The following is a 72,089-nucleotide window of genomic DNA, read 5'->3' as shown; positions in this document are numbered from 1 at the left end:
TCCCAGAGAGGAGGGTACTGCCAGTCATTTGCCAGGCTGATTGCTATGGTCACCTGAGATGGGAGCTATGGCAATGGAGGCTCCAGTGGCAGGAGTTATGTGTGGAGGCAGAGTGGAGGGACAAGCTAGGGAGAGTTTGCACTAAGGAATCAGGAAGACTAACATATATAGAGGCAGACAAAACGGGGTTGGGAAGGATCTTCAGTGGCTGTGATTCTGTGGAAGGTGAATGGGGGTGAAAAGATCGCGCTTGTGTGTATGCACGCTTGTGTGCTATATTCCGCCTTGTGAAATTGCATGTTCACACGGAGAACAGAGGTAAATGTCAGGTATCTCCCCTCTTAATTTTCACCTTATTTTTCATACAAGATTTCTCACTTAACCTGAAACTCATAAATTGTGCTCAAATGTCTGACCAGAAAGTTCTGAGGATCCCATCGCCCAGCATGGTGGTTTCAGGCTCTCTACTACACCTGGCTAATATTTTGGTTCTGGGAATCCCAACCTAGGTCCTCACACTTACTTGGTGGCAGGTACTTGACCCTAACTAATGAATAATCTTCCTATCACCAGGTGAAAAGATACTAACAGCAGGGATATTCACTGGACATGTCTATGCTGGGGAATTCTTTAGTTACACGATCATTGATGATTTTAGGAAATTTTTCCTCTGGGGACATCTAATTATTGTGTGATTTTTATTTTGTTTTATTGTCTCATTGCACCTAGAAGAGGGGTAAGATACCCCCTGGGGCACTTGGTTTTTATCATTTGAGCTGTATATCCTATAGCTTTTAGATTGCTCATCCCTAGTGAAAGTTAAGTAGAAATTAATGACCAGCTTTCCTTGAATACTGGCATAGTATCAAGTGTAGTCTCCTGTCCTGGCATGCATCTATTCTAAAGAGTTTATACAAACATCTTACAGCGGTGATGACCTTAAATGGATAACATTTGTGCTCTTCACACTGTCCATTGATTAAAAATATTCACCATTGTATTCCAAGCAGTCCAATCCCACCAAGAACTAGAAGCAAGACACTATTCTTGGATACGAGGGCCCTCCCAGTCGAAAGACCTGAGAGTGACGGCAAACCCACCGGCGAGTGTTGCGGGTGCTTGTGGGGATTGTATGGATTCACCAGTCACTCTCGAAGTGAACACTCGCAGATTTGGATAAACTATTTAATTCTACTGACTTTCAGGTTTTCTACGGTTGTGTAATATTTGCGCCATGTGATCACTCCTTTGTCCCACTGCGCTCTGAAGTGCTCTGTGGTCATTTCCCGCCGAGAGCACACTGAAATGTTGTGAGCAGTCTCCTGAAAGTGTCACCGGGAAGCTCGTGATTTCCCTTTTTCGTGTCGTATTTTCATTTGGGAAGGTTTCGGTGCCAGCCAATCTCAGCTTGCTTCCATGGTAGCATGAACATTGTCCACTGGGGAAGGAAAGGGAAGTTTGGGAGCACCAAAGAGTGGCATCTCTCACCTCAGGGCTTGTGATAGGATCATCCAACATGGGATTTTAATCTGGGCTGCCATCGACACACATAATCATGACTTTAATTTTTCTCAGCTCAGTGCTCTGCATAGTCACTCCACATAGGCTCGTCTGACTCACTTAGCAGCTGTTTCTTGATGTTTTGAAAGAACTGTGTTTTCCCTGAATAAATGGAATTTCTGATTCGTTTGCTGGGGAAATGTGCAGCACAGCTGTGTTGCTGCATCCCCTGTGGTTGGTTCTCAGTTGTTCTCCCTTCCCATTTTCTCCCTCTACTGCTCATAAAAAAGCTTATCGTCTTTCTTGCTCCTTTTGTTCTTTCTGTTCTGTTCCTTTCTTATGCTTTTCCTATTTCTCTCATTTCTTTGTTCTACCCTGTCTGTTGTTTTCACCCTTGCTCCATCTGATGCCTGTCTGTCATCTCTATCAGAAGATGATATAGGTTTCCAAAAGTCTACAACATTGTACAGAAGTCAAATGCAAAGCAAATTTTAGAAATTGAAATTTTGTCCATAGAATCTATAATATAGTATACAAAAGAGCTGTTCTTTGAATGCTAATTAAATATTAAACAACATATTTACAGCATTTTGCATATTTAAAATGTTGATTCCTTTCTTTCCCAATAGAAAATATCCACAATGACTTTCTGATTAGAATTAAGGCTCTGCTTCATTTGGCATGGCCAGCCAATTCTCTCTGTGCTTAAATTATATTTAACTTATGAGGTGAATATTACTAAAATATGGACTTTGGTTTTTCCATTCCCCCAAAACTTAGAGGTTCGCCTTGCATTATAATACTCAATAATTGTGGAAGTAAGACAATGAAAGCAAATGATTGGGAAAGACACAGCATGGCATTCCCACAGCCTAGTGTGCAGTAAGTTAAAATATTTGGCAATCATATTATATGAAATAAAAAGTATTTTATGTGTCAGTGTTTATGTGTAAGAGTCCAGGCTATTCAAAGGTAATTTACTGAGGCACTATTAGCTGTTGAGGGAAGGGAGATCCATTCTTTTTTGAATATGTGGTCACTGGTAGATTTCACATTCTCCATTGTATGACCCTGTACCCAGGCACTTGTAGATGGCCCAAATTAGACTTTGTGGGTTGTCAAAAAAAGAAACAAAAACAAAAGAAATAAAAGAAAAAGAGAGGTCAAGAGGGGGCCATTTTGGAGAAGAAGGTTGGAAATGGAGGTGAGGATCAGATCATGTTTCATTGTAATCATTTATAAAATTCTCAAGAATGATGAAAAATTAATATATATATATACATATATATTAATATATATGTTTAAAGTGACAAACCGTAGAGGATATAAGGGTAGTTCATTTGTATCTATTGTTTAGCCTTTAATATTTATCACAACACTAGAACAATAATGAAATCATTCAAAGTTTTAATATATATATATATATATATATATGTGTGTGTGTGTGTGTGTGTGTGTGTGTGTGTGTGTGTGTGTGTAATTTCTTTGTTGAGCCAAGAGAAGAAAGAGAAGTCAATCTCTCCATTGGAAGTGCCATAAGAAGGGCTCTGGTGGAAAGTTCTGATCTTGCACCAGTGGACCCATTCTTACTCTCTGGGAAATCAGTCACCTTGACTTAAATCCAAAGCCGTGACTCAGTTCTGCTGTTAATAGCGAATCCTCCAACAGCCTGACACTGCAGCCTCTGTGGAGCAGAGTCACTCCACTCGGCGTGTCAAATCTTGTGTGTCGAAGAGCTGCAATTTGAAATGCAAGAGGAGAAAAAAAAATGAAGGAAACTTTTCCAAGGTCATGTGCTACAAAATGAAAATTCCAAAATCTGTAACCAGAGCCTCTGAGCATGCTAATTAGGTGTGCTGAGTGCACATGACCTGGTTGTGAAATCAGAGCTTTGAGTGGCAAAAGAGTAAACAAAAAAAGCAAGACTTGACACATTTGCATAAAAATGTAGGCAAGGTGTACAGAGCAACAGCAAGGATCCAGAGCTAGAGAACTGTGTAAGCTCTCCATCCCCCACCATCGCTGCCAGTCCGACCGGGCATGGGAGCAGACGAAAGTAAAGCAGCAGAATCCAGATGTGGTTTCCAATGTGGATGGTTTAGATCTGTGACGTGAGTCTATGAGCACCAGCTTGGTTGGTCTTTGGTCTCCTGGAGCCACTCTGCAATCAGGGACTCACAGGCCTAGACATCCACGCCCGGCACCAGTTTACATACTTGAGCTGTAGTTTCTTGTTTAACACCTATGTGTATGCGAGTAGACTACAAACAAATGAAAGAAGCCAATAAGGTTGTTGAGAAAACAGGTCTGAAAACAAGAGGAGGCTAGTTCTCAGATTTTCGTTGAGAGTTTCTGGGGGTAAAAAGTCAAATGAAAGTCGCTTTATTTGAATTATGGCATATACGCCTCAGCAAGCTTGATTAAAAGTGAGTCTCGAGATCAGTGACTAGGTAGGAGTGGTAGACCCTGGCTGATGTCCTGTTACATGTATGATCGGTGTCCCATGTCTTACTGTGGGAAACTTAATTTTAACATTGACGCTTTTCTTCGCTTTTTAATTGTCTAAATTTGTCTTCACTGACATGCTTTCCGGGATTTATATCCATTTCAAGCTTCTTTTTAAGAGCCCGAGGTTGGGTTAGGGGGATGGATCAGCAGCTAAGATTACTGGCTGCTCTTCCAGAGGACCATGGTTCAATTGCTAGCATCCACATGGTGGCTCACAATTGTCTGTATCCTGTTCCAGGAGATCCAACAACCTCTTCGGGACTCTGCAGGTAACAGACACACATGCTGCACAGCTATACGTGCATGTAAAACACTCATACATGTAACATAATGGAATTTTACAAATGAGCCTGCAGCTGCTCCGTGTGTCTCTGCACACTGTGACATGTAGTTTGCAGGCTTTTGCTTTTTCATAGATGAGACGCACTGCCTTTGCTAAAATTATTTGAAACACCATTTTAAGAGTTCATCCTGCAGCATGTATTTGCTATTCTTCCCTCTATCGTTTGTAAATGCCAACACGTCCCCAAAACTCCTTTTTGTTCTAAGCAGATTCAAAGAGTGGGATATTAGTGCTTATGACACATGTCAAATATTTTAGCACCAAGGGCCACTTCTTGCCTGCAGTGTTTTGTCTAAATATGTTGTTTTATTAAGGTTCTGACATTCAAGAATTTGTAGAGGGTGTTTAAAAGTGAAGAAGACAACCAAGGCAAAAACAAAATGGGAGACACAAGGTACACTTCTTGTTTCTCCTGTATAATTGCAAAGTGAATAGAATTGAAAATTTTATGCAAGGGAATCGGCCTTATCTAAGACAGCACTGCCAGCTCACCAATAAGTGATCACAGCCCCCTCAGAGCCCCTTAGAGAGCTCCTGTTCTGATGAGCCTATGCAGGTTCACTTATTTTAAAAAGTGAGGTGATCAGAATAAGCATGGGGTGAAGATGGGTCCCCTTTAAAAAAGGGTCTAAGAGACCCCTCTAAGGAGATTAGTAATGGTCACTAAGAAAGCATTGTAAACACAAAACATTCCACGCCCATGGAACAACTGGTACAAAAATAGTGATTAGCTGGGGTAGTAAATGGAAGGAATCCATTGTAATCCAGGAAAGTGCCCACAAGTCAAGGGACATATGGGCAGAACAGACAGCTTCAAAAGTTTCACCAGCAGTCCATGGATCTAACACTGGATGAGGTTGTTTTGGGGTGAGCAATGAGATGAGAGAAGACAGGTAAGCAGAACTCCTTCACCTAAACATTGGCAACTGGGAAACAGGTACCTCTAATGAGCTTTGAGGGAATCCTTAACCTTTTCCAGAAGCTAGCATTAGGATGTGTGTCAGAGGCTCTCTTGATTCTCACTATCGTAAAATCATTTCCCCATACCTGCAGTGTCTCAGGGGAAAAATGTCCTTCATCCTGTTCTCATTTTTGCCTGTTTTCATTTTAGAGAGACATGTTTCTTAACCTCCAATCTGGATTCCAAATGGAGGATTGATTTATCGGATAACTCAAAACATCACTTGCTATTTCCTCAAGTTGCAAACTAGTCTTTGGTTTCCTTTTGGATTGTGTATTGGGATTATGTTCCCTACCCATGACCCTCTAGTATCATCCTCCCCTACCCCCCGTACCCCAACAAACTCCCTCATACCTAGTAGTCTGGTGGCTACACCATTAAAGACAAAGACATTCCCTTCTCTAGCAACCATCAATGGTCATATGCTCCTCAGGAGAGGATGGGGCTTAGTGGTCAGCTTCTTTGCCAGTAGTGGAAGACTAGTGCACACAGTCCTGCACAGATATCCATAGCTGCCATGTGTTCGTGACTAACACAGCAATGTCACATCTGGATGATAGCTTTTCATGTCACTCTACCTCATTCTCCGGCTCTTAAATTCTTTCTGCCTTTTGCGGTGCCAATATACTGTGCCTTAGTATGGGGTGGGGGTGGGGGTAGGATGAGTGTTGATAGAGATAGATTGCTTAATACTGAACATTCATCAGTCTTATTCTTAGCGTGTTAACCAGGTTTGAGTTTCTGCATTGACCCTCCTCTGCAGAGAGGACTGCTTCAGGCTGTGAGTTTGACTAGCTTGTGAATGTCAACATAAGTATTTAGAAGGCCACTTAGCAGCAAAGCAGTTGGTTATCTCTAAAATGATTGTGCCACTATGGCACCAGTAGGCATACTTTGCACAGGGAGTAGGTATTAGAGTGCTTGTATTCTACAGCTAGGCAAGAGCCTTGACAAGTTTTCTGTCCCCCAGCATTCTGCATGACATCTTTGACACCAGAAAAACTAGGCAGTAGAGGGTTTCTGTAAACTTCTGTAAACAGAAGTTTCTGTCCTACCCAGTCCCACAGCCATTCAGTCCCAAAGAAACACACAGAGACTTATATTAATTATAAACTGTTTGGCATAGTAGCTTAGGCTTATTATTAACTAGCTCTTACAACTTAAATTAACCCATAATTCTTATCTATGTTTAGCCACGTGGGTTGGTACCTTTTCTCAGTGAGGCAGTCTCATTTTGCTTCCTCTGCATCTGGCTGGTGACTTCTCTGTGTCCTATGACCAAAGGGTGTGGTGAGAAATTAGAATCTGAACTTCAATACAGCTTTCTCCAATTAATGATACACCAAACTACATAACTGTAATTAATTTTACTCACTCTTCCTTATGAAATAATTTTATAAGAAACAAAACCCATACAGGACCCAAAAATGACTCATCCTGACACCTCTTGAGAATCCCTACTTGTATTGAAAACAGAGTTTAGAACTTTCATTATGATTAACCTAAATGTGCAAAAGCTGTTTGCAGAATGACTTTAATTAAGACATGAAAATACAAGACTTCAGGAGCACCCCCCAAATATGCAATATCTCTATTATTCTGACAAGCTGCAGTTGAAACTAATACTTGCCTTTTGAAACTGCCCTATTGATTGCTTTCGAGTGCCAGTGTGTCTGCACTGTTCTTTTGGAAGCTGTGTGTTTTGTATTACTTCAACACCTCCACTTAATAGAAACAGCTGTGCGCTTGAATCTTAAGAAGTTCTGCATCGATAATTTAATGTTTAAATTCAGCTGCAGCATTTTCTAATGTGTCACACTTGAGTCACTAAGGTATTGTGTTATTCTAGTATATATCATTAGCCTAGCATTTAGCAGTTATGTAGTGAGCATTAAGAATTTTGTTGGACAGACACAACTGTTGCCCTCACAAAACACGCTGAAGAGGACAGTTGGGATGTTTCTGATGTGTGACCTCGGTAAGGAGGGCGGTGGCAACTCTGTGCTGGAGTTCCTTGCTAAGTTCCAGTGAAGTGCAGCCCATTCTGTTCTGCTTTTTCTCCCCCCCCCCCATCTCCCTCTCTGTCTCCCTCCCTCTCTCCTTCTCTAATCCCTCCTCCTCTCCTTTCTTTCCCTCCCCCTTCCTTTCCTTCCTTCTTTTTTTTTCCTTGGATTTGGAATATCCCAATAGCTTTAGCTTCTGGACACTCTGGACTGTTTGCATCACTCTGTAAGGATTATTGAACAGCTTTATATGTAGAGTTCTGAATCACAGATTACCATCAGTTAAATGCCTGAATTAGTTCAAAATAACTTCTGAGGTACTTCTTTTAAAATTTATTATTCTTCAGTCCAAAAATAATGTATATTCATTAATAAACTTTTTGAATTATAAAAAAAAGTGGAAAGGGGTTTTGAAAAAAATCTCCTGGAGAAGCACCACTTAGAGAAAACCTCCTTTGTGAGCTGGGTGTGCTGCTATATGTCTGTAGTCTTACAAAATAGGAGGTATAAATTGGAGGACCCTGAGTTCAAGGCCAGCCACTGCTTAATAGCAGGTTCTAGATCACAAAGTCAGCCTGGACTACTTGGTGTTAGCTGTGAACTAGCAACTATATATATATATATATATATATATATATATATATATATATATATATATATATATATATATAATAGAGCATATTTTCCGGAAGTCAGCCTCACAGATAGCAGCAGGCGCCTTGCCAGCAAGATGTCTTTCCCTCTGTGGCAGACTCCCAGGACAAAGGTACTTCAGGGGAGGAATGCTATCTCCCACAGGCCAGGTAGCTTTATCTCCCTATCTCCAGCAGCTGGTCCTTCCTGTTGATTCTGGGCTGGGATCACTGCTGCTACAGGGAGAGGTAAGCAGTCTGCCTGAGTTTTTAAATCAAAAGTCTAATTCTTGGAGAATGACAGGCATGTAGAAACTTAGAGGCCTCAGATACCAAAGAGCTAATGCTCATCTTTGGACTGTTTAGTGAACATACCTAAGGTTCTCTTCCTCCATACCCCCACACATAAAATATTCCTTAAACAATTTTCAAAAGGGCAAGACACCCCCTGCCCCCTTCTCCAAATGCCATAGTGTATATTCCCTCATTTTTTCAGGGTAGTCCTGTTACCTTGGAGGGGTCAAAGTTTGAGGGGCACAGGGGAAGGGCCTTTAAAGATGGAGGCCGAGGCTGGGATTACAAGTCCCAGAAATTCTCCTTCTCCCTCCACACCCTGCCACACTCTCTCTGGCATTAACTAATCCTTGTCCAAAAGAGCCTTCTGGCTTATTGTCCTCTATCACATATGAGACCTTTTACATTAGAGCCTTCCGCAAAAAAAGAAACCAAAACAAAGTGAAAACTCACCTTCATTTTGAGAATTATTTTTTGGGTTTTTAGAAAACTTTTCTTGAATTACAATTTTGCTTGTGTGTGTGTGTGTGTGTGTGTGTGTGTGTGTGTCTGTGTGTCTTCTCTTCAGCCCACTAATCTACAGCAAGCTTTTCTGAGCGTCATTGAAAGGACTTCATGCAGCTGCTGGCCTTCCTGTCTTGTCTTTGCATTCTGATGCTATGATGTTTGGTTAACATCCATAAACTAAGAAGCAGGCTAGAAGTGAAATTTGCAGCACTTCCTCTTTGGGAGGTTTTGACTTGCTAGGGGTAGAATTGGAATGAGCATGCCCCCAAGGCCTTGGAGCTCCCTTTCCTCATTGTCCCTTATCTTGCCCTGTGTATCTTTTCCATTTGGCCCTCCCTAAGTTGCATCCTTTGCGATAATTTAGTGTGAAAAATTTCAGGTTGATTTTTAAAATACTTATGAAAATGTAAAAGGCTCAGAACATACTAAACAGTCTTGAAGGAGAGAAAAGTGGAGAGCTGATATTATTTTACCATAAGCGATAGCATCCAAAACCTCTGAAACTGACATATACAGATCAATGAAGACATCCATGAAAGAGAAACAAACTCAGAAATTGATGGTCTTTTATGCAGTATGGGATTTTCAATTGGCAGATAACATTGCATGCTCTGAAGAGTGTAGTGGGAAACATGTCTTTCCAGTAGTCCTAGAACAAATGGATACACATATGAAAAACAAATGCAGTCTTTTGTGTATACAAAGTTAATTCAAGATGAATAGTAAACCTAAAATGTAGACGCTAGGCCATCATCTGCTTAGTGAAAGTGTTCTGCCAGACGTAAAACCCCATTCTGTGTCTTATGTCAGAATTCCTTGCCTTTTGATCCATTTTCCTTGTCCTTGACACCCTTCAGCTCATTAGGACACCAGAGTAGCTCATTTTATAGGCACAACTTATTGCATAAGCAATTAATATGTTATTCTCTAATATGTACTGAAGTGTATAGAACAGGTTTTATAAAAAAAATCCAAAATTTATTAAATTCAGGGAGTGGCAATCCATAAAATGATTGCTTGCATTCTTCTGATTGTAAATCTTGTGTACATTTTTAAAATGTTGAAGGAAGCAATGCCTGCTGGGGGAAATGTTTTAGGTCTAGAAGCAGATGGTCTGAAATCTTATCTGAGGTCATGGGATTTAGAGGCCTCTGGTCTAGATTACAGGAGTGTTTGGGCCTGAATATTTAGGACACAGGGGAAGGCAACAGCTGACGGAAGTCTAGCCCAGCCATGGAGCACCACTGTACAGCACACCCAGATGGAGGGAGAATCAAGCTTGCACCGTGAAGCTGGGATTGTGGGAGACCTCTAACTGGTCACTAGCAGACCTGAGTTCTCACCCGCCATTGGTCACCGAGGTACTTTGAATCCGTGGCACCGGCCAGTTTCCACAGAAAAAGAAAGGCCTTAGTAAGGGAAAAAAAACCCTAGAAGGTACGCACTAAATTTATATATAGATTAATTTTCTATTTATAAAAATTCACTGTATAAAATGATGAGTTTTATTATTTTATTTTACTTTCTGTGTGGGTGTGTCTGTGTGTGCATATTTATGTGTTTGTATGTGAGCAGTGTAGATCTTTCTTCAGGGAAGGTCCTCCACCACCACCACCACCACCACCACCACCATCACCACCATCATTATCATCATCACTGTTGTTATTATTATTGACATGGTCTCTTCTGTGAAACTCTCCACAGGAGCTCACATGGCTTCCGTGAGCCCCAGTGGCCTGCTTGTCTTTGTCCCCAGCACTAAGATCACAGGCATAGGCTATGCTATTCAACAGTTTTTAGCATAATTTTTTTTTAAGACTGAGCTGTGACTGAGCTATCTCTCCACCCCTGACATTTTGCTTTCTTATTATATGAAATTATTTCTCAGGTTACTGCCTAACAGATTTAAACAGTGTTTGATGGCAGGTAAAATGGTGAGGAGTTCAATATCATTTAATCTTTACAAAGACTAATTGGGGTTAAAACCATTAAATTTACCCAATTTCCTGGGGGCAACTTTGAGATTTTGAGACCTTGTAACACTAACCGGAAGTTTTAGCAGAAGTCAGAGCTAAGCCACGTCACATACTGGGCCATCTCTATTTTCTTATTTGGTCCTTACAATAATTCTGATTCTTTATTTCATATACTCGATCACTTTCTGCACTAAACATTTTTATTTTTCAACTAGTCTACATTAAATAATGAACTATACAGCATGTATAGGCCTGTATTTGTGTAACTTTTGAATGTTGACTCACACCTCTGAATTTATTGTAGTTGACCTTGGTACTGTTTTATTGGGGCAAGTGGGGACTTTTATATGTTATGAAAATGTTCTATTACTGAATTAAACCCCACCCCAACCCACTACTATTAATGTTTATTATTTTGCCATGTTAACACCATTTTTAAAAAATTTTTGAGTCTTATTCTGACATCTAGTTCCAAAGTTATATCACTATGTTTATATTTATCCAAAGTTATATCACTATGCTTATATTTATTCATCCAAATATTTCTACACTTACTAAGGACAGAGGAAGAATGGAGCACTTCAGCACAGCACAACATACAATGGCATCAGGACAGCCATGTTCCATTCATTGTAGTTGATGGAGTGCTCAAAGTATGGTAGATAGAGATTCAGGAATGGTTTGGAAATGGGTAAAGGTTGGTTTACCTTACTTCCATTCTAAACTTTGCGTAGACAAATCCTGTGTGCCCTTTATGCAACTGTTTGCTTTGTGTTTGTTTGTTTGCTTGCTTTTTGTATCTTTTTTTTTTTTTTTTTTTTTTTGGTTTTCGAGACAGGGTTTCTCTGTGTAACCCTGGCTGTCCTAGAACTTGCTCTATAGCCCAGGCTGGCCTTGTACTCACAGTGGTTGGCCTGCCTCTGCCTCCTGAGTGCTGGGATTAATGTTGTATGCCACCACTGCCTGTCTGGTTCATTGTTTTTCTTATGAATTAATTATGGGAATTCTTCAGTATGGACACGGACTTCCAAGCATTGTTCATGTTTTAAAGTTATCAATATTTACTAAAGACTTTGCCCCTAATTTCTAAAATTCCTATATTAGATCAGACATGGCAAATGTGCTGAATAACAGCCAATACTAATAAACCCAGAAATTATGTTGATGTAAAAGTGATATTGCTACCCCATCTTCCAATTTAAAAAGTTAAGGAAATTAAAAAATAATTAGGTATTGAGCCACTGGGATTTGCTTTGGGATGAATGAATTGATACTGAGATGCTCAGGCTTAATATTTCTGGGACTAGAAGATAACAAATTCTACTCTTTGTGATGTTTGCTCCTAGCACCTGTGGCAGAGTAGGGTCTGCCTATAGCGGTCCTGAGTGCTGATTAACCTGTGTTTTTGAGCTATTTCATCATAAGTGCAACTATAAAGCCACTTTCAAATATAATGACATTGGATGCCAGAAGTACAAATTAGCTTATACTTGACAGCTTATTAAAACAAATTCATAATTTAATTGCAGTATCTTGATGTTTTGCCATTCTAAAGTTCTAGCAATCAAATTTGAAATGAAACACAACGCTTACAAATAAAATTTTAAGGGCGGAAGGGTCTAAGATTTTCTTTTTATATTCTCCTTCATATGAAATGTATTGAATAGAAGACCATTGCTGATTTTTGCCTGACAGAAAGATTGTCCAATATGAGTTGTCATACAAACAAAATTTGTGCATGGAATTACACAATACCAGGAATCATTTTTATCTATTAGTATAAACTTTCTTTAAGTATAACATGAAAATATTATTTAATATTGTACTTAGAATATGTTCAATCTTATAAAGTTTTTAAAAAATACTCAAAATAATCATTGGTATTAAGTTGTCAGAGGGATAAATACTGATAGATTTACATGTATTAATGGCTTTATATATTGATTCTAAATTTTAATATAAATGATTATAAATAAAGCTAAAATTTCTTGCGATTGGTTTATGGTTAGAATTTGTCCAATAATACAAATGTGTGATTTCATCCAGAATTTTAGTCCATACAAATATCTTAATAGTTTAGAATGAAGTTGCTGGAATTGATTTAAAGTTTGTCATTAGTTTTAAATCTACCTCTGTACAAGAGACAGTTTAGTGTGTTATAGATTTAAAGGCACATGTGTTCAAGGCCTTCCCATTTTAGTGACACATCTAAGTTGGACCTGCCTTTTTGAGAGCTGTGTAATAAAGAGCAGGTGGAACCCACTAGATCTTTCTTTCTGCTCCTTCTCATGTTGTCCTCCTCGTGAACTGTACAGTGCTTGCCTAGGTTCTCCCTTCTGAGTTCACCCGTTTTGCACTCTTCGTAAACTTGTATTTCCAAAAACTGTTCTACTTTTTTGGTTGATAGATCTTCAGATGTATTACAGCTTCTCAAAGCTATAAGAAGGGCGTGCACCCATAGCTGCCATTTTTTCCCTTTCTGTTCACGTGTGTACAGGAATTCTTACTCCCATGTGTTCATTTAGATATTTGTGCTTTTCTTTACCCCAGTTCTCTTTAGCAGTACTCCCTTCCTACTTGAAAACCACCTCCAGACTGTAGACATTTCTTCACTTAGTCTTCATCAAAATGCTCAACGCACCGAGCCTTTGAAACTTTAAAAATTCCATTTCAACATTCATATTTTTCTGTGTGTGTTTTTTTAAACTAAAATTTCACACAATGTATTTGGCTAATGGTTTCCCTTCCCCATCCTCCCAGATCCTACCACCTACCCACCCAACTCCAAGCCTTTCTTCTTTTTCTCTTTAAGAAAAAAAAAAAACAGGGGGTAGAAACATCATGAAAAAGCACAACGCACAAACACTCTCTCTCTCTCTCACACACACACATGCATGAAAAAAAACATGCAAACACAAAATCAGAAATCATAAAATACAAGCAAAAAGACCAGGAAGATAAAAAAATAAAAAACAAAGTAATATGAAATAGAACATCTACAAAAAACACTACTGAGTTCATTTTATTTTGGCCTTCTACAACTGGGCATGGAGATTACTTTATATACCCAGCAAAATTCCATTGGAGACAACTAATTTTTTTCTTCCCAAGCAGTTGTTAGTTGGAGAAAGCATCTTGTTTGGAGATGGACGATCATGGCCATTTCCCCCTCTAGAGCTGGTACCCTGTCTGTCTTGAACATGTGTAGCCCTTGTGTGTGCTACCACAGTCTCTGAGTTCATATGTGAACCAGCCCTGTTGTGTCTGGAAGACAGGTTCTTGGTGTCTTCCATCCCTTTGGCTCTTAAAATCTTTCTGCCTCCTCTTCTGCAAACCTACCTGAGCCCAGAGAGAAGGGATTAGATGGGGTCATCCATTTTTGTACTGGGGGTTCAAGGATCTCTCATTCTTTGCATGTAATCCAGCTGTCAGTCTCTGTATTACTACCCATCTACTGCAGGAGGATGCCTCTCTGATAATGGCTGAGTGGGGTTTCCCAGAGTGACTTGTGAAATCTATTTCTCTGACTTATTTCATAGACTTTGTATTAGCAGAATTTATATTTTGAATTTCTATTTGCTTGCCTTAAATGACACTTCAAATTTGATATCAAGAGTACTTATGCTTTTTTGATGCATAGACTTTAAGGGTATGTTTTTCTAGAATGAATCACTTCATTAGCAGCAAATCCTAGTACTCAGTCTAGCTTTTATGTCACATTGAGACTTATTTTTACACCTCATTATTTCTATGTGAAAAGAATACATGCTTCCTAGCTGTTTTAATCATTATTAATAAAGTACTCTTCAGTTTTGTGTTAGAGCCACACCTAATTAATTTTGTACTCTAATGAACCTTTTGAAATGTTCAGCAAAACTCTTCCAAATGAAATCCTGAGTCTTTAACTAAACACAGGTGCTCTTTTGCTTCAGTTTGCATTTGTAGAAGTGATATTACTTTGTTATTCTCAGTTAAATCGGTTTGTAGCTATTCCCTTCAAGATTATTCCTTGTAAGCAGCTCTTGTGATAAACTAGTATCATATACTCCAGTGCCTGTCTGGAGTATAACTGTTCCCAAAGAAGGATATCAAACATATTATTATCCCTAGTTTTGTCTGTAATAGCCAAACTTAGGTCACGTGACTTTTGCACTTTCCCAGAATGGCCTCCTATTTGGCATTTCATGTAACTATTAGGTTCACCCCTAGCATTTCATGTTAATTGTCAGATTACATGTTAAGTATTAGATTAACCCATAGCATTTCATATTAACTGGTAGAGTAACCTTTAGAATTTCACTTTCCAGACTAGTTCATAGTGTGGCTTTGTTCCTTTATGCCTATACTTCAATGTAAACAATAAATTACAGTTTCCTTTGTGCTCATTATTCTTTTCACCTCTGTAGCTTATTAGTGTACCTATAGTCCAGCAATTAATTTTGAACAATTGCAATATTTTCATATGCACAAAAACCAAGAAATGAATGATGTTTTTAAAGAACTTATGTAATTTACCTCCGAAATGGGTAGCAGGCATTTATAATCTATCTATCCATCCATCTATCTACCTACCTAGCTATCCATCATCTATCTATCTATCTATCTATCTATCTATCTATCTATCTATCTATCATCACCTCACAGTGAAAGTCTCTGCAAAGGATGGATCTTTTGAGCCTTGCTCATCAGCCTGTATACTCACAACTCCTCTCTGTACTTGGCAGAGTGAATCTTGAGTGAGTATTATGAGGAAGGGTAATGGCTTCCAGACTTGCCCCTCACAGACTGAGTTTGAATTGGAGTGGGAGGGTGACTGAAAAGATGAGTAAAATATGGAATGTTAAAGTAGTTCAGAACCACAGCTAAAGCTGCTCTGGTCAGATCAGCTTTGTAGTTCTTGTAACCCAGGATGCAGCTGCTCTGTGAGCCCCACAATGGGTATCAGGACTTCAAACAGCTGAGAAGCCCCTAATCTGACTGAGATGAAGCCCAGTGTCTCTTTCTGTGAAGAAGGAAACAAGGAGTCTGATGTGGAGCCTCTTACCATTGGTTTGGCGGAACGGTGGCAGGCTCCTGATCTCCACACCTGGCTCAGTTGGTCTTATCTTCTCAGCTCAGCCTCTCATTCCTAAAGAAACCTGTTTTCCCGCATACCAAGATTTCCTCCCTGACTCCTGAATACCCTCTTCATTTCTGCTTTGTTCTTCTGACTGTGCTTTTGGCCTTGTCCAGAATGAAAGTATCTTCTGCTGCAGGACCTTTCTTGTAGCCTTAGCTGCAGCTGCAGCATGCCTCCTGCTCAGGGCTGCCCATAGCTTGTTTATTTTGTACCGATCTCTGCTTGCTTTTATTCTTAAACCAGTGACTACAACGTGATTAATTAATGAGCATAAATACTAACCCATTTGGCCCTCTGTAACGCATGGCTTATAGTTTTATATGTTTAACAGTTTTATATGTATATCTTTCTATGTACTTCAACTAAATAGTAAATTCCTGGAAGACAGACATTTTGTGCTTTTCTTGAATATTTTATTCAGCATATCAACGTATTTGTATCAATGACTAGCCGGGCATTAATCTTATTCCAATTCAATTTTAATGTCAAAAATATCCCACCTCATCAAGCACACCCTGCTCTCGCATGTAAATTGAGTGGATGTTCTGTATCAGAGAAGACAGACCCATTATGTCACATGAGACACTTAATTTGGAATGCCTTGAGTTTGCAAGGGAGATCCATATAACTGACTGTGATATGTGATAGCTATTGAATTGTGGCTCTATTAATGTCATTTTGGATATGAAGTGTGTCAGTTCAGTACTTAATGTAAATGTAAGAACTCAAACAGTACTTAATGTAAATGCAGTCAAAGTGATACACGGCATATATCATAACTATCTGCACATAGAATTCTAACTGACCTTGGCTTTCTTATCGCACACGTAGGAACCTCTGCACAGATGAACGTTTGAAAGTATCATCGTCAGACATCTGTAACCATGGAGACCTCGTCAATGCTTTCCTCCCTAAATGATGAGTGGAGATCTGATAGCTACATCGAGCCCCACTACAAGGAGTGGTACCGTGTGGCTGTTGATGCTCTGATTGAACATGGGATCGACGCCTACCAAGAATTCCTCGTCAAGGAGCGAGTTTCAGATTTTCTAGCTGAGGAAGAAGTTAATTATATTTTGAAAAATGTCCAGAAGTTTGCACAAAACACAGAAAGTGGTTCTGATAGCTCCTGTGATGGTGCCTCATCGTCAGGGACTTACTGGCCCACACAGTCTGATGTGGAGGCTCCAAATCTTGATTTAGGCTGGCCATGTGTGATGCCCGGATTCTTAGGGAGTACGCATATAGACCTCCTCTTTCATCCGCCCAGAGCACATCTACTTACAATAAAGGAAACTATTCGGAAGATGATCAAAGAAGCAAGAAAGGTAGTGGTATATCTTTTTTCAAATGAAAAATATGAAATGTGGACAAGTGCAGTGTTCTATATGAGGGGTACATATGTTCACATAAAAATCTGTGGGGGTGGCTCATTCCTGTTAATTTCAGAAAATATACCTATAGATATATATAGGAAATGCTCACACTCTTCATCTTTTTCAAGATATACTTGTGTGTATGTGTGTGTGTGTGTGTGTGTGTATGAACACTTTTATCCATGTATGTGAGTACCCATAAAGACCAAAGAAGATGCTATATCCCCTGAAGCTAGAGTTACAGGCTGTGGTGAGCTTCTCAGGACGAGTACTAGGAACTGAACTTGCGTCCTCTGAAACAGCAGCAAGTGTTCTTAACTATTCAGTCATCTCCCTACCCCCTACGTTCCCCTTGTCTTATGTGTATAGGAGACAGTAGCAAGAGGCCCTTTAATTGAAGGATATTTCTATTAAAGAAATAAATAGAAAGTAATTTCTCTCACCATGTACCTAAGAAGCCCTGTGTCATTGGAGATGAAGGTACATGTGCTGGAATAAGATGATTTTGACTTAGAAAACTTAGAAAGTTTTCTTACTCTTTGAAAAATATGTATATTGGTGAATCTTTGTTTGCCATAGAACTAAAAACAAATTTTTGTTCTCAGAATGGTTCATTCTATTATTATATAAAGTTCTACTTAACTGTTTTCTGAATTATACATTAACATATAATATAAAGTCAACATTATGACAATTTTTTCAATCAATGTTCTGAAGCACTTAACAGTCTAGGGTCTTGTACTCTTTATCAATTACTTATATTGCCTCATGAATCATATAAAATTTATTTTAGAATTCAGATAAAGCTACAGAAACATCCTTTTAATCAATGAAAATTATTGAGTTTCTTGTGTCTTTCTTGTGTTTGTTTAAATGTGATGATCACCATGAAAGATATTTTTAAGACTATGGCAGCAATTCTTGTTATCGGAGGCCACCTGTTTGTTTCCCTGCTGCCTGCAGCTCAGACCCAAAATAACCACACAGAAACTGTATTAATTAAATCACTGCTTGACCTACTAGCTCTAGAGTCTTATTGGCTAACTCTTACATATTAATTTAACCCATCTCCATTAATCTGTGTATTGCCCCAAGGCTGTGGCTTATCGGGTAAAGTTCCACCATCTGTCTCCAGTGGGGCTATATGGCTTCTCCTGACTCTGTCTCCTTTCTCCTAGCATTCAGTTTAGTTTTCCTTGCCGACCCTATTCTGTCCTGTGCAGGCTTAAGACATTTATTAACCAATGGTATTCACAGCATACAGACGGGAACCCCATATTAAATGCCCAAGTTTAGAAGATTTAGGCCAGTCTGGGCATGGTGGCACATGTCTGTACTCTTGATAGAAAAGAGGCAGAGGCAGCAGGACCTTAAGACCATCTTTGGGGCCATCCTAGTCTGTCTGGTGAATTCTGGATCAGGCAGAGTTAGTGAAACACTGACTCAGGGTTTGTTTTGTTTTGTTTTAGGGAAAAATGGACAAAAAATAATTTTATTTATAGATTATCTATTAGGTCCATGCTGTATAATAGAGAAATTTAGGAAAGAAAAGGAATTGAGGAAACAAACAAACATCCTCATTTTCTTTCTATGTTGACATAAAACGGCTTGAAAAATAGTTTCATGAAGTATAAAAAACAAGGACCTCAGTTCTCAGTGACATTATAGTTTACAAGACATGTAACTAATACCTAAAAGTCATACAAGGGAGACACAGTGTTCTTAAGCTAGTGTTGGATGTAGGCTTTGTGAAAGGAAGGCCAAACCCTTTGAATTCAAATAACCTCACTCTTTAAGGGTGCTGATTTCATTAACCATATTATGTTGACAAAAATGCTTATCTCTTTTCATTACTAAACATTAGCTATTAAATGAGGACATAGTAGTGGACCAAGCTTTTAGTGACTGAGTTAAATTGTCAGACAAATCTTTTGAACTAATCTATTTTAAAAATTATCCTTTCTTTTTTTTCCAGTTTATTTATTTTTTATTAAAAATTGCCATCTCCTCCCCTCCTCCTCCCCCTTCCCTCCCCTCCCGTCCACCCATACCCCCACTCCCTCCCTCTCCAGGCCAAAGAGCCATCAGGGTTCTCTACACTATGTTGTGTCCAAGGTCCTCCCAACTCCCTCCAGGTCCAGGAAGGTGAGCAACCAAACTGACAAGGCTCACACAGAGCCCGTCCATGTCGTAGAGACCAAGCCCATCGCCATTGTCCTTGGCTTAAAAATTATCCTTTCTTTAGTGTTGGGAACAAATGGTACAATTATATTTTATAAATCAAGTGAGAGTTTCAAAAGCATAATAAGACATGGCACTTACCGGATTTTAATTTTTATCAGGAAGTATAATATACTGTGAGTCCCAGTATTAAAGGTAATCTGGGGACTGTGTCAGAGCAGTTGCAAACACACTGATCAGCCTCCCACAGGCTGTGAGACCATAAACATAATGCAGCTCCCCATAGAAAGTGAGCCTTACTCATGACCTTTTCATGTATTTTTCTTCCTAATGTAGCACTGTTTAATAAGCCTCTGAAATAATGTCTTTATCTGGAAACTCCCACTTGAATAGGGACTTTGAGAGGAACTGAAAGTCTATATTATAAAACAAGGTTGTATTCTGCTTCCTGTCCATACAATCAAGATGATATAAAATTAAAAAGCATTTCATATACATGCTGAGTTAGAGAGAATTATTTGATCTTACAAGTTGCATGCATTGCAGTTGAGTATAAATCATGGAAGACAAGATTTGCTGCTTTAGGAGATTAAATATTCTCATCTCTGTTTAGATGCAGTAATTATTAAGGTCGAGGGGCTCCATGCATAAAGGGGACTTCTTCAGGGATGCTGTATCTCAAGGTCTTTAGACAATCCTTCAGAAGGCTCTCCATTTATTTATAGATGTTGAAAGGATCCAATACTTGGGAAATTTGGTAATCTCTCTCTCTTTTAAAAATTCATGTTTAACCCAATAACTGGTTAAGGTCTTGTTAAAAATTTCAGTATAAAAGCAAATAGTCAGCCAGATATAGCTTTAGACACAGGGAACACCCAAATTCCAGATACAGAGGCAGGAGTATTGTGAACAGCATGAAGCTGTCTCAAAAGGCCAAGTTAATTAAATGTATAGTGAGAAAAAGCTACCATAAAAGCTGGAACATAGATTTTTAAATATGAATTGTGATCTTCATACCTGTCATCCTTACAACAGGAAATCATTCCCAGTTCTTATCCTTTAGAAACCTGTTAATCAGTGATAAACTTTGTTTTGGATTCTTTTTCAGAGGATTAATTTTCTTTATTAGTAGCTCAGTATATTATCATAAAATGGCATTGGGATGACCTTTTATCATAATGTTTTTTAATAATATAGATTTAAGTGATAGAAGTAAATTTCTTGCTAAACCTCCTTGAGAGAGACTTAAGCCTTGCAAAATTTTATAGAAATATTATGTTAAATAAACAAGGCTGGGAAAAGGGCCAGCAGAGCCAGAACATGGTCCCAAAGTAAGTTAAATCCATGTTTACTATTCCATTTGCAACTAAGCTAAGACACTTAGGAAAATAAGTGGAATTGTTTTGGGGGGATTTTGTTTGTTTGTTTTTACCCTTTGGGGATCTGCCACCCAGCTTCCAAATAAATACATGGAGACTTATCCTTACTTATGAATATGTACCCTTAGCTTGGCTTGATTCTAGCCTCTTTTCTAACTTAAATCATCCTGTTTGTTTTCTACATTTTGCCTCTGGGCTTTTTGCCTCTTTATTCTATGTCTTTCTTTCCTTCTTACTCCATGGCTGTCAGGGTGGCTGGGCCCTGGTATCCTCCTCTCCTTCTCTTCCTCTGGCTCCTCCCTCTTCTTCCAAGACTAGATTTCTTCTATTTATTCTCTCTGACTGGCAGCCCCACTTGTTCTTCTCTCTTGCCTCTCTATTGGCCATTCAACTCTTTATTCGACCAATCAGGTGTTTTAGACAGGCAAAGTGGCACAGCTTCAGAGTTAAACAAATGCAACATAAAAGAATACAACACATCTTTGAATCATTAAACAAATATTCTGCAGTGTAAATAAATATAACACATCTTAAACTTATATTCCATAACAAATAAGTTTCTTATTATGCAAAAAAAAATCTTACATTCAGGGAAAGCATGTAAATTCAGTATCTGGCAACTAAGGTGTTTATTGGACACCAAACTCACCTTCCCATTCTTGGACAAAAAGGTGATACTTTCACTGTATCTTGTCTGTTTTTACTCAGAACAAATGTGTGTACCTGTATGTGACTGTGTGTGAGAGACTCTGAGTATGTGTGTGTAATATATAATTTACATACACTCTTTATGTTTATTTTTTCACTTGTTTTGTGCTTAAGGTTGAACACAGTGCCTCACATGCACTGAGCCTGCACCATCTACCATTGAACTATTGATTCCCACTCCTGAGTGCTTTTGAATGTTACTATTGAACTTTTCTTTCTAGCTTGTTATACAGTCTATGAATCACTTTGTTTTCCTAACTAGGATATTATTTTATAGCATTTAATAATCTATATTTTTGAAATTTATGCATATCATTTCTTATCAGTTATTGCTTAGAAGTTGTTTTGTGATCCCTTTACTTTATTATTTTGTATTTGTTTATTTTGTTCTCTTTTGAGTTTTCACTTTGGAAAAGACAATTTCAGCTACTCTCCTACATATTCTGTAAAGTAATGTATTTCAACTTCCTTAACCCCTTTCTATGCTTTTCTGTGTGGCTGGTATAGCTATATGTGTATTGTCTTCATATATTCTGATAGTGTCTAGCATGACTTTTCCCAGGCAATTATTAAGATCTAAAGAAGTGTTCCCAAGATTATATATGCATGTATGGTAATTACTGTGGACTCTTGTGAAACGTTCCTACTGATGACTTTAAGCAGTTATCTTTCATGGAGTGTATTTTCTACGTATTCTGTGCTATGCATCCAAGGAGCTGTTACTTCTGATGTTCTTGGGTCTGGGTGTGTTTAGAAAGCTGTTTGCATCTCTGCTTCCTCCTGGGTCCTCATGCTAGGACAGCTTCTTTCTTGAGATAGAAATCTTACTCCTAGGAATCTGGAATCAGGAAGATTCATGAGCAGAAGTGTAGTTTGAATGAGGGCGGAGTCATTCCTGCAGCACCACATCACTGAGGCTCAGGTCTCAGCTCCACCCTGAGTCACTCACCCTGGGAGTGTTTGTTTGGCCTTGTTAGTTGTTAGTAATACATAAGGATATTGCTCACCACGGGGCCCCACAGATGCAAAGGTGAAGGAGAGCAGAGGATGGCTGCTTTTCTTGGGAATCAGCTCTTGGAGTGAAATTAGTGCTGAATGAGGTATTTGATCGCAAGGACTCTGCTCTAACGGTGACATCAGACAAGTATTGTACCTTTTCAGGATCAGCATTGTCACTTATTTCATAAAAGATATAAAACAAAATCTTTTGTGCATCTTAAAATTCCAGTAGCCCTTTCTAAGCCTCTGACAGTTCTTACCAACTCAAGATTTTTTTGTGTATAAATCTGGCTGAATTAGTATACGATGTGAGTGAGCGCCATTGTGTCACAGAGTGACGCCCCTTTGCGTCACTTTGCAAGCATGTCCTGTCTAGCTAAGCATCTCTTAAGTATTTATCCGCACCTCCATTATTCTAGGATCATCCCCCAATGATCTCAGACTCTGTTGAGAGTTTCCTTTCTGCCTGATCTCTGTTCCGACTCTCATTGTGAATCCTTTCATTGAATTTGACTCAAAATTAGTTCCTTCCTGGAAGTCATATTCTGTGTCGTCACATTTAATGCCATCATTATTCAGTGGCACTTGAATTGAGTCACTTTTCCTTGAATGAGGTGCATTCTGTAGAGGTGCATATTTATGTTTGAGAATATATGTGAAAGAAAAAGATGAAGGGAAAGGAGAGAGATGTGGTCTGTGGAGACAGGTTTTCTCTGTGTAGCACTGGCTATCCTGGAACTTGCTCTTTAGAAGGCTGGCCTCAAACTCAGAGAGCCACTTTCATCTGCTCCTAGAATGCTGGAATTAAAGCTGTGTGCTACCACTACTGGTTGAGACTACATTTTATAGGAACAGATTTTAACAACTTTACAAAGTTAGATGTTTTCATGATAACAACAACAACGACGATGACGATGATGATGATGATGATGATGATGATGATAAATAATGACAAAGAGTAAGGAGCAGGTATCATTCCACCAGGGAATGAAAGAATATTGACAATGAAGAGATAACATGTCCTGATTACAGGTAGTCCTCTTTAAAACACTATAGATTTGATAAGCTAAAGACCTTTGTATTCACTGAGGCTTCATATCAAAGGTTAGTTTTCAGTCTGGGTGTGGTAGACATATGTGTAATGGGCCTGTCTACATTGTGAATTCCAGACCAGCAAACACTGCACAACTAGACACTAACAACCCAAACAAACCAACAATAATAGCAACAAAACAAAATGAACAGCAACGGAAATAACTTGGTTGGCTTTCTTGATACTACAAGGCATGGCTTTATTTTGCCTGCCAGTCTTCTCAATGAGAGAGCAATGCAAGTGTGCAAGGGAGCCTTAATGGGATGATCATGTGCAACATGACATTTTACGTTGTAGGACTCCACTCTTCAGTTTTATCATTCAGCATATACTTTTATATCAATTATTGGGATCTTTTAAGTCATTCCTAGTGATCTAGAAACACTTTACCATCAGGCCTGGAAATGACATTTTCTGAAAATTTAGAGTAGAAAAATTATGATGCAGCTATGTGTGATAGCGCACATCTCTCATCCTAGTACCCAGGAGACTGGGGCAAAAATTCTGACAGAAATTCAAAGACAACTTGGCATACACAGTGAGGATCAGGCCATCCAGCACGATGTAGCCATACCTTTCTTTCAAACATAAGAAGTTAAGAATAAAATTGAAAAAATAGATAAGAAAGAAAAATATAATACATAATTTATGTGATAAAATGCCATAAAAATAGACATTGGCAAGTTTATTAGTTCTATAACAGTATGTATTGAAGATTCATTTTTCTTTTTTCTTTTCATTTTTTTTCAGAATACTCATATCCCTTATGTAAAACACTGAAAATAATAGTAAATGAAGTAAGAAAATAAAATTCAGCCAATTTACAGTTGAAAAAAAATTCTTACTTATTAGCTAAATAAGCAAATGTCAAAAAATCAGTGTCCCTAAGTGTAGGTAGAGACTGCTTGTTCTTTTCCCAGCCACCCAGACCTAAAATAATCACTGAGAAACTATATTAATTAAAACACTGTTTAGCCTATTATCTAGGACTTCTTATTAACTAACTCTTACATCTTAAATTAACATATTTCTACTATTTTATATTTTATCACAAGGCTTATGGTTTTCCAGTAATTTCTACCAGGTGGGCATCTTTCTCCTTTGGCAGATACATGGCATCTCCCTGACTCCATATTCTTTTCTCCACTATCTCTGCTTGGAATTCTGGCCTTGCTCTATTCTTCACTGTCATCGGCCCAAGCATCTTATTTATTCATTAACTAATCAAAGCAACATATATACAGAAGGACTTTCAACACCATTTCTCCTTTTCTGTCTAAATAAACAGAAAGCTTTTAACTTTATTATAGTAAATTACATATACAAAACAGGTTTCAAGCAAGAATTACAGTTACAGTATTTATATCTATTTTATCTTTTATCATAACTAAGGAAAACTATAAGTATAACTATTCTTCAACTCCATCAAGGACTCCAGAAGGATATAATATTACCTAAGTAAACAGGAAGTGCATTGTAAGCAACTTCCAAAACTATAGAATTGACAGAGATACCTAGCTGTCTGGACAAGTACCCAAAGTTCTTCTGTAATATTGGGGCATCCATTTTCAGTCTATAGGCCCATAGTATCTGGAAGATTTTTCCATGAAGCAGGAAATTTGAAAGGTTGTTTTACCTATCTTGGCAGTTTGTCAGTCACTTTCTTCTGTGTCCTGCAGAATGTCTGGCAGTCTCTTTTGTGAAGCTGGAAACCTGAAGGACCATCCTGTCTTTTTTTTTTTTTTTTTTTTTTTTTTTGGTTTTTCGAGACAGGGTTTCCCTGTAGTTTCTAGAGCCTGTCCTGGAACTAGCTCTTGTAGACCAGGCTGGCCTCGAACTCAGAGATCCGCCTGCCTCTGCCTCCCGAGTGCTGGGATTAAAGGCTTGCGCCACCACCGCCTGGCTCATCCTGTCTTTTAAAATGTTCAGCAGTCACTTTTCTGTGTGTCCTGCAAGTCCCGTTCATACAGTATACCATTAAACAGTCTAGAAGAGCAGTGTTTTTGCCCAAATAGCTAACAAACTCCATAAGGAGCCTCTTCAATGCCCATCATCCTCTTGAAGTAGATTGGTGCTGCCAGAAGCAGATTTATCTCATTGTCATGAAAAGTCCTAAGTTCTTATTAAAACATTTTAAGTGCTGTATTCTGTTAGTCTTTGAAAGGTTTGAAGAATACCTATGCATCTGAAATATATCTATTTCTGTACATCTAGAAAATCTAACTAACATGACTACAAGCTTGACTATTATAGATAACTATCTATTAATTTGTATTTTAACTATACACTACATCTTTAAATGAACTATACAAACATAATACAAGAGCAGAAATACACATAACAAAATTGACCTTAAATTTGTATCAATAGACCAAGGTATTCATTTTTATAGCATATCCTCCTTTAAATATAAACAAACATTTTAAATAATATTAGGAAATTTTTGTATAGTTCTCTCCAAACTGCTTCCTGATTTTTGTTGGGTGAAGTATTTTGGGGTGTTCATGGAGACATTTTGGGGAGAGGTCTTGATTCATCAAACCACATTAGTCTGGAAGGAATCCATAGGATCTCATCCTCTGTGGAAACAAAAGCAGAACCTCTTTTCCAAAGAAACATATGCTTTGACCCAAATTTTGAAGTCAGGATACCTTTAAAGTATATATGTTGGTTTAGCTTAGCAGCCCATACAATGAACTGTCTTTCTGTACTTAGCTCATTCACATTCACAGTCAAAAATTTCAAAGAAAGAACAATAATATACATAATCCAGAGTCTATGTGTAATTTTTATCTTTACATGGCTTACTTTTCTTTAATCCTTTAATCTAAGACTGTCTGTACTATGTCTCTTTAAAGACTTTAGTTTTTTTAATCATTTATCTTTTTTATAACTATTTTTTTCTCCTTTCCAAGAGACATTTATCCAACACTGTGACACACTTAGAGGTCTTTTTTATTTGAACTTGTCTTTATTGTGTGCCTATCTGTAAATATTTTTTGACCAGGAGCACTTTTTTTCTTTTTTAAATGATAAGTGGGCATGACTAGGATTAACTCCACAGCCCTGCCTGTTGGCTCTGCCTAGTCCAACATGGCAGAGGCATGTTCACTGCCACTGAGAGCCATACACACAACCCCAGCTCCAGGGTAGCAGTGGGTCTATGTCACTATTAAGCAATTAGTAACATGCTGCTCACAGACCCCGTTTAAGTGCTCAGCCTCCTGAAAGAGCCAGAAATGTTCATGCAACTAGCATGAACCAGGAACAGGAAGCCCTCCCCTAAAGAAGCTGCACAGCCTTTGCTGCCAATGATGAGTCAGAAAGACCTCTCTTAAAGGAGCCATGGAGTCCCAGCTCGCCAGCAGCAAAGCCCATTCAAAAAAAAAAAATGTGGCTACCAAGAAGCTGTACTAAACTCTGTTCTTTTCTTTCTAGAATTCCTTTCCAAGATCTCTCAGACTTTATGTGGATGTATTTAGTCCCACATTGGCACCATATGTTAGCAATTACAATAAAGTAGTCCCAAACTAGCTCATAATGGAGTATAATAAAGGATTTTTTATTTAGGGGTAGACGCACAGATCAGCAGCCCTCTGCACAAGTGGGGAACAGGAACCAGTTCTAGCAGCCAAGGGAGGGAGCCTGCGCATGTTTCTATATCTGTTTATATAGTACCCAAGGCCATGCCCAAAGTGGGCCAGCATCTCAAAGGCCATTGGCTGAAGGTGTTCCCACAGCACCCAAGTATGTGCTTGTGTGTGTTTTTGTATTTGAATGCCTTTCCCAGATCATTAGAAAGAATGTTCATTTGTCAAGTACTAGATACCTATAATATTGTGAATAGTATAAAAGGACCACCTCTGCTTTTTTTTTTTTTTTTTTTTTTGCTTCTGATTTTGCCATAATCAAATGGTAGAACTTTTGCATAGTATGGAACACCCTGGGTACAAGTGATAAGGGGTTCCCTGTTGTGTGGAAATTTTAAAATTGCTGGCAATATGGCTGCTTAGAAAGGCCTCTGGCTTTTTATTACAGTGTAGTGCTGGCAATTGAGAGCAGCATTAGTGATAAGGGGGGCTACTTCATCATTCTTCCTCCACCCATCTCTTACTCATTAGTATCCCTCTCAATAGCAGTTCTGAGATGAGAGTCTCCCAGCAGGATTCCTTTAGAAATGAGGAAAGTCTCCTAACTGTGCATAAATGTTTGCTACTAAATCATTACTTGCCTTTTGAATTCTAAGAAGCAGAAAATGCAGTTCCCTTATCTTCTTTCACAAGGCAAGACTTCCCTTTCAGTCTTACCAATTTCCTACTAGTAATCGTTTTGATGTTTGCCTCTTGGATTGGAATGCAACGAATATCTTAAACAAGCAAATAAATGTGAAAGGAAAAAGCATTGCCATTTGGCTAAATATCAATCCAATATTCACTACTGAAAAATCCATAATGGAAAACATCAGCCCCACAGGAGTCATATTTCAGCTGGCAGGCACTCGGGAGCAATTGATAGTAGAAGCAAACAGGATGCTTCTGTTTTTGCGAAAAGGCAGAGAGAGGTAGAGGAAGTCCAAAAAGACACCCAGCTGATCAGTAACCATAAGCACTCACAGCAGCCAGGCTCTGCACTGTAGTGCGTCATCGTGCTCTGCCTCCAGAGCTCGGGCGTGGTGCGTGTTTACGCCTTTAGAAACCTGAGAAGGCAGCCTTGCTCACTGAATCCTGCAATAGACTCAGACCTCTGGATCTTCTTACTTCAAAACTTTCTATTCTTCTTCTTCTTATAATCATCATCATCATTATTAGATTTGTTTGATTCTCTGTGTGTGAGTATTTTGTTTGTGTGTTCATATGTGTGCCACCTGCATGCCTATGAGCACCAATGTGGGTGCTAGGAACGGAACCCCGATCCTTAGCCAGCACTGATCCCTCTCCCTAGTCCTATCCTCTGGCCTTCTAATGGCCATGTCATTTCTGGATAGTGCCTGCGACACCGTCTCATCGTGGGCTCTAACAGCACACTAACTTACAGGGCTGTTCCACTAGTTGTTCATGTGGAAGCTTTAGCCTGTGTGTGTTTTCATGTGTTTTCTACCCATTTTATGGCCTCTTAGCTGTTGGTGATTTGACTCAGTCTTCTCACAGGCCTGGAAGTTTCGAGTGCCTTTGGGAATTTAGTGTGGAAAACATGAGGTATTTAAGGCGGGCTTGACAGTTATTGTCAAGATAGATCACCCTATTTCTGATAAGTTCTGGGGCTTTATGGTGCTGCCATCCATTTTCACATATTCCATGTGAATTATTCCGTGTAACCCTCTGAGCTCTCATTAAAAGCCCAAATGTGTGCCAGGCTCTCCTTTTCCTGGGCAAAACCGTGACTGCAACCTTCAGCTTCCTAGAGAGCATCCAAAGTGCTCTTAGGGTTTTCACCTTCTCCGTTAGATCTGTTAGATTTCCTTCTTGTTCAACACCCTGGGTCGGATCTGGTGCACATCTTAACTGCCTAAACACTGAATTCACATGGAATCCCTTTTCTGTGTGGTCAGGACTCTTTTAGGATTTTTTGCTTTGGTAATCACGAGCCAAGGATATATTTTTTTATCCTCTGGACATTACTCTACTATTAGGCCTCAGTGTCTTGCCCTGGGAATGAGGAAATGAGATCTGTGAGAAGTGAGACCGGGACAGAAGCTGCCTGTATCTGGATCTTGGTCCCACAAGCTTTTCTGACCTTATTTTTTTTTTAAAGTTGTTTTTTCCCACTCAGATTAGTTTTTTAATAAGATGGTTGGTTTAATGCAAACCACTGTTGTCTGAACCACATGTGAATTTAATAAAAAAGCTTCTATCTTATGTGCTATTAAAGGGGTTTAAAATACAAAAAGTGAAATATCACTAGAAAATTCACCAGACAGTTGTCTAAATTTATGTTAGCACTAAAGTATAGATATTGCTCATCTGGGGAATCTTAAAGCTTACATTTATTTTACTTTCATGTTGAGTATTTTCAGCATTTGTGTAGATAAGAGCCATTCTGCATTTTGTTTTTCCCTCTGTCTTACGCTTTTTTCTTTTCTTTTCTTTTCTTTTTTTCCTTTTTTTTTTTAAGATGGGGTCTTGCTATACATCCCTGACTATCCTAGAACATACTCTGTAGACCAGGCTGGCCTCGAACTCACAGAGATCTGCCTGTCTGTGCCTTCAGTGCTAGGATTATAGGTGTGTACCACCACCTGATTTACATATACTTTCCTCACTTCTTTTTTCTTATGTAGGACACATCAGGAAACGTATTATTTTCAATGTTGTCTTAATGAAATTCTGTGAATCAAAACTACATCTGCTAGGCTTCTGTGGTGAAAATGGCAAAGTTAAAAAGGGGCTATTTAGACGTCTCTTTCTCAATTTTAGAATCTTAGAAAGTCCACCAAGTCTTTGAAACACACTGCAAAAGTTTAACTGTGAGAAACTTAACCGTTTGTGTACTTCTGAATCTAAAGATTTATTTATTTGTTTATTAAGTTTTGTTATGTGTATGTGTGTGTGGGGGGGTGTGTATATGCATCACATGTGTGCAGAAGACTGTGGAGGTCAAAAGAGGTTGTTGGATCTGATTGAACTGGAGTTGCAGGTAGTTGTGAGCTAAACCAGGGGCAATCGGTTCCCTTAACCATCAGGCCATCCCTCCAGCCCCATGCTTGCATATCTAAAGGCTAAAACATGTTTTCAGATAATGCTATAAAACTGAACAACCATGTGAAATTTAGTAGCAAAGTGTTCTGACAGATCTACAAATTTTACATTTACTTTATTTATGGTAAATATAATTGTTAAAAAAGTATATAGCCCCAATTTTTTTAAATATGAAGATCAAACTTTATATCCATCAATGAAACAAAATGCAAGAATCTTAAAACATCTTATTAATTGTAGTTATTTTACAAAATATTTTACTTTTGGAAAATATGTTTCAGAAAGTGTTATGTTTCTGGACTATATATGAATTAATTTTTTTCCATTCCATGTCAGAGTGAAATTAAAAATTGTTCATTAGAAGCCAATCACAATTTCTTCCTCCCAGTCACATTTTTAAGGATTTATTTCAGCTGATAACAACCTGGTATTAAAAACTCTGCAGCTTATTGCAGAATTAAATATTACTTTGTCTGCTGCCTTTTCATAGTTTTGTAAGAGTAGACCAATGTTGTGAGAGGTCGCTTGTTTCCTGGCCACCCCACAGCTTAGACCCTGAAATAATCACACAGAAACCATATTATTTAAATCACTTCTTGGCCCAATAGCTCTAGCTTCTTATTGGCTAACTCTTACATATTAATTTAACCCATATCTAGTAATCTGTGTATTGCCATGTGGCAGTGGCTTACCGGGTAAAGTTCCATCCTGCTCAGGTGGGGCTACCTGGCTTCTCTCTCACTCTGCCTCCTTTCTCCCAGCATTCAGTTTAGTTTTCCCCGCCTACCTCTATTCTTTTGCCCTATCACAGGCCAAGACAGTTTCTTTATTAACCAGTGGTATGCACAGCATACAGAGGGGAATCCCACATCAGACCAATCTTGATTCTGTCAGAAGGGTTTTAGGATTTATTTACATAGTTTCAGAGACATAATCCCTGGGAGCGCAAAGTCACAGGGTTTCTTGGACTTCATTTCATAATAATGCAAATGTCTACTGAGTTTTAAATATTTTTGAGTGATATCAAGAAATTGAAGGTCTTAACAATGCAATAAGGCAGGAAATGGGACCCAAGGAAGGCATTCACCATTGTCACATCTTCAGAGGTCTGTAAAAGGTGGAGCCTGCTCCTCCTGTTCTTCCATTTTGCATGGGTTAGGGTTAGATTTGGTGACTCCTTTCCAGTAAGTGGAACTGGACATGGTGATGTGATCTTGGGATAGAAGGCATTCTGATCTACTTCTCTTTTGCACTACACTTTGGAAGAATCCAATAGCTGCCTCATGAGGTCACCTAGCAGCTGACATAGTGTTTATTGGAATGAGGAGCTGAGGTCACCTACAAACTGCCATGTGAATGAACCATCTTGAAAACAGTTTTTCTTCCTACCTACCATAGATGGCTCCAGTGTGGAGCTGGAAGAGCCTTTTAGCACCTACCAGCTTTGCCCTTAGATTCCTCATCCTCTTCAGCTATAAAATAAAGATGTTACTATTTTAAGTTTTGAGGATAATTTGTTGTGCAATAGCAGATAGCAAATACAGCATATTTCCCAAGAAGTCTGGTCTTTCCTGGTGAGAAAATATAACTCCTGAGAAGTATTATTTTTAATCATGGATTTTTCCTATAATAATAGTCTTTTCATAATAATTTATGAAATAATTTGTTAATATAATTCATAATATGCTATATTAATACAATTATTTTACAACTATAAACTACCTAATAGATCATGTAAATACATAAAATTTTAAAACATTACCAAATTTTAATTATCAACTTGATATTTTTTGTTTTAAGATATTTACTGATATAAAGGTTTGCCATCACATTACACCTATTTTTCATATTTCTCATTCTGATATATGTATAACATATATGGATATATTAAAGTATTAATAGTCTTTTAATATAAGTTCTATGCAGAGCCAGTTTCTAAATTAAACCTAAGTTCCTAGAAAGTACTCCTCCACTAGCATCCTACAAAGTACAGTATGTTCTATCTCAATTTATCCTTTATATTTATTGCTAAAGGGTTAATTTTTTGATAAGAGATTCTTTCAGGACTTCAATTATACAGTATGTATGGTGACTTCAGTCACCTCTTAACTTGAGTCCTGTAAATGCTGTACCTGGCATGGCCTCTTCAGACTTACATGGGTTTCCCAACTGTTCAATATCTGACATACGGATAGATGTGTCATGAATTGGTAAGAGCAGCCCCCACCTCCTTGGACAGTGATCATCTGTTGAATTTATGTAGACTGACAAACTCAAAGGTACATTGGGGGAAGAAAATCAGCTTCATCTAATTTTAACATATGTGCGTGGTGTCTGCCAAGGAGCATACATACATGCCATGCATGGTGTAAAACTACAGTCTAGTCTGTTCAGGTGTCGGATTTGAGAGGATTCACTTGAAGTGATTTTAATTAAGAACTAGAACTCTACAGGGGTTTGTCCTCAGCCATCGGGTGTTTCGCTTAATATTTTTGTTATTTTTTCTGGTGTACAATATGAAGCTTGTTCCTTAGGTGTTTTTATTTAATAAACGGCTCAAGAAGGAGTAGCAAGTCCCTAGACATCGGGATTAAAATAAAAAAAAAAAGATTTGTTGGTCCAAAAAGTATTGGAAGCGAGCAGGTGCAAACATGTTATGATAGCTTTTAGAAAGAACTTTTAGCTCATACACAGGCATGAAACCTGGATTCTGGGTAAGTTTGTGTCTTAGCTCCACCCCTTAGCTTTATTATATATTAGGGTGGTGCTGTAAGCCTCAAAAATACTTATGTTGACTTTAAAATGTTGTGGGATAGGCATGTTGCCCGAAAACGGAAAGTAAATCTCCCATTCCAAAGGTTAGGCTTTCATTCAGCTATGGCTGATGGCTTTAAAAATGCTTTATTGTGTAGACTGTGTCAGAGAAGAAAAGAGAGGAAACACAAATAACATCTGTGCTGGATAATTTCATGTCAATTTAACACAAGCTAAATTCATCTAAGAGAAGAGAACCTCAATTAACAAAATACCTCTATAAAATCAGGCAGTAGGCAAGCCTATAGGGCATTTCCTTAGTGACTGATTCGGAAAGGCCCAGCCCATGGAGGGTGGTGCCATCCCTCGGCTTGTGGTCTTGGGTTCTATAAAAAAGCAGGCTGAGCAAGCCATGAGGAGCAAGCCATTAAGCAGCACCCGTCCAAGACCTCTGCATCAGCTCCTGTTTCCAGGTTCCTGCCTTATGTGATTTCCTGTCCTGTCTTCCTTCAGTGAGGAACAGTGCTGTGCAAGTGTAAGCCAAATAAACCCTCTCCTTCCCAAGCTGCTTTGATCATGGTGTTGCATCACAGCACTAAAAACCCTAGCTAGGATGACATCAAAAGCCTAATGAGAAGGGACATTATAAAGAGATATTGGAGAAATTATTACTCTTCAGCCTGGAGAGGATGGGGTTGATGAAGGTGGAACCGTTGTGAGCTGAGGACCTCAGAGGGATACTCTGGTGATATCTCAAGATTTCCTCATTCTAACAAAAGTTACATTATTCTCCCTGTGTGTCCTTGAAATGTGTACATTTATATTTATATATGAGTTTTATGCCCTTGCGTAGCTGTGCCAGTTTGGCTCTTTCTGCGTTCTACTTTAATCAGTATACGTAGTGTGTGCTCAAACACACTAATTCCTTTGTGAAGACCAACCAGTTACTCATTCTGAAAATAATCACCTGATGTTTAAGTTTTTACCTTCTGTTTAGTGTGTGTGTGCTATGTATAATGGCTGTTTCTCTAGGAAGACCCTAGAACGGTGGTTCTCAACCTGTGGGTTGTGACTCCTTTGGCCAACCTCTATCTTCAAAAATATTTACCTTACAATTCATTGACAGTAACAAAATTACAGTTATTAAGTAGCACCAAAAATAATTTTATGGTTGTGGACACCACATGAGGAACTGTATTAAGGGTTACAGCATTAGGAAGGTTGAGATCCACTGCCCTAGACTATACTGACTGTCAGTGTTGATAGTCTTAAAATTGACATTTTATTGTAGTACATGTAAATGACTCCCATGTAGTAGTTTCTAGAAGTTGTGGACAAATAGTACACATTTACAAGCATTTTATATTAAAATTGGCAAAATGAAAATGGCAAAATATGTTGATACTTGAAGTCTCCTTTTTATTACTGTCAGGGAAACCCACTAGGTTTGAGATTACATGTGTCAGCCAAAATCCTTGGAACTTGTCTAAAAAATTAATTTGCTTATTAAACATAACTGAGAATCATAATATTTCTAGTTTGAGAAATCATCATGAAATAATAGGAATTCAAAACGGTGCAAAACACATTTGACACAATTCTGACCGTATTGACTTGGAAGCCACTGTACTAGTCCTTACTGGAATCCTTTGTGTTCGTTCTGTCACCTCCGCCTCATCCTTTCAAGGTCTTTTATCCGAGACCCTTTAGGCAAGTCGCTACTTTTCAGCATAGCTGGGCTATTTTCCTGGCTAACCTTCTATTACACTCGTACTGCAATAGCCAATGGCCTAACTTAATACGGGAACTCCAGACCTAATGTGATGTATACCCGCACACGTACTATCTGGACAGTGGTGAACTCACAGATGGAATACAAACTTGGATATCATGATTAGTCACAAGTAGTTATAATCTCCTTTGCTGATAATGAACATCATTATGTCTGTAATTGTGTTCTAAGTACTTTAAATGTTACAAGCAGGCAAGCCCAGGAGAGTTATCATATCACCACCTCCCTGTAGACAGAACATACAAGTGGCCACTCCTTATTTTTCAGGGGAGTCAGAGTTGGGGCTGGCTGGTCTTTGTAGTCATGTATCATGGATTGGGAACTGGGACAATGGCCAGAAAGAATGAAGCACTGTCCACTATCTCTGTCCAACATCATCTATACATTCTATATAAGACCCTCAACTTAATACATTCTTAACTGAGCTGCTTATCTCTAAGTCTTAACTAGGGATTGAATTTGTTTTCTTAGTAGAATAATGTTATCACTATCTAACCACATATTCAAATTACTAACCTTGAAGTCATTTGTTTAAAGTATTTTTCTCCCCTTTATCTTCCCATAACCTCATGTGAAGTTTTCTCAGGACTAATTAATTCTATAACTCACAGTCTGTCTAATTGGTTCTGTATTGCCCATCATTGTCGGAGATCTTAGGGTCCAATCCTGGGTCCTAGTACCCTTAAAAGGAAGGCTCAGCTCACTGTCCTCAGTATGCCAACTAAAGAGACAGTTACAGTGAAAATCAGATAAAGGGGATTTTTTTCATTGTGGCCACAATTAAGAGAGGAATAAAAAGAGGAGTCTTTGTCTGAGAAAACTGAGCTCCTTGCTTCTTTGGATTCTTCTACAGTGCAGAACAATCTCAGGTATTTTGATAAGACCTGGTGCCAGGGAGTACTCGAGGTATCATCTTTATGCCTCATGTCTTCCAAGCACAAAATATTTGGACCCTGTCACCGCTTATCAAAGTGTGTTCCCCACTCCAGCACCACCAGAAGCACCCAGGACTCCTGAGAAATGCACCTCCTTGAACTATCCAACACCTTCAGAATCTAAAACCTGGGGGTAGAACACCAAGGTTGGCACTCATCGTCCCACATCACAATCACATATTTTTTTCTTTTTCTTTCTTTCTTTCTTTCTTTCTTTCTTTCTTTCTTTCTTTCTTTCTTCCTTCCTTCCTTCCTTCCTTCCTTTCTTTCTTTCTTTTGTTTTGATTTTTGGAGACAGGATTTCTCTGTAGCTTTTGGAGCCTGTCGTGGAACTCATTCTGTAAACCAGGCTGGCTTTGAACTCACAAAGATCCATCTACCTCTGCCTCCTGAGTGCTGGGATTAAGGGCTTAGGGCATGCAACCTGAACCACAGCCTATCTCCAGATCAATAATTTTTGATACTCTAATTGATGTTTCATCAAAGTTTTGTCCCCAACCAGCAGAGCTACCACTACCCCAGAATGATGGTGTGGAACTCCTGACCCCTGTGCTTCTAGTTGGGCGTTGTGATTTTCCCTGCTGGCCAGTGTTTTAACAGGTGTTTTTGATCAGATGAAATTCAGGAACAGCTGTGTGTCCCATCGTAGCTGCACATCAGCATCACCCTGGGACCTTTTAAAATTGCTAATGCCTGTCATCATGGCCATGAACAGGATCTCAAGGGGCCTCTTATAAAGTTCTCAAGAGAATTTGGCCTGGAGCTCAGACTGGGAACCAGGGATCTCATACTACAGAACTTCAGTAAGAAAGGGAAGGGGTAACTCCAGTTGTATTCCTACTACTCTTGAGAGAAGAGTTCAGTGGGGTGAATGATAGAGATACCCCACAACAAGCAGCAGGATTGGACAAGGTTGGGAGACACACTGTCACATTTCCACATGTCAGAAGTCATGCCAGGCATTGCTTGTTACTAGAGTCCTCTCACTGTGTCCACTCGTGGTAGAAGGAGCCAATGAATTCAAATTAGATATGTAGAAAGTAATGGCATTTATAGTTTCAAAAGTACAGTTCCAACTGCAAAGGGAATAAAAGATCATTAATCCTAAAGCCAAATAAGAGAGGTTACAGCCCCGGAAAGCTGATTCGGGTTGTCCCAAATAAAATGTTCCAACATGGTAGGAGTTTCGTCAGCTTTGTGTAGTAATAGAACAAAGAAAGTCATAAATCAAAGTACTTAAAAATACATTAATGAGAAGTCCAGATAGGCAGGTCATAGCAAAGCAGAGAAGCTCCCATATAGGCCTCAGATACTATTTGATGATATTCTTAGCTTTTGAATGGCGAGAGCTAGGGATCTGTTTGTACATTCCAAAGGAGGATTTTTCCCAATAGTAATGAGAATGCTTGGTCAAACACCAGAGGTAGATAACGGATGGGTGTTTTGTGAGTTAAATAGGGCACACCGTAATATTTGTTGCTCATTAGCTGTGAACCTGTAACATTCCAGCTCTCCATAGCTGAAGTTCTAACTAGTCAACCACTCTTCTAAGACTGTAACACACATGGCTTTCCTTTCATTGTCTTCATATAAAAAGCACACATTTGAGCAAGTGAGATAACTCAGTGACACAGTACTTGCTCATCTTTCAGAGTATCAAATTTGGGTTCTCAGCCCCACATCAAGTGTCTCACAGCCAGCTGTAAGTCTGACTCTAGGGGATCTCGTGTCGCTACTTCTCTGGACTCACATGCACATGGTGAACATAAACTCATACAGGCATGCACATGCATACATAATAAAAATGAAAAATCTTTCTTTAAAAGGATGTGTGGAGACAAGAACAAAGAGCCAGTCTATTTTTAAATCACTGCCTCTCAGTGGAATGGAGTGATGGGAGAAGAAGGGGGCACTCCCAGCCTCCTCTGACCCCGTGCCAGCACATCAGAGTCTCTGGGGGTCCCTACCACATTGCTCCATCTCTTTGGCCTCAGCATGAAGATCAGTTGTAATGTGAGCTTTGCCTGATGGGCCTATGCTCTTTCTAAAGTCTACAAGGGAGAGGGGGGCATAAAAAAGTATTGGTGAAGGATAGCCATTAGTTTATCTTTTATTTTATATTTATCAAGTATAAATTGTTTTTATACCCAAAATGGAGTACATTTTTACATAAAGTCTGTGCCCACTATTCCATCACTCCTGTTAATAGTTGGTGACCAATGTATTATAAAGCCCTGCCTCAGATTCATGTATGTCAGTGACAAAACATGTGGGAATGCATATTCTCTGTCTGTCTGTCTGTCTGTCTGTCTGTCTGTCTCTGTCTCTGTCTCTGTCTCTCTTTCTCTCTCTCTCTCTCTCTCTCTCACATACACACACACACACACACACACACACACACACACATGCATATATTGCCATTGCTTGTCTTAGGAATTCTTAACAGATTCTACAGCTCACAGCCGAATTTTCAGGATACTTTAAATATTCCCTTAAACAGGAAAGTGAATAATGCCAGGACTGATGGCTGTGCTAGGCCTTCCCTTCTCCCAGCCCTGTGCTACTGAGAAGAAAGTAACGTGGGTACTAAACTGCAAGCACCATGGCCCCAGGTGTAGCCAGCTCGTAAGCACGTGCCGAGGATAGTATGCATAATACTGAATGCAACTATAGTTGTGTATTTGGACATTAAAAGGCAACTATAGGTCAAAATTTACATTTTTTCAATAGAACGTGACAGTTCTTTGACTCCGGAAATCTTTGCTAAGTTAAGGGCAATCTCAGATATTCTTCACTTGTGGAGGAAGAACAGGGCATCCTGTCTATCATAGCCCAACTAGGGTTTTTGAACAGTGTGAAAATACCCTGAGGCTAAAGATAATAAATATTTCAAAATATACTTCTATTGGTCCTTCTTTCAGACTATCATCCTTAAATACTGTTACCTTCCCTGAATTTGTTCTCCAGACATACCTACACTAAAACATCAATGCAGGAGGGAAACCTGGTAAACACACCTATGTCCCTGTAAAAAGGCAGTTAGTAAACTGTCTCCGACTTAAGAGTGGTTTCCATGCTTACAAACCTGCCTCTCTACCCACGGTTCTCCTCTTTTTCAGTAAGTTTTGTCTATCATAATATGGCAAATAGACTTCAGTTTTATCCCCCATGATGTTATAGAATTTCCTAAAATAGGGAAAGATTTTAATGAATCACATGTTGACAGAGAAAAGCATTTTAAGATGCTGTGGTGACTCAGCGTTGTATGATACAGAAATGTCATGCAAAGTCATATGGGGTTCTTCATAAAAGCAGCCTTACTTGCTTTATTTACTCCTGGGATTTTGTTTGTTAGTTTGTTTTTAATTTACAAAGCGAAGGCTGTCTCTTTTTAGAAGAGACACTCTACAAAATGTTTCATCTTCACAGATATTCAGTGGCTTAGGAGGCAGTGACCAACCAAGGACATAAACTGGCATGAAGCCATTTATCAAAAAGTCTACCTTAAACAGAAGTGGACTGGGGGAGGGGCGGATGGGAGGGTAGAAGAGGGAATGGGAGGAGAGGAAGGATGGGAAACTACGGTCAGGTTGTAAAATATACTAATTAATTAAATTTAAACAAAGGTCTATCTTAGAATAAAACCAATAAGGATCACCATCTCCCAAGAGTCCTGAGGTGAATCCATGGGAGCTGCCTTCCATTTAGAAGTACTGTTGTCCAAATGTTGTTAGTTTAATGTGGATCACTGCCACCTCCAATAATAACATTGAAGACACTCCTTTTCGCACCTTTCCCCTGACTCCAACCCTGATCCGATACTTCTCACACTGTCTGACAAGCTCAGTACACACTTTATCATTTAGCACCAGTGTGGCACTGCCTGTGCCTAGACTGCCCACCACTCTTGTTCCGTGGCTCAGTCAGTGTGATCCTGACTGTTATGACATTACACAATGAGGGACTGGGATCTGTACATTATTGTCACTAGAACTACAAAGCCAAGAATTTTTGAGAACCAGAGTCTGGTTGTGGCATGCATGGCTCTGGTGACAAACAGCAAAGTTGGCAGACTAGGATTGCAGGGCAAATAGTGAGAAATGTATGGACTTGCAAATCAGTGAAGAGATACAAAGAAAAGCATAGCCGGAGGATTCCCAGATACAGAAGCAGTGGAGTGAAGGTGGGAACCAGCCAGGCAGACATAAGGAGCGCCTGAAAGCACCTGATAATGCCAAGTCATTCTTCTCACTTCAAAGAGGGAGAGCCGGAAGAATGGATGCTGCGTAACCAGGGACTGTTTACTTGCTGCAGAGAAAAGTAAAATTATTGAGCTGATTTGAACCACTCTTGACCCTTGTGATACCTCTCAATAGCTTTCATATCGGCCAGGTGCCAGAGACACTCTAGTGGAAGCCAGTTTCCCTTTACCATGAACTCCTCGGTATGTTTATGATTGTGCTGCACAGACCTAAATAGACATAAAACATTTTCAAGCGATATGTATTATGTATATGTACATATATTTAATGTATACAATGCATTGTTTTAAAGAAGGGCAAATATTTTACTGCATTTATTCATTTAGTGTGTGTATGCATGTACTCGTACACGTATGTACTTGCGTGTGCATGCGCTAAGGTGTATGCATGGAAGTCAAAGAACTTGCAGGAGTCGGTTTTCTCCTTCTACCAGGCATGTCCTGGAGATTGAATCAGATGGTCAGACTTGGCAGCAAGTACCTTTACCAGCTGAGCCATCTTGCCAGCTTCCTGTGTAATATCGTAAGATATGTACTCTACAGTTATTAAACAAAGTTAATTAATATATTACCTCCATTCTTATAACCTTTTGCACTGAGAATTTTAAGCTTTTCTTAATAATTTAGAAAATGATTATAATATATTGTAATGCAATATATTATATAATAATATAACTAAAATAATTAAAATTATTGACAAGTTAATAAAACAATTAAATATTTGTTAATTAATAAAATATATAAATAATAATACAAAATATCATTATTAAATGTAATCATTTGTGCTGTACAGTAGATCTCAAGAATATGTTGAGATCTCAAGAATGCGAGGAGAACTCTAGAGCAGCTATACAGCAAGTTAAAGGTCAAATATGTGAGAATTTAATCAATCAGGATAGATTTCAGATATTACATTAAAACTAGAACAATATCACTATTTGATATAAGATCACAATCTTTCATCACAAACTATTCATGCTGTATTACAAAGCTTGCCTACTTACTATATACATCTAATTTTTGAGATAATGTCTTATTGTGTAGCCCTTTCCCTGTCCTTGAGATAATGTCTTATTGTGTAGGCTTTCTCTGTCTTTGAACTTACTATGTAGATCAGGCTGGCCTGAAACTCACAGAGTTCCTTCTTCTTCCCCTGAATGTTGAAAGTAAAGGTGTGTGCCACCACACCTGGCCACTTCTAATTTTGTTTGCACATGTAAACATGTCATTCCTATGTGGAGAAACAAATGCCTCTTATTCATTCTGTTTATATTAGCTATGACCTTTGCACTTTGATTTCATAATCAAGATTTCAAAGGGTAGCTTATATGTATATATATATATATATTTCCATTCCTCTCTCATTTCTCATTCATCTAATATCATATATATATATATATATATATATATATATATATACTATGTGTCTCGTCTCTTTTTCTCTCTCTCTCCCTCCCTCTCTCTCTCTCTATATATATATATGTGTGTGTGTGTGTGTGTGTGTATATGTGTATGTGTGTGTGTAATATATGTATACATACTTATTGAAATCACAGATGACATTTAAGTGAAGAAATTGTTTTGTTTCACCTTGTCATGCTATTCTATCTCTACAGAGAAACCAAATTCTAAGTAAATGGATTTTACAAAAAATCACAACATGTAAAATGACTAGTTCACTTAGAAATAGACTAAATATTTATAGTACTCAGAAAACATAAAAGTACCCAAAGCTACACTAGTGACAACATTTGGCTAAAATACGTGGAGTCAATTGAGTTGGTGTTTTGGTATATATTTCATTTACTTTTGTCACCAAAATAAGAAAAAGTATTTTTTCTTAATTAAAAATACAATTTAGAGCCGGGCAGTGGTGGCGCACGCCTTTAATCCCAGCACTCAGGAGGCAGAGGCAGGCGGATCTCTGTGAGTTCGAGGCCAGCCTGGTCTACAAGAGCTAGTTCCAGGACAGGCTCTAAAAAAGCTGCAGAGAAACCCTGTCTTGAAAAACAAAAAAAAAGAAAAAAAAAAGAAAAAAAATACAATTTAGTAAAGTATGCTCTATAGTTAAATAAGTGAAGCTATCAAGTATTTACTAGTTACTAGTGATTATAAACACTGCTACTACATTAGAATGAGATGGCAACATACAAAAATATATACTAATGAGAACAGCTGGGTATTACAGAGTCTCTTTCATCTAATGTATATTTATGAGCATTTTTGGTTAGATCTTCTTTAATGGCTACTCTGAAATTCATTGGTTTATATTCTGATAGTGCAATTATGTTTAGAGAGATGTAAATCTCAGCTAGTAATATGGAAAGAGTGCCCTCTTACTGTGTGCTGTGGACATCTTTCCTCTGCCTCCCTCACTAAATAACAGTGCAGTTTAAAACTCAACCACCCCAAAAAGCAACATTGAAAAAGAAGCTGTATGCTAGAAATATAATTCAGTTTTTAAAAACCATTACCTTTAAAAGAAAGGCATTATCTGTATTTATATTATATTTTTAAAACAACCAAGTTATTACTAACACTGCTGTTTTAAATCAAATGGTATTTAAAAGTAAGTTATATTTATAAGTAAGAAGATCTCGATGGTTTGTAAATGTTGCCATGGGCAAATAACAAAATAACCACAAAGCATCATGAATAACTGGTAAAGCAGAAATGTAAATAATGATGTAAATAAATGTAAATTATAATATAAACATAGGTTTGTCAAAGGAATTTAGATCCAAAAGTAGGTTGAGAAGCTCTGTCTAGACTCAGCCTCTTAGATCCTCTGATTTTAAGAGACCTAGGATAATATTGATGATGTTTTCAAAGATAATATCTTATAAAGACTTTTAAGACATAGAGTCATAGAATGTATGTTTGAGAGTATGTCTGTGATCAAAGTTGATCTTGTTTATATATCTGTTCAGTGTGTGATTTTCTTCTATTCCATCCAGGGTTTAGGCAAACACTCTAGCATTTATAAAATTTCTCAGAATATATTTTGATTTCAAGAACTCTCATTTTCTAATACTAACGTTTTTATGTTGGCTTGACTTTAGAAAAGTGCAATGCTCTTATTTAGCTTGAGTACATTACTATAGGATACAATTTTCATCAAATGAATGACAAAATATGACACAGAAACCTATAAAAATATTATAAGCCTAAGACACACATAGCTAACAGTACTCATTTGAAGTTCTGTTTAGGAAGTTTGGGAGACGGCTTGGTTGTTAAAGCGCTTGCCACACACACAAACAAGAGGTCACTGAGTTTGGATCTCCAGTTCATATGAGGGGAAGAAAAAGAAAACACAGATATTTACATTAGAATTCAAAATACTAGCAAAACTATAGTTATAAAGAAGATTGTGAAGCCCACTCATCACTTTCCCTGGGATTTGTCTTCCTACTGTGGAGAAACTTGCCCAGTGGAAGGCAACAGCCAGAGAGGGTGTCAGGTATTTATTTGTTTTTCTTTGCTCTCTTCCTGATTAAGCACTGAAGTTCTCTTTTGTTGGCTTCCTTAATAATACATACAGTTCTGTAGATGGTTTTTTTATTTTTTTCCATAAATGAGTCAATTATGAAAGCTGCTTGGAAAATTCGGATTACTTCCCGAACTCTGAACGGCAGAATCTCCCGAACCAACTAGGTTTCGATGTTCTGTTTTATATATTTGCAACAGTCTTTGACTCCCCTTTGTCTGCATGCTGTGGTCCTCACACTTCTTTGGGAAAAAGTCTTTTCCATGCAGGATCATCCAACAGTTTTTAATGAGAAGAAAATATCCCATAATGACAAATACATAATACACAATATTACATAAAATAGTTTAAACCATATAAAAATGAATGCGTACCAACATGAAAGGGGAAATTGGGCTTTTGAGATATTGGACTTTTGTTTCCTTTTCTATATAATCTGTTCTTAATAGAATCTACATATTCAGGAGAGGTAGGCATGGGGAAAGACACCCTGTATAGTGAATATTAAAAGTATTGTTTTTCATGTCTTAAGAATGTTACTATGCACTTTCTTGGCTTCCTAGAGTTGCAATACCCATATTTTACACATGTGGTTGACGGTGGAGGAGGACTGAGAAACCAAGGACGATGGCAATGAACATGAACTCTACAGCATGGACGGGCTCACTGTGAGCCTTGTCAGTTTGGTTGCTCACCTTCCTGGACTTAGGGGGAGCTGGGAGGACCTTGGACTTAACATAGTGAAGGGAACCCTGATGGCTCTTTGTCTTTGGAGAGGGGTGGAGTGGGGGTATGGGTGGAGGGGAGGGGAGGGAAGGGGGAGGAGATGGAAATCTTGAATAAAAAAATGAGAAAAAAAATAAATAAACAAAAGGCAATCTGACACAGCATTGGGTCTGGAGCAGCAGTGCGGTTCTCTCTCAACTTTACAGTCACTTTATGAATGGAGGTGGAATCTTTTTTACGTGCTCGTTAATTGCAATTTAGTTTAAAACTAAATTATTGAAAATTATGCAGCCCATCAGGCATTGAATTCAGTTTCCAGGCTCAGCGCTGCATTTCATCAGCTCAACAACCCAAGTTAAAGGGGAGATTTCTTACTGCAGTGCTTCACATTTTAATAATTTAAATAATTTTTTCCTCTTCCCTGACTTCTTAATGGTTTCAAGAATATATGTATATTTTTACTATACCCTTTAATTTATTCGCCAACGAAGTCTCAAATAAACCAGATTTCAGGGGCATTACAATTGCCTCAGAAACATTGTGCTCAACCCAATCAAGATTGCAATTTGAATGTTGCTAGAGTAGATGCAGCTTTTAAAGTGTTAGTTGTGCATATGTATGAAAATTGAAATTATTCACCCTTTGGAAACTCACTTAGAAGTTAAATAAATTTTAAAGTTGTATTTTATATTGCTAAAGTGGTGGAATTTGATGATTGCTGCAGGATAATTTTTATATAGATTTTCTTCCCCATTATGTCCTCGTCATTTGCTGTCTTCTTTAATAATCAGCCTCCCCTATGGTAACGGCTTAACTGTGGGCTTTTGGTGATATATATGGACCATTTATTTTCAAATAACATGAATGTAGAATGCCAATGAAGGGCAATACATATAAACATATAAATTCTTTAATTTTTTAATAAAACGATTTGATCTAATCTAATGAGAACATTTGGAATGTGTTCTTATTTCAGTTTTTGTTGGTGCAGTCTCTATATGTAGAATAACAGACTAAAAAGCCTTTTTAACCACGAACATATTTTACGAACCAGTTGAAGGAGTGTAGTTATAGTTTATAATTTTTTTCTTTTTTCTTTTTTTATTGATTATTATTGAACTCTACATTTTTCTCTGCTCCCCTCCCTGCCTCTGTCCTCCCTCCTCCAGACCTCCCCCAAGGTCCCCATGCTCCCAATTTACTCAGGAGATCTTGTCTTTTTCTACTTTCTACTTCCCATGTACTGTGAAAAAAAATTGAGAATTGGACAGTGAGATTTTAATTCTAATCTTGATGACCTGAGAGTAGAAGCTGAAGCAGACTACAAGATGTGCACCGTTCAGCTGCAAGCATCCTTGCGCTCTGTGCCTGTGCACTGCCCCTCTGTAAAGAGTGGCTGTTCTTAGATAGTCAAGGACTTAAGAAACTCGAACTGCTGGTGGTGTAGTAGCAGTCTATGCAGCGTGGAGAAACTTTTCCAGTTTAGCTTGACGGTTTTGAAAACTATTCCACTTACTTCCTAACTTTGAAGACAACCTTCCCTGACCACCAGAGCCACACTCTCAAGTTCCAGCTGCAAGTAATTTTAGAAAGCTGGTGCTGGGAAGAACAGGTAGTAGAGATAATAGACGAATCAGACAAAATACAGAGAAAATTAAGTGCATGTAAATTGTTGTAGTTTGCTTATAATTTTATTATAAAAATGGCATGTTTCTTTATAGTTTTATGAATTAATTCCTCACATAACTATTCTCCTAGAAAAGACTATATATATATATATATATATATATATATATATATAGTCATCCTGCATCTCAACAAAATTATCAACAGTTGATATTTGTCAGGTATACTGCTCTCAAAAGCTGAGTATATCTGAGGAAATAGAATCCAGTTTACTAAATGAATTATTATTTAATCCAACATTAAGATTTTATACAGAAAGTTTTCACAAACTCTAAAATGATTTTTTAAACTTTCTGCTTTTGAATATTTCTCATAACTTATTCCCATTTAAATTTTAATTAATTTTGTTTCTCATCTTAGTGCCATGTTTATACTCATGATTAATTCAATTTTAAATGTTTGTTGTATTCTTCCCTCATTGATCACAATTTGAATAGGTTTTGGTTCAATTTAATGATTTAAAATGATATTCATTACAATATATTCATTTTCTCCTTAATAAGTTTCCTTTTAAAATATTATCGGTACAATTAAGTACCAAGTAATTAAGTAAAAAAAAGTTTATTAATTTTAATGAATGGATTCTAGTCTCTAAGAAGTGAACTGCTTTAGCACATTGCCTTATATAGCTACTCGATGCCTTCTCTTCAAGTGTCATTGAAAAACATGGTTGATGGTCATGTTCATTTTTACTCTAAATTTTGATCCCAGATCATACTATTTATCTACAAAATTAAATAAAATATAATATTAAAATGCTTGTAATAGATTATAGATTTGTCATTTCAGTTTTTCTGAAGGTTTGACAAATTTAATAATAAAATTAAAAGCAAAGCTTACAATGTGATATGCAAATATGATACTGGGTTCTTGAACTCTGTGATAGGGTGTTGCCACAAGCATCTGCCATCTGTACACCTTGAGATATTAAAATACAGTAACAGGCACTGGCTTTGAAGAGCCATGAGTGTGTCCTGATTTCCTGGTAACATCGGTGGTTTCTTTGGAGTGTGCAAACAAACTCAACTTTCCCCTTATGTTTTATGGATTTGACTAACTATGGTCCTCATTCTTCCATGCAACACCACTTAAAAGACAGCTTTAGATCTGTAGTTACTTAGCAACAATCCTTACATTTTATTTCTTAAAGTTACTCATTTTAGCCAGTGTAGATAGTCACAAACTTGTGCATCTTAATGGAGGACTATGTGATGTATGTATTGCAATATCAAATTCAATTTACTTAACATTTATTGCTTCACTAGTATGAAGGTATTAAAAGTCACTTGCTCTTGAGAATATAAAGCACATAATAATATCTGTAGTCACCCTACCATGCAATAGCATATTAGCAATCCCGACTCCAGTTTAAACACAGCGTAGTACCCACTGCTGGCTTTCTCTATCCTTTCCTCCCTCTGCATTTCCTTGGCTAAGGCACCTCCATAATCACCCATTTTGGTGATGCTGACTCTATTAGATTCTTCATGTGTTAATTGCTTTGTTGTTGTTGTTGTTGTTGCTGCTGCTGCTGCTGCTGCTGCTGCTGTAACCCATAGCCCAAAGCAAAGTATCTAAGGAAGGGTTTATCTTGCCTTATTGTTTCCAAAGGGGAGTCTCCAATGACAGTGGAGGAATGGGAGCAGACACCTGGAGCAGTAAGCTAAGACGTCACCTTTGGTCCAATCATAGGAAGCATACAGGTCAAGACTCTGGATTTTCAAGGTCCATCCCTAGTGACACACTTTCTCTAGCAAGGCTGTATTGCCCCATAACCTCCCCAAGACCCAAGACAGTGCCACCATCTGGAGACCAAGTGTCTGAGCTTATGGTGGGCATTTCTTAGAATTCCATTATGTTATGGCTGAATAGTATTCCACCATATGTATGTACTACATTTTCTTTCTCCATTTATCAGTTAGGGAAACATATAATTTGTTCCCATTTCTTGGCTGTTGTAAATCGTGCTGCAATAAACACGGGAATATAGATGCCTGAGAAGCTGCTTTAATTTCCTATGGCTGTATGCTTTGTAGGGGGTAAAGGGGTTATTAGATAATGTGGTAGTTCTAGTTTTTCACAAATTTTTATTGATTTAATATTTGGAAATTTTATACACGATCTGGTCACACTCAATCTTTAACCTCTCTCATCCTTTTCCTACTCATTCCCCAAATCCCCAGGTCTCTACCACATCTTTCTGCAATTTTGTAAAAGATTTATTTACTTATTTTGTGTGTGTGTGTGTGTGTGTGTGTGTGTGTGTGTGTGTGTGTGTGTAGCCATGCATGTTCCACAGTGCGTGTGTGGAGGCAGAGGACAGCTTTCACAAATTAGTTCTGTGAGTTCTGGGGATTGGACTCAGGCCCTTAGGCTTGGTGGCAAGCACCTTTACCCACTGACATCTCACAAGCTCTACTTTCCTGTCTTTGGTTCTGGTGGTAGTTTTGCTTTGTGATGCACTGGGTCCCAACAGTAGATGAGGTGGAATCTTCTGAAGAATGTGCATGAATTTTGAAGCTGGATTGCCATGCCTTTGGGACACAGTCTACAGTTTTGTTGAAAATTCCATGCATTTCCCATACAGTTCTTCTATTCCTATAATTCAAAGACTTGGTCCTTTCACTTAGGGTCAAATTTCTCTTGCATTCACTTCATATATTTTAAATTTTTCCCATTGAATGAATGACCCATTTCCTCTTTCTTCTCTTCAAGCCCTTGTACTTTTGTTCTCCATATGATGTGTTCTTTTGGTGAGGCTTTTCATGAAAATTTCCATTTCCCATATCATTTCAGCCTGACTTTTCTTCCACAGTTCTCCTTACTGAAACCAACTTTCACCTCCTAAATTGACTTCTTTATGTCATTCACCTGTTTGTTTTTGTTCTCTTGGAGTACTTCATGATGTCTTTGTGTTGATCAAACATATTTCTTATTGTTCTTTTGTACTCTTTGAGGGTTCTTTTAAGTCACTGTCTTTTGAGTCCGCTCCTACGAGATTGGTGCATTTTGGAAGGCAGGTGTTTCTTTGCTTTTTGTGTTGTGTTTGTTTCTACACTGGGACTTTTGTGTCTGGCATTAGTGTTAGCTGAGATTTTTTTTCTTTTCTTCCTCTTCCTCACTTTTATCTTCTTTTTAATTCAAATTACCCATTTTATTTTTTGTATAGGGGTTTGCAATGTTCAGGAGAGATCTAAGGTATGCTGGCCTGAAATGTTGGGAACTGATATTTAGGCTTTTCAGGTCCAACATTAGTCTCCCCCTCAGTCAGCAAGTTCTGCAAAGTCAGCAACAGTGAGTCATGTCCATGGGTCAGCACCACTCTGGGCCATCCTTGCATATGTCACCTTGGCTCTGCACAGCTAGATACCCTACCCTAAGTCAACTCCAACCTTCTCCCCATTTCCACTGCCCCATCTAATATCGTGGGTCCTATGTACCTGGGTACCTTATGCTTGCTTAGATAAAGTTTCCTCAGCTGTTGCCACTTGTGGGTTCCGGTCAGGTAGGCAATCCAGTATGGATGAGGATTCATTCATCCGCCCTTTGCTTCTGTCTTCTTCTACCAAGTGTTCTAGATCCCCACTCACCTGGGAGTCCTTGGTAGTTCTGCAATTTAGTCCTTCTGGTCCACACTGTTTTTCATAACATCTATTTTGATTGTTTTTGCCACCAAAAGTATGCATGTACTCTTCTTCCTTATTTTTCCTTCATATTTTTACTATCACTTGTTATGGTTAATATTGTGGTAATAATGACTTTTATTGCTGTGAAGAAATATCTCATTATAGTTTTAATATACATGTCTTTGACCATTAGTAATGTTAGGCAGTTTTTTTACTTATTAACTATTGGTATTTATACCTGTTAACTCTTTTTTACTTATTAAATATTTGTGTTATTTCTGGTAAGTGATGTTTTCTTCTGTTGCCTACTTCGAGATCATGCTATTTGCTTTTCTGCCTTTGAAAATTGAAGTTTTCTACATGTTCTGGATGTCATTCCCTTCTCAGGCATGTAGTTAGCAAATATATTCTCCCATATTTTCTATTATTTCTCTATTTTAATTTCCTTTGTTCACAAATGTTTTGTGGAGTTTTTATTTTTGTAATACAGTGCCCTTTGTCTATATTTGAAGAGCTCCATTTTCACACATTAAATAGGAGAACCAAGTATTTAGTATCTTAAAAACTTACTGTTCATAGCTGATTTGTAGTTTGGGGTGTTGTCCAAAATCTCTTGCTCATTCTATGGTTCTGACTTATTTTTGGCATGCTTTCTTCAGCAAGTATTATATTTTGAGGCTTATATTTGAAACTTCTATCCAATTTGACTTGGATTTTGTGACTGGTAAGAGAACTATATTTCTAGAGCATTTCTTTTGTGCTCCTAGAGCTGGCTTGCACCCAGCTGGAGCCATTTTAATTGGTTGATTTTTGGTAGGTCAGAATCTGCTGAGGTGCTTCCTCCTCTCCATTTCTGTCCCTCTAGCCTTTGCCTTTCCACAGTGTTCCCTGTGAGGTTTTGTAAGGCGGACTGTATGACCACATAGCTAGATTATCTTGATAGAAAATAGAGGTGGAGGGTCTTGAGGTTTTTTTTCCCCTCCATCCCTGCTTTGTCTAAGACACGGTTGGTTTGGGAGCCCATGCTAAGTATACTTGCTAGTTCAAGTTTCAGGAAAAGTCAATTTGGAAAAAGTATGAAGAAATTAGAACATGTGAGATGCTTGGATTTTTGAAATCAAAGAAAGGACTATGGGTCCTTTGCAATTTCATTTATGCCTTCTCTCTTCGCTCATAATTCATTTTCAAGTCCCCATTGAAGTTATTTTTAAAAGTAAGCTTGCTTACTTGTATAGATCTGGTGTTTGCTTAAGTTATAAAAAAGGTAAAAGCAAAAATTTCATGTTTGCACTAGGCACTTTGGAACCTATATTATGCAAGTAATGTGGATAATCCTTATTCTTGAGTCTCCTCTGAGTTGCCATACATATGTATCATTTAGTGCTTTTTTTTCCTTCACTTCTTCTGTTAATTTGTATTATATATTCTCTACTAGATTTTTCTCACTTTTGCCAATTAGTGATGGTTTAGTCTTTGTAAATAATGTACAGTGTGTCTTGTTAAGTTATCAAAGAAAAATGTAATACCTTTCTTTACATATTCTAGATCATTTGGAATATAGACATGAAGTTGGGATTTTTTTGTGTAAATCAATTTTTAATAGTAAGCTCCTGAAATCTCTAGGATAATTGAATTCTTACTTTCAGTATGCGAGAGTGAAGCTATCGGTTAGAGTTGAGGGGAGAAGCCCTGTTTACACTACTGCAGACATCACTAGCAAGAGTAGAAAAGAGTTGCTGCCGCTTAGGATTTTAGAACCTAGTGCATGTAAAATCTTCTCTAGCCTAGTTGATTTATTGCAGAGAGAGTCATTTCAGTGACTTTTCCATTTGACTTATGACAAATCGAAGTGGTTGATATACAGTTACAAGCTATTAGTTCTTACTTAAGCTGTTCAGGAATAAGGGCCAGAGACATTTGCTCCCCATATCAGCTAATTTTGGGGTTTTTTTGAAACCTATTAGCTCATAATTTTTGACAGGTTTTTGCAGACTTAGAAATATATATCTCTTAAGTCATCGTTTTCCTTGATTTCTATTACACAATTATTAATAATTTTTAGTTGTGTTTAATTTTATTCTAAATACTTTTTATAAATCACATTAACCTTTATATCTTTACAAAATATTTTATTTCTTATGCCAGAAAAAAATAAATCTTCCTGTCTCACTTTACATGATTACCAGGAAGTCAGAATCCCTTTAAATGAAGCACTTTGAGAGTGCTGGTAGCAGCTAAGTGACTGCAGATCACTCACCCATACTTATTAGGCAAATATGCTCTATAAAGATATCTTGCTAGCTGGTTGTATAGAGGAAACCAAATAAGACTCAAAAGAAAATCCTGCAATCGTGAACCATTTTTCTGAAAAAAAAAAAAATAGGCATTGATCTTCAGCATCACAGTGGACCAACTTTTCATTTTTTAAAAATGTTTTTACTGATTTGCACTATGCATGGGTGGTGGTTTGAATGAAAAGGGCCCACATATAATGATATATTTGAATGCTTGCTGCCTGGTTAGCAAAACTACTGGAGAAGGACTGGAAGGTGTGGCACTTAGAAAAGAGTAGGTGTGTCCTTGTTGGAGGAGGTGAGTCACTCATAGAATCTCCAAAAGCCTGGGACAGGCCCAGTCTGGCTTTTTCTATGCCTGCTGTCTGTGAATCGGGATGTTAAACTCTCAGTTACTGCTCCAGTGCTATGCCTGCCTGCTTCCTGCCATGATTACATGAACTAACCTTCTGAAACATTAAGCATGCCCCCACTTAAGTGCTTTCTTTCATAAGAGTTGCCTTGTTCATCATGTCTGTTCATGGCAATAGCACAGTAGCTGAGATAACAGGCTTTGACTTGGTACAGTTATAAAGATTAACATCATGATCTCATTCATAAAGAGGGTTTTACAATCCTTCTCACAGATAAATCTGTAGAATAGGTACTTTCATTATGTATATCTCTATCAGATACTTTTTCCCAGTAGGTCACAATGAGAGGTATTCTCTTTTCAGAATTTGTATTGTATTTCATATCAAATTTAGATATGATATTTCTATACTTCTTCTTTGCTTAAATGTAGTCATTGTGGTCATTTTCTAGAGCACAGTGAGCATGCAGTATGTTCAGGTCAAGCTGAACATACATCACTTCTGGTCAATGTTCTGTACCAAGACTAATCCCCCTACAGAACAGCTCATGCTATGTTGCCTTCTGCAGCTTTGTAGAGCTCATATAATTTCCAGACACTGAGTTGAGGGACAGAAAACAGAAGTCTAGGAAGGTGCCAGACTTGGCTGGTCACAGATAAGTTTGCTGAAGATGTATAATCTAGTATCTAGGTCTTGACTTAGTCTCTTATCTGTCACACAAGAAAGACTGGTATTTGTTCTACTCTCAGTATGATCGAATCACTCACTGACTGAGTGATTTCAATTACTTTTCCAAACAAAATCCTATGAAATGGCCTTTTGTCCATTTTCAAAGTCTAAAATAACTTGTTACATGAGAGTTCCTGGTAAATTAAAATGACTATATATATATATTGGTTAAAAATAATATTTTGGATAGTAATGTTTCTTTATTTCAATTGTTTTCTGGTCAAAAAGTACTACCAGACCATGTCAGAAATATATTTTAGAATTTGTTTTATAAAATATGAATTATTTTTTAAACCTTTCTTTCATCAATATTTATTAAACACGGTACTATAAGTTAACACTCATGGATGTGAATTGAAGACATCACATACTTGAGATCACGAAGACTATCCTCAAGACACCACGTGAGGTGGTTTTCTCCTGCTTTCCTCTTCCCCTGGCCCGACAACACTCCATACATAGGAAGGCAATGGGAGAAGCCAGGGAAAGTCTGCTTCCCCTAAGCCTAGCTGCACTGCCTTTTACAGCTGATCTCAAGAATATATAAGACCATCTTATATAACTTTAGGATGATCCAGTATCGTGCCTAAATGTTGTATAGGAGTACATAAAAATGGACTTGCTCTCCCATGATTCTCCCTCAAGCTGTCCTGTCCATAGGGAGAGAGCTGCACTTCGTTTCAAGCAGACCCTGTCACTGGAATTCCTGTGCTGAGCCTGTTACACCACTCCTCAGTGTCAGAAAGCCCTGATCCCTTTTATCTACTGCTCCATGTCCCTCAAAAATGCCTTTCTGCAGGCTAATTCAAGTTTTACAAGGTTGGGGACTTCCATCTTACTGCCAATCGCATTAGAAGTTGTCCGGAAGTGTGCTTGGCACCGAAAGTGCTAAGCCAATTGAACCATTCTCCTTTTCTTCAAATATGATGCACTCCAGCTTAGAGGCCTGTTTTTAAAGGTGTTTCTTTCTTAGTCATATTGAACATTGACTATTTTTGTTGTTGATGTTAATTTTTGCTGCTTCTGTCTAAAAGTTAATTTCAGGGACACAGATACATATAACGCTCTGTTCTCCATTCCTGTCTTTCATCATTTCCTAGATAGTCTTCTCTTCCGCTCTCCCAACACCTTCATTCTTCAGACAGTTTCTACAATCCCACCTTTGCCTGAATGCAATCAAAGAAAAAATTAAGACTCCCTTGCTATCTTTGGTTTATAAACAACTGTGGAAAGCATGTTTAGATTTGCCTTTAATTGTGGAAATGACTGAGATGTTGATGTCCATTATCCTAGACTGACATGGAGATCGTCAAGTTACAGAACTGCATGTATTCTGTTGTTATTTGTATGCATTATCATACTTTAGAAATGACACACGTATTTATGCATTTCTAAGTGAAGTGCTTAATTGCTTCCTATTTTCTTTGATTTCTACTAAAACTAAAGCAATTTCATAATCTATTAGTTTTCTAAAGCTATCTCATACTTTTCTCTTTAACAGGTCATTGCCATAGTGATGGATATGTTCACTGATGTGGATATTTTCAAAGAAATAGTAGAGGCATCAACCCGAGGCATCTCTGTATATATTTTACTTGATGAGTCCAATTTTAATCATTTTCTAACTATGACTGAAAAACAGGGTTGTCAAATTCAACGTCTCAGGGTAAGAATTCTATTTTTTTTTTCAAATACCCTTGCTTATTGTTTTCATTCAATTCAAATTTGAGTCATGTGAAAATAAACTAGCCAAAAAATTAAAAGAAAAAGATAAAACAATGGAGACCTAGTTATGTTTGGAAGGAGATTGGAAGGCCTGTTTGTTCTGGAATGTGCCTCTTGAGAGGATGTCTGGGTATTCTTCGGAGTTCGTTGCCACCAGCAACAGTTAGTGACTCTGTCTCACTAACTGTTCAGAGATGCAACTCTGAAACCTCTGGCAAGTGATCCTGTAATTCGATATGTGTTGCTTTGTCAAATCACTTCAATTAGTGCTTTCATTGACATTTGACTTATGTCAAGATTTTTATGCTATTATAGTCAGAAAGTATTTCTCATAGTGAAATCTAGTATCATTTATGAAATAATTCCATGTAAACAAAATATGTTCATTTAAACTGTGTTAAAAATATTTTGGAATGGTTATCTTTCTTGAGTATTTAATTGTAGGGAAATATTTGCAATTTTCTTAATGAATTTTTATGTGTTTTAAAAGTTTGTTTCAATTAATTGTTTTAGTGCCAGGCAGTAGTAGCCCACACCTTTAAACCTAGAGGCAAAAGCAAGTGGATCTCTGTGAGTTCAAGACCAGCCCAGTCTCCAGAGTGAATTCCAGGATGTCAGAACTGTTACACAGAGAAACCCTGTCTCAAATCAATCAGTCAATCAATGCAATGTTTTTGATGTGTTTACACTGTTATTTATTTGCTTTTCAAAATGTCTCCCTAGATGTAATTTTACTTTATGTTTTCATATAATTGTAGAACATTCGAGTGCGGACAGTAAGAGGCCAAGATTATCTTTCAAAAACAGGAGCAAAATTCCACGGGAAAATGGAACAGAAATTTTTGTTAGTTGACTGCCAGAAAGTGATGTACGGTTCTTACAGGTAAGAATATAGTGTTTATTTTAAGCATTTTCATACTTTCAAATAAGTTATTACATTGAAATTTTAGCAGAATCAACTTAGCTGTATCTTAGAACCAAGGTAAAAGGAGGCTGGAGGGATGCTGAACACTTGTTACTCTTACAGAGGACCTGAGTTTGGTTCCAAGCACCTACCATAGAAGGCTCAAAACCACCATTAACTCTAGCCCTGACGGTGATCTAGACCCCTTTCTGGCCTCTTCTAGAACTGCACTCAAATTTAAAAACTCACACATGGATACATACACATAATTATAATTTATTTTTAAATCCATTTTAAAATTTGAAAAGTTAAGAATCTATAGCGTGGAGATTTGGAGACATGGGCCTTGCTAACATCATGTGACTTAGGCTGTAACTTGGCTTCAGGTTCCTCAGCAACATAGTAAGGGTCTTAGCTAACGTTTAATGTGCCTTGCAACTCTAAAATAACCAAAGTGGACTAACTCCTGCAAGGCTAATGTATAATATGAATCAAGATACAATTACTTACAGCCGGGCGGTGGTGGCGCACGCCTTTAATCCCAGCACTCAGGAGGCAGAGGCAGGCGGATCTCTGTGAGTTTGAGACCAGCCTGGTCTACAAGAGCTAGTTCCAGGACAGGCTCCAAAGCCACAGAGAAACCCTGTCTCGAAAAAACCCAAAAAAAAAAAACAAACCTAAAAACAATCACTTAAGCCAGTTCAGGTAGTGTATGCCTGTAATCTCAGCTTGCTGGAGGAGTGTCACAAGTTTAGTGGCAGCCCTGTCTACATAGTAAACTCATGTTTATAGGGTTTATATGGTGATAGCAAGATCCTGTCTCAAATACCAAGACAAGAGCTGGAGTTATTACTTAGCCCATAAGGGTGTTTATTTCCAATCCTGATACTTTAAGTTTGATCTCTAATACTCCGGTGATAGAACCAATACTCACAAGTTATCCTCTGATATCCACATATACACTGTGGTGCATGCATACATATGTATGTGCTTCGTGCACACACTTACATGCACACAGACATTCATGCACATACATATGAACAAAATAATCAATGAATAAAATAAATATCAGATACCTATAGAAACAAAAAAATCAATGTAAAATAGTTTCTCAAAAGAAAAATAGATTTTAACACCTTGAAAAGTCCACCAGGAGATGTTTCTGTAAGATTGTTCAGTATCTGAGAAAATCAGAATTGCAACCATATGTTGGTCAGGTGTAGAATGAAGAGAGGCTGCTTGTTGGTTTCCAGCCACTTAGCCCCGAAATAATCACACAGAAACTATATTATTTAAAACTCTAATTGGCCAATTACTAAGTGTGTTGATAGCTAGCTCTTACATCTAGAATTAACCATTGTTAATTATCACGAGGCTTGTGACCTACAGGCAAGGTTCCGGCATCTGTCTCGGGCAGGGCTATATGGTTTCTCTTCCTGCCTTCTTTCTCCCAGCATTACATTGGGTTTTCCCCACCTACCTAAGTTCTGCCCTATAACAGACGAAGCCAGTTTCTTTATTCATTAATGGTAATCACAACATACAGAGGGAAATCCCCCATCAGTCAGGCTGATCTGAAGTGAAGGCATTGGCTAGTAATTGCTCAATAATATCTGATAATGCATTATTTCTGAATTTGATACCAGTGTTTTTATATAAACAGGCAAATAATAACTCCAGGAAATGCTTCTAAAACGCAGGTCACTAAGTTATTATAGGCCCATCATAGAAGACATTGGCATGACTCCAGAGAGCTATGGAAGGGAACAGACCAATCAGCGGAACCTTTGTACTTTGATAAATCTAAACGTCAATAAAGAAATCACCTTGAAGTCCTGAGCAAATGGCTCAACTTGCACTTTCCTTTGTTTATATGAAATTAGTGTAATCATAGGACACACTATATGGCCTATCTGTGCAATTTCACCTTCCAAACAATAATGCTAACTATTATTTTAGGACTGTCTTTTAATCGTTATTTTCTGCTTGTGTTTGCTGTAGGCTCAGGGAACTCCCCCTCCTTTAAAGCTGTGTGGTGTTCCAAATGAAATCTTGTAAAGACCAGAAAATATAGCTAGTACTTGAAATTAATGAGTCATTTTAAAGTATCATTATATATGTATATATTTGTTCAGACATACTTAATTTTAAAGAGTTTTTAATTGAGTTTTTAATTAAGACAGACTTTACTTATACATGGTATTTCTTATTTAAGTACATCCAGTTGCTCTGTTTTCACCCTTTGACATGACGTTTAACAATATTTTAATACTGAATTTGCCTCTTTGTTGTGCCAATAGGAATTGATAGTGAAATGTTTTGATGACTGGAGCTGAGCTACTTAGGTTGATATGGGTAATTGATTATATAATTGAGTAAATGTTCTTAAATTTTTAAAAAAGAAAAGAATAACCAAATTAAGCTAAACCAAATCTAAAAAGTCCTTTTAACCCCAGATCATGGTGAGGAAGGAGGAGAATATAGAGTCTCTAAGAGCAGAGCATATTATGGGTTAGTAGAAACCCTTTTCTAGTAAGTCCATTATCTATATTATTTCAAGAACCTTTTAAATACACTTTTTTTTTTTTTTTTTTTTTTTGTTTTTCGAGACAGAGTTTCTCTGTGGCTTTGGAGCCTGTCCTGGAACTAGCTCTTGTAGACCAGGCTGGGCTCAAACTCACAGAGATCCACCTGCCTCTGCCTCCCGAGTGCTGGGATTAAAGGAGTGCGCCACCGCCGCCCGGCTACACTTCTTCTAAAAATCATCAGTTGTCAATAATTATCATTTTGTTTTCCATTTTCCCTGTATCATCCGTTGTACTGAGAACTATTATATAGTACACTAGAGTATATTTTCTTCATGGAATGTCTCCTGCCTGGACCCTCACCCTCCCTTAAATCATTCCTCATCTTCCTGTTTGTTTCCTTAAATGATTTTTAATTTCTTTTACCTTTTGAGATTATTCAAAATTACAGCATTTTCTCCATCCCATTTCTCCCTCCAAACCCTTCCATACACCCTTCCTTGCTCCCTTTCAAATTCATGGCCCCTTTTAAAAAAATTACTTGTTGTTACATGCACATATGTATAAGTACATGTATATATATATATGTATATATATATATACATATATATATAGCTAACTACATAAATATAACCTGCTCAGTCTATGTATTGTTACTCGGATATGTATTTCCAGAGCTGAACTTGAGTAACCAATTGGTGTGCTCTTCCCTGGGGAAGGCTGTTCCACTCTCAGCATTCCTTAGTTACCTGTAATACTGTGTAGGGTTGAATCCTCATGGGCTTCGCCTCATCTGTTTTAGCCTGTCTATTGCTGATCTTGTTCACCTCCTGCTGAACCAAGCTCAGGTCTCCTAGGTGAACAGTAAGGATGTTTAACTGCTAAGCTGTCTCTCCTGTCCTCTTTGGCTGAGTTTCATATTGTAAAAAATATTCCAAAAGTTCTTGTATAATAGTTAGGAACCACGTTAGTCAAAGCCTAGTTGTTTCTAGTTAAAGGAACTTGAGTCCCTTATACTACAGTGTGTTGTTTTCCCATTTTCCTTTTGCACCCTGGTATTTGTTTCTTGTTTTTTCCTTGTTTACTTCCATTTTCTCATTTCCTTTCCTTTTTTTCTTTTCTTTCTTTAGTTCTTTTTATCCCCCCCCCCCATTTTTTAGACAAAGCATTACTTTATTGCCCAGGTTGCCTTTGAACTAACGAACTAGCTATCCCATCTAGGTTGTCTTTAAATTGCCAGTTTTCTAGATCTTGACTGGTCAATGTTGAGATTAGAGATGTGTTCCCCACATTCAGCTGACAAGTCTTCTTTAATTGATAACCCCTCCCATGGAAGCCATTGGGTTCTAAAGACTCACCATTTGTAGAGATGCATAGAATCTGCAGTTGTCACAGCCACACGTGTATGACAAACAGCTCACAGAACGACGGCTCATCAGGAAAACACGAGCATTTACTAGATAAAACACGCATATTTTATAGTCGATGAGTATGAATAGCTTTTTTAACTTTGTATCCCCACGTGAAATTTTAAGGGATATTTTGGAGATATTTCTAAGGTATTTTAAATAAATTAAACTCAGAAAGGCTTTTTGTTTGTTATAGACAGGACCCCCAACTTGAGCTCCTCCTTTGTCTTTTGTCTGCTGACTGTTAGGTTTGCAGTTGTCAGCCTCTAAGCTCCACCAAAAAAGAATTATTCTAAGCTCCTACTTTTTGAATATTACGACCTCTGCAAAATTTACAAGACTTTCACTAAAGTTGGTGTCTCCCAAGGTGCCATTTTTAGTCAGGCATGAAGATGGTCACCTCTGAGATTCATGCTACAACCAATATACTTCTACTACATGAATCTCATGGCCTTTACTTTTTAACCACCTGCCAGGAGCCCAGCTTTTTGAGGCACTTTTGGTATGTGAATTAATAACTACACCCATGACTGACGTATGCTGTCCTGTTAGGAGGAGAGAAAGTGTTTTTAACCCAAGTTAAATATAATAAATATAAATAATATATAATAGCAATATAAATAAATATCAAAAAGAAACATAATAAAATAAACAAATAATATGTTTATATTTTTTAAAAAATATATAATATATTTTAAAAGGTAAATAATATTAAAGATATGCAGTCCAAAGTATAATTGCTGTTTTCTTTCTTTAGCTGCCCTTCATTCTGGCCTTCAGATGCAGTTATTCATTTCTCCTCGCTAGGTCTTCTGATACTGATTCCAATCTCCTAAATTGTCTCATTAAATTGATTTTTCCAATCCAATTTTTCCAATTGAATTTCTGTTACGATCTCTCCCTGTTTTATTGTGACTGAGGTGTATTTTCCACCCACCAACCGGTGTCCACTTTCCATTCCTGTCCCTATTCTGCCAGCAGAGTATTATCACCAAGTCCTTCCACATGAGAAGTCCATTAAAACTAAGTCAACTGAGCATGAGTGAATTGCTTCCTTTTCCATCACAAAATTAATAGCCATTTCATTTTTCTTTCTTGTGTGTACACATGTGTTAGCAAGTTAGGTGCGGTTTCCTGGGTAGTCAGAGAACCTCCTTTCCTCCCGTGCCTTCCTGTTTCCTGGTTTTGGTGTGTGTGTGTCTGTGTATGTGTGTGTGTGCGTGTGCGTGTGCCTGTGCGCGCGCGTGCGTGCATGCGTGTGTGTGTGTGTGTGTGTGTGTTAAAATAACATAACTCATTGGCCTGGGAGTCATCCTAGCAGTCAACCTGTCTCTCACTCCCCAGGGCTTTCCAGCAGGCTTGGGTTTTTTTGTTTGTTCATTTATTTGTTTGTTTTGTGTTTTGCTTGCTTGCTTGTTTTCCCCAATCACCACCTTCTCTTCTACTTATTGCTCGTTTTAGTTGACTATGCAGTTTTCAATACTTGAGTGACTTTTCCCAGTGCACAGTTACTGATGACAGTGTGTTATGTGCAATCCAGACTAGCAGGGCGTATGCCAGGAACACAGGCTCAGATACCAGCATAGTCTGTGTTTCCGGTGCTTTGATCCATGTTTGCCAAATTCCATTCTCCCTTATTTTTCTTTCTCTGTGTCTTTCTGAGTTACTTATTTATAGATCAACTTGAGATAGAAATTTTCTAACTTTTACTGTGCTGTTCATTTACTTCCACTATAATCAGAATGCATATTTTGGTAATTCAAATCTTCCTTTCTTTGTTAAGGCTTGCTTACCAAGTAAAATATTGGTTTAAAGATGGTCTGTCCTGGAAACATTTTTATAGACACTAGGAAGCATGTACATTCTGCTTTGCTGGATATTCTAGCTGTTTTAGTTATGTTTTGTTGTTCTGTATTGTTTTGCAACTCTCTATTTATAAATCCATTATTGAAAACAGCTACTATTTCTTGTATTTTGATCACTATCTTTAAGTTGTGTCATAATTTGCTTAACATACTTCAAAGATTTGATGCATGAATACAATTATTATGAATGATGATATTTACTCATTAATTATAAATGTTATTTTTATTTTAACCAACATGATTTTCTTTCTGAATTAAATTGACCCTTTTATCATTGTATGGTGTCTGTCTTTCATAACATTTCGAACTCTGTTTTCTCTGATACCATGATGCCATTTGTCATTAGCTGTCATTTTCAGGATACTGCTTCTCTTGGATAGCTCCTGTCTCTCTTTAGATCTGAAGGGAGCGTTGAAGACAGCCAATGCTTTGGGTCTAGGCTTTTTATCCATTCATTTGATTTATGACTTTTGGTTGGAGAGTTGGAAGTGATTTTTACCAATAAGGTTACCTCTGCCATTGCTGATTTTGGAGCAAGCTGGAACTCCTCTCCCCTCCCTGCTGCTTTCTTTTGTTGTGTTGGCATTTTTGTAGGGATACGTCTTGATTCTCTTCTCCTGACTTTTCTTGAATTCTCTCGATACCTTATTTTTGTTTTGTTTCATTTTGAGATAGGATTTCAATTTGTAATCTAGGCTGTCCTGGAGTTCATGGAGCTCCTTCTGCCTCAATCTCCCAAGTACTAAGGTTTGCAAGAATAACCTACCTACCACCTAAATGGAGCATGGTATCTTAAGATTCTAGACTTAAATGATTCATTATTGGCACTCGTCATATACAACACCCTCTAATATAGTTCCCACTTCACCATTAGTTTGGTTTATTTTTTTTAATATGTTGGTTTTTTTTTTTATCCTGTGACCATTCTTCTTCTAACTGCTATCTTTTGAATAGTGTATAAAGAAGAAAGAGAAACCAGTGTGTGCAATAACAGCTTTAACTGAAACATATATATTTTCTGCCAGTATAAGCATTTCTGACTTTTAGGTTTTTACTTTGAAAATATATATGATCACTGGTTATTAAATATTGTATGTATCTTCAGTATATCGCAGAGATAGATCTCAACAGGCTATATGGGATAGATTTTATATGAGATAAATTTTATGATTGGGGACAAAAAATATGATTGCAAGTCTTAGGCAAAAACTAATCTATCCAGGATGAAACAGAAAACATGCTTGGTGTGGTAGCACTTGCTCTTAACCCTAGTGTTCTAGAGGATGAAGCAGGAAAATCCTAAGGCCAGCCTGGGATAAAAACATATGAGAGCATTTAGGGCAGGCAAGGATTTGAAGTTTATTTTAAATAAATTAGAAAGTCCTATATCAGAACATGAGATAAGGCAGTCTTTATTTTGTAAGGATGATTTTTTTTTGTTTTGTTTTTTGAGACAGGGTTTCCCTGTAGTTTCTAGAGCCTCTCCTGGATCTAGCTCTTGTAGACCAGGCAGGCCTTGAACTCAGAGATCCGCCTGCCTCTGCCTCCCGAGTGCTGGGATTAAAGGCGTGCGCCACCACCACCCGGCAAGGATGATTTTTTTATACTATGTCTATTAACAAGTAAGAAAATAAAGAAGCTGAGATTCAAATTTACCTTATGACATTTTAACTTGAGCGATGTAGAATTGTGGGAATTTCTGGAATCAATGTGAGCAGAATCTGTTTGTTTCTATTAGTTCTGGGAACCAGAATATCCAGAGGTGATTTCTTGCTTTGTGTGGACCACTAAACGGATGCTTGAACGAGTGATTTAAGTAAGGTTAAGGTAGAAAGAGCCTTGTCTGGGTGAATGGCCCAAAGCTGTGCTTGAATCACTGTCTCAGATAGGACTGAAACAGTGACAGGTCTGGGGGAATGATGGGGCATAGAGTTCACAAACCGGATGTGAGAAGCTGGTGAAGCTGGTGTATGCTGCAAGCCAACACTGGACCTTGATTCTGCACATACTGAGAAGCTCGGCTCTGACAGTGTAGATTTGTAGCTTTTGCTTTGTAAATAACACAAGTCACCCAAAGTGACAGAGAAGCACGGAAGGTCCCTCCCAAATCCTACGACAGCCTTGTTGCTCGTTCAGATTCACCTTTGCAACACTCAGTTGAATATCTTAACCTTAGCCTACAGTTTATTACAGCATTCCAGAGGAACATCTAATATTCTTTTTTCTAAACTCAACTCTCTGAATTATTTTAGTTCATAAACTTTGGGGTTGTACTTTAGTCTAATGTTGTTCTCCTTATAGTAAATTCAATCCCTGATCTTTCAAGTATGTACTACCAGCAACCACTAGAGAAATGATCCCAAACACTTCTTTCTCGTGCAGTTTATTTAAATTCAGGGACAAGTCCTAAGCCACAAGCTTTCCAACTTACCTACATGCCTCGCATTTCCTCATGTCACTTCTTTTTACCATATAACTATAATCTGATGTGTGTATGTGTGTGCGCATGCGTGTGCACGTGTGAGAGTGTGTGTGTTTGTGTGTGTGTTTGTGTGTGTGTGTGTGTGTGTGTGTGTGTGTGTAGGACTAAACAGGGGCAGTTACTGCTTCCTCTGCTTTTCACTGTGTTTCTTCTGAAGACTCCCACTTTCTCTGGGAAACCCTGCATACCTGCTAATTTAACAAATATTAACATATATTCATTACTAACTATTTTCAGCATTGCTTCATTCATAGCTTCAGTTTGATTGAAAAAAGAAATTCTTTCTTTAAAAATTATTTTCATTTTTCTACTTTTGATCTCATGTCAAAAAATTCTTTCTTTTTTCTTTTTTTTTTTCTTTCTTTTTTCTCTTTATTTCTTTTTTCCGAGACAAGGTTTCTCTGTGTAGCCCTGAATGTCTAGGAACTTACTCTATAGGCCAGGCTAGCCTCAAACACACAGAGATCTGCCTCCACCTGCCTCCTGAGTGCTGAGAGTAAAGGTGTGCACCATCACCTAGAAAATTTCTTTGACTGTTGATTTCTGTTTCATTAATCTTAAGTCATCCTGATGGCTCATGCATTCGCATAAAGAGTTCCTAGTAAATATTCCTCTCATACTATGAATTCATGGGAAGAAACACATAAATTTAGCATCTCAAAATGACAAATCCCCAATGTATACAGTGTCATTTGTAATATCTTATTAACTTTTACTCAGAACATTTAGGAAATATTTATATTCGTATTTGTTTTCCCTATGTAAATATTACATTCCCCATGTAAATACTATGACATATATAAATATTATATTCCTTCAGTATAGAGTGCTTATCTCACTTTGCTTTTCAATAATCTTGTGTTATATACATTCTTTGATATAAATAATATTAGCAATTTCGTTTTAAATTTTTAAATTGTGACTCTATTTAACTTAGGTGCTCAGAGCCCAAATGCAAAAGCTGATATGAAATTTCAAGATTTCCCTCACTTCAAAACTATGTAGGAAGAGGGATTTAAAGTTGTATTAAAATATGGTGAAATCGTTATAAACTTTAATTTCACAGAAGTTGTAAACCTCCTTCAGAAATCCCAGTAGGCATTTGAAATGGCATGTTCTATGAGGAACATTGTCATCCTGTGTGGACTGAGTTCAGTGAGGTCTGTGCATCAAGCACTGAGGCAGCTGCCCACGGTTGCTCTATTTATAGCTCTCTGCATCCCAGATTACAATGAATAACTCACAGAGATAAGACTCAAAAAGAACTGATGCTCAAATTCATGCATTAACACAGATCTTCTGTGCTCTGTAGCATGTCAGGGCATTGCCACAATGATGCTATCCATGTTTTCCGTGTAAACATGAGGAAGGTAGACCCCGCATCGTGTGTAAACATGAGGAAGGTAGACCCCGCATCATGTGGCTACAGCTTTACATCCAAGTCTCTCATGTTTCTCTCTAACCCTGGATGTTCCCAAACCCCCTGGGTTTGAATATGCAAATTATATATATATTTTTTTGTTGTTGTTGTTTTTGAGACAGGGTTTCTCTGTAGCTTTGGAGCCTGTCCTGGAACTAGCTCTTGTAGACCAGGCTGGTCTCGAACTCACAGAGATCCGCCTGCCTCTGCCTCCCGAGTGCTGGGATTAAAGGCGTGTGCCACCGCCGCCTGGCTTATAATTTTTTTTTAGCTCTATCACATTTTGATAGATGTAGATGCAAAATATACAACCACTTTTTTTTCTGCTTTTGGAAAATAGTATACAAATTTTTGAAGGGACTTAAAACCAGATGGCAAGTAGCCTTGTTACTTAAGACGACGTGTATGTATTTATTAGTAGTTATGATAAAAATATTCTAAATTATGCTAACCAAGAAAATCAAGAACAAGAATTCTTCTGTCATTTTAAAATAACATTTGCAGTGAAACTGTATGGTGTCATTAATCCTTGACCAAAATTAAGCTTCTTGTTTTTCTTCTGTTTTCAGCTACATGTGGTCATTTGAAAAAGTCCATCTCAGCATGGTCCAGATCATCACAGGACACCTTGTAGAGTTATTTGATGAAGAATTTCGAACACTCTATGCCAGGTCCTGTGTTCCAAGCTGTTTTGCTCAGGAAGAATCAGCAAGGGTGAAGCCAGGCAAAGCTCTGTGGGAAAATGGCATTTACCAGCGATCCATTTCTTCATTAGCTTCTGTGTCCAGCCAGAGAAACCTTTTTAGTAGACAAGACCAAATTCATAAAATAGACTCTAGTTACTACAAAGGCAGAGGGATATATACCCTAAACGAACATGACAAACACAGCGTTAGAAATCACGGATACAAGCCTCATTTTGTTCCAAACTTCAGTGGCCCCAATACAATTCGACACTTTCAGCCCAATCAGATCAATGAAAACTGGAAAAGGCATAGTTACGCTGGGGAACTCTCAGACACAACGCCATACCAGCTGCTCAGCAGAGCTCTGAATCGGACTAACAATGGGCCTGGACAGTGGAGAAGGCCTTCAGACACCCTCAGTGTGGCATCCTCATTACGGGGAGGCCAGGCAAGCCAGAAAACCATACCTGCACAGAGTTTTGCTGATCGGCTTGCCCAGAGGAAAACAACCAATCTTGCAGAACGGAATTCAAATGTGCGGAGGTCATTTAATGGGACAGATAATCACATCCGTTCTTTACAGCAACGGATGCCGACTCTGGAGAGCACCACAAAGTCTTTCCTGCGCACCTGGAGGATTGACTCCTACTTAAATGATAATTCAGAAGCCCCACCTGAATCAGATGGCTCCATCTTGGGTGACAGGTTCGAAGGCTACGATAGTGCAGAAAACGTGAAAGCCAATGCGGCCTATACTCATTCGAGGCTACGTTCCTCACTGGCATTTAAACCAACTTTACCTGAACAAAAAGAAGTCAGCAGCTGTACAACTGGCTCCTCAAATTCCACCATCATCGGTTCTCAAGGAAGTGATACACATAGTGAGGTCCAGGAGAAGTCCACAAATCTAATTCCCGTGACAGAAAAACCCTTGCTGGAGTCAATCCCCAAGCTCCCAACACAGTTAGAGTTACCAAAAATGCACAGCTTGCAGGTTCCCGAAATGCAACCAGAGATCTTAAACCGAACAATGAATGGCCGAGCAGAATTAAACAACTGTATATATACAAACCTGTGTGTAAATAAGCAGACAGAGAACATCAAAAGCCAGCAAAGCGAGAATCTGCTCAAAAGGCGAAGTTTCCCGTCCTTTGACCACTCAAAAGTGAATTTAGAGCACGGCAATAGCAAGAATTATGTGTATAGTACCCTTACCAGAAATCGGATTAGACAGCCGGCAAAACCCAAGGAGGATGTGCTGAAGAGTTCTAAGAGCATGCACAATGTGACCCACGGCTCGGATGACGAGGAAGAAGAAGAGGCTATCAAGAGAGACCCTCCAAGTGGCCCGGCCACCAAATCTATTTCCATTGCTGCCTTGCTTGATGTGAATAAAGAGGACCCCAACAAAGAACTTACTTCTAAGAAGGATGTTAAAGGCTCCCCAAGTTTTTTGAAAAAGGGTTCTCAGAAGTTAAGATCCTTACTTAGTCTCACTCCAGATAAGAGAGAAAATCTATCCAAGAACAAGGCACCCGCGTTTTATAGAATGTGTAGTAGTTCTGACACTTTGGTTTCTGAGGGTGAAGAGAATCAGAAGCCCAAAAAATCCGAGCCCAGAGTTGATTCATCTCCTAGAAGAAAGCGTTCCTCCTCATCAAATTCTCAAGGCAGCATCCACAAGAGCAAGGAGGACATAGCAGTTAGCGCATCTCCAGGGGTAAATTCCCACGCAGAGGAAAGTAGGAGAATAGCATCTTCTCCCCGACCTGTTGAAAGGAGGCTTTCAGAGAGAGCAGGAGATGCCTCTGCCCCAAGATTTAACACTGAACAGATCCAATACCGTGATTCGAAGGAGATCAGCGCAGTCACCGCCCCTCAAAGACGGCCAACCTCTTCTCCAGTACTAAAGTCCAGCGAGCTTCTGAGATCTCATTCAACTAACCAGAGAGTTTACAGTCGATTTGAGCCATTTTGTAAGCTTGAAAGCTCTATTCAGTCAGCGAACAGCCTGACAAATACCCATGCCAACCGCCCAGAAGTCAAAGCCACAGCAATGGGCAGCAATTATGGCAGGTCCAGCCCGATGCTGAATTACAAGACCGGTGCTTATCATACATATGCCCCCAATGAAAACAAGTTCCGAGGATTTATGCAGAAGTTTGGGAATTTCATCCACAAAAGCAAATGAAATACTTTCATTTCAAATTGCAATTGAAATATAAAACGAATGTGGCTGTAATATTTATCCAAAGAACACTGCACAGATTTTTGTGCCATGCTGAGAGTGTTCTGTATTAGAATTGGTGAACTATGTAGTAGTATACAGAAAAGTTAATGTTTGGTGGTAAAATTAATTGGACTTGTTAGCAGACAAGGGACTATTCCAGTAAATATATTAAAAGGTTGTTTGTAAATGGTGATAGCATTAAAAAAAAAGGATGGGATTTGTTGTTTTCTATCTACTAAAAATCTTAAGTATTTAATTAGAAGAAATTTCAGGGAAGAGACTACATTTAGATTTTTGATCATTTTTTTCCAAAGTCGTCACTTAAAAATACTTCATATTAGTTGCTGAAGGTGCGTGGTTGATCGTCAGTTATGATTCACCAGACAAGCTTTAATATATATAATTCAGTTTTAATAAAGGAAAGGAAAGGGAACTTACAAATCCAAGGTTCCAGTGAGGAGCGCAGGAAAACAAAGAGCAGGCAGGCCGCAGGCCTGCAAGATTTTATAAGTCAATATTAGCCTAAGGGGGACACGCCTTACAAAACAAGGTTTTTGGCTAGGCTTCCCCTTCAACTTGCCACTGGTGCTTTGTGATATAATTTACAATTTTGTTTCCATTTTTTTCAGAAATATAAGAAAACAGAAAAAAGTCCTTTTTGTTGATCAATTTTGTAGAATAACTTGATATATTTTATTATTTCAGTATCTTTACTATACAGCATTGCACAAAAAAAGAGTGTTATTTTAGTTATGTAGGCCAGCGTGTTTTATTGAGCCCGCGGTGTGTTTGCACTTAGATACATCGGCCTTAAGCATCAGCCTTGTAAAGTACAGACACGCGCACAGGCTTTATTTTCTAACTCTCAATAACTGGGCAGTGTTCTGCTTTGCACTTTGTCATCAGCTGTCCATTTTTATAGGCATGCCTTAATTAAAATTGAAAGGAAGTGAACACAATATAGGAATCCTCCCTTTCCATCTATAAAAACCTTCTAAAGCTGTAAGATTCTGCCAAATCTTGTGTTAGATTGATAAGCCAAATGCAGAAATGTTTTGTTTGAAAAGTTTGGGTTTGAATGTGGTGTAATGACACACTCTTTCATGAGGATTAGATGTGGCAGTGAGAACCAGGCCTAGTCTCTCACTATGGTACAGCCAGGCTGGGTGGAAACATCTCCAACCCTTAGCTTGATGGTTATGTAGGTCATAAGATATCATTTACCATTTTTAAAGGAACAAAAATCTTCCTGTTTATTGAAGAAACTTGACCATGGACTTGTTTTATGAATGACATGTAGAATTCAAGAAGCAAAAGACAGTGTGGGAGGAATATTTTAATATTTTGAAACAATGTTTCTCCGTGTAACAATACTGGCTGTCTTAGAACTTGCTTTGTAGACCAGACTGGCCTTGAACTCAAAGAAATCTGCCTACTCTGCCTCCCAGGTGTTGAGATTAAAGATATGTGCCACCATCGCCCCACCCAGCTTCAAATTATCTTTTTTAATATTTTCAGGAGTACTAAGTAGAACACTGTGTTGTTTTTAAAATGCAAATTCGTTTGATACTATCAAATATCAACACTTATGGTGCTGAAATAATTTACCTTAGATGAATCCTGGAGGGAGAGACTATAGAATGGAACACCTCATACTTCCTGAGCACATAACCATAACCAGGTCCAGCCTTACAAACATGTTCTGTCATGTATTTATGATAGGTTTATGATAGCATCACCACTGTTATTTACAAATTATTGAGATTTCAGTTGAGATACGAGACTAAGATAATGTTCCTAGTCACATAGCTAAGAAATAGTGGCTCTACATTATAACATTTCTGCATGACATTAGCATTCTGTCCAAATGGTTCAATACCTGCCCTATTAGAACTGAAGAAAGCATTTACTTCCTAACTCGGAATCCACCAGGAAAAATTTAACTGAATTTCACCAGACAACAAGGGCACACTGGGATTAAATGGGTATAGTAGGCAAAGGTAGAAGAGGAAGAGGAGAAGCAAATCTGAGGGACTTCGGCAGGGCCAGTTTTAATTGCTTTGTGCAATTTTGATCTCCTTGTTGGCCTCTGACAATGAGAACAAAGGAGAGGGAACCAGATTGAGTTGTAACATTTGGGCTTCTTCGAAGCAAAGACTGACTTTGCAGGGGGAGAGAGGTGGGGAAAGGAGCTCGGTAGTAAATACTTACAATAATCATAGCAAGAACATCCGCTTCAATAAAACTGCACTTCATAGAAGTTACTGTGCTTTTCAAGATGTGCTTGGCACCAAAGGCTGGAGGCTGGATTTCAGCACAGTCTGTGAATTAGTCCAGCTTTCTGTGCCTGGTCGCTGCTTAGCTGCTTTGGTTTGAGAGCCTGCTTTGGAAGTGTTAATAATCGTCTCACTCTTTTGCTCATTCTCTCATTATAAACTGCAGAAATATGCTGGTACCTCTAGAGGAATAATATTTTATAAATAAGACTGCAGAATAGATGTTCAGTTTCACATCATTAAAGTAGCTTTATAACCTCCTATTGTAATTGAGGAAATTGTCAAGTTTGCAATTCTGGTCTGATTCTGTCAGAAATGTAAGCAGGCTGACCTTGAAAAAAATCCACACTAATGACAATATAAAAATAGGATGCTGAGAACGACCGTTTTTTTTCATCATGAGAAAGGAGCCAAGTCATAGAAACTTTAACTCATAAACAGGCTTTTAGAATGCATATTTCCTTTTAATCAGACCAGAGGTTCATATGCAATAGTTTAGTGGCACAGGAATGCAGCAACTTGCATAATTTCTGACAGTATGGTTAACTTGTAGAAATAACCTGTTAAATTGTCACTGGGCTCTTCTTTGTGAATGGAGAGTGTAGGGAGCTTTGTCCCATCTGCCTGATAGATAATTTAAGCTTTTGCATGGCAGATTTATTTTCCTTACCCTTTTTCTTTGATTATCTCCCTTATGTCTGAGTGTGTATATTGCTTTCCAAAGTCTCTTCACTGAGAAAGTCCCCACAATTAAGACTGAGAAAACACTTAACACTTAAAAAATATATATATAGCCGTTGCTACAGCTTTCACTAGATATTGCCCAGGTTTGGTGGATATAATTTCAAATAATACCTCTTATCTCTTTACTTCCCATTTTAATATTGGTGGAAAGCTGTTACTTAGATGTGTTTTGATATTAAACTTTGGCAATAAACTTCTCCCTCTACACAGGCTTTCGTTTCTAAGCAGAAACACAAGGACTGAGTATGATTTCCAGGTGGTTCTTGGCAGGTGGTTTAATAGCACCGGAAGTACTTAGCCTAGTGTCTTTATATCCTTCCACTCTGACGGCATAGCCCGACCCTACTGTAGTGTGCTGAAGTGTAGACACATGTTGTCAATCTTTGTTTATGAACAAATACAGACAAGGGCTGAATTGTGGGTGCATTCAGTTCCACCTTACTCAAGAACCATCTTTGTGCCACAATTATGCCACAGATATTTTTGTTTTATTAATATGTGTTGACTCTTACTGTGTCTTTAGCTAAGGGGTTTAAAGTAGAATCACTGCTTCATATTAGCTAAACTCATGATTAATGTGGGATTGTTTTAAAATTTTCAATTTCAGATTGGTTCTTGTATATTTTTAAAAAGTGATGAAATTATAAACAAATCAATTTATTAACTTTTATATACAGAGAATTTTACAAATAAATATTACTCTAAATAACATTTTTGATTAATAAATGAACATTAAATAATTTTGTACAAATGCTATATTGTTGAGTTTTTATCATTATACTCAAGGTTCCTTCATCCAAATGCACTCTTCCCTTTAGAAATCATAATTAGGAATTTAGATGATAATTTATTAAAAGTACTTCTCAGGACCCAAAGAGATGGATCAGGGAATAAAACACTTAC

The 72,089-nt window shown here is 38.0% G+C and overlaps 1 protein-coding gene across 1 annotated transcript; it reads left to right on the top strand.

Annotated features, from left to right (window-relative positions):
- The first annotated feature begins 16,727 nt into the window (after window positions 1-16,727).
- Window positions 16,728-68,127, top strand: Fam83b (family with sequence similarity 83 member B). The gene is made up of 4 exons (XM_038321135.1): window positions 16,728-17,171; window positions 54,422-54,586; window positions 55,404-55,528; window positions 65,820-68,127. The coding sequence occupies exons 1-4, from the start codon at window positions 16,728-16,730 to the stop codon at window positions 68,125-68,127; spliced, it is 3,042 nt and encodes a 1,013-aa protein (XP_038177063.1).
- Window positions 68,128-72,089: the final 3,962 nt, after the last annotated feature.

This window comes from Arvicola amphibius, chromosome 3 (genome assembly GCF_903992535.2).
Source record: "Arvicola amphibius chromosome 3, mArvAmp1.2, whole genome shotgun sequence".
Classification (NCBI taxonomy): domain Eukaryota; kingdom Metazoa; phylum Chordata; class Mammalia; order Rodentia; family Cricetidae; genus Arvicola; species Arvicola amphibius.
Note: the sequence above shows the minus strand (reverse complement) of the source record. Positions and strands in the feature narration are given on the sequence as shown.

Coding starts and splice junctions, on each gene's coding strand:
- Fam83b (XM_038321135.1), top strand. CDS start 16,728: ATGGAGACCTCGTCAATGCTTTCCTCCCTAAATGATGAGTGGAGATCT. Junction 17,172..54,421: donor TGATCAAAGAAGCAAGAAAG/GTAGTGGTATAT, acceptor TCTCTTTAACAG/GTCATTGCCATAGTGATGGA. Junction 55,529..65,819: donor GTGATGTACGGTTCTTACAG/GTAAGAATATAG, acceptor TTCTGTTTTCAG/CTACATGTGGTCATTTGAAA.